The following is a 68,482-nucleotide window of genomic DNA, read 5'->3' as shown; positions in this document are numbered from 1 at the left end:
CTCCTTCTCCTTCTTCTTCTCTCCTTCCAGGTCATCGAAGTCTCTGAACTCGCTGGCTGCCTCCGGGCTGGCCGTCAGCCGGTCTCCCCCCTTCAGGGAATCATTCCGGGGGATCCCCTGGTACTCCCCCTCGTAGACCTCGTCGTCTTCATCGTGGCCTTCCGTGGCGTCGCTGGAGGCCCCTTCCTCGTCGGCCGAGGGCTCCCCACGGTAGTATCCGTCTTGGGGCTGATAGTCGTCATCGTCCTCTTCCTCAAAGCGAGCGTAGGCGCGCTTGGTGTACTCGTCCTGCACGCGGTCCACCCCCTTGCCCACCTTCTTGGACGCCTGCTTCTTCACCTCCTTGGCGATGTCCTTTGCGCCGCGGATGAAGGCGGTCCGGTCTCTAAAGCCTTCGTCCATGGCTCCCACCAGCCCTTTGGGCCTGGAGATGAAAGGGGGAGGAAGGCGCAGGCGGCTGGGCGGGAGGCACCGTATTCAGCACCCACCGGCAAGGCAGGCAGCTCCTCCTTTTGGCAGACGCTCCCCCTTCAAGGACCAGCTCTTTGCGGGTGGCGACCCATGTGCCTGAGCCCTGGAGAGCGATGCAGAGGGGCCTCCACTGGGCTGACTGAGAGCGGTCCTGCGAAGGAAGGAGACATAGGGTCAGGTGGAAGCCCAACGGACATCAAAGGGCGGGTCAGGTGACCCAACGGACAAGATGGGGACAGGGTTCAGTGGAAGAGTGTAAAAGAAGTCGAGGCACCGAGGAAGAGAACCAGCCAATGGAAACCCCCCACCGCTGCCTTGGATGTCTTTCCAGCTCATCACCCCGCCCCACCCCGTCTCCGGCTTGACTCACCCCCTGCACAGCCAGCCCTCCCTCTTGGGTGGGACCATTCTGGGTGAGAGGGGAGTACTGAGGAAGCGGGTCCTGTGCAGGCATTGCCATCTTATCCGGGCCTCCCACCTGCTCAGCAATCACACACGTGCAATGAGGGAGCTTGTGCCACACGTCCCACTTGGGAGACCCCAAGGCTTTCCAGAGCCAGAGTTTGCAGCCGGTTTGCCAGGAATCAGGAGTGACTTGAAGGCACACGTTTAAACAAACAAACAAACAAGGGCCACCGATTGAAACTCTTGTTCAATGCAGGTAGCCGAGGCGATCAGTCGGTGACACCACCACCCCCGCGCTGCTCCCAAATGAGCCCCATGTCCTTCCCTCTCCACCGCCAGACAAGGAAACTCAAAGCCGAGGGGCCTTACGATGGATCCTTCCTCGTTGTCCAAGCTGGCAGAACCCTCCAGAAGCATACACCCACACCCCAGGGGACACAGCAGGCTATTTTTAATCTCTGGAAGCAGGAGAGAGATGGGCTGAGAACCAGGGGGCGAATGAATGGTGGTTCCCCAAGGCTTATATCTGGCAAGCCCAGGGATCAGTAGAGATCCTCTTTCTAATTTGTGAAGCTCAGAGCCTCACTTGTTTGGCCTCACTTTCGTATCTTTCCAGCCCAGATTTTTTTATTTGCTTTTGCATCCGTTTGTGATCGAAGGACAAACAAACAATGCACATTTCCCACAGGAAATGTCATCTCTTTTGCCTCCGCTTTATGGCATTGCCCTTCAAAGGGGAGCTGGGGCCTCCTTCAGTGGATCCTGGATTATTTATATGTTACTTATATGTAAGGGTGTAGGTCTTATACATATGTTATATATAGGATGTTTAAAATATGTATGTGTACGCTTTCAGAGAAAGCAACTAAATTTCATGTTTAATGTGTGCCATTGTGCCCACAGGAAAAAAACAATAACAATAAAGGTTATTTCTCTCTCTCAACAAACGGGGGAGGTGGAAGCATCCCCCAGACCCCCTTTTCTTTCTCGCCCAGGAAGGAGCGGGGGGGGGGGGCACTGAAGCAGCCATGCAACCCACAGCAAGACCTCCTGTCTCCCTCCAAACCTGCCCGACTACAAACTCCCATCCCCATCAGGTCGGCCCGTGCCGGGCTCGGCGGAACTTGCTGCGGGGTTGCGAGGCATTTCAGCTGCCCTCGGTGGTCGGTGAGGGAGGCGAAGGGGATCACCTGTCCCCGCCTCGGCCTTACCTAGGAGGCAGCCGAGGGGGGCTCGCAGCCGAGGGGAAGCCGCGGACCTGCCGCCTTATCAGCCTAGAAAGGGGAAGGGAACCGGATCCCTCCAGCCACAGCTCGCGCTTCGGCTCCCCAAAGGCCTCGGATTTCTGCCCGTTTTTTGGTTCCCTGCAGTTGACCGAAAGGGTCGGGAACGGCATCGATGGCATTTCCATAGCTCCACCCAAATGAGCAGATTTTTCCAAAAGGGGGGGGGGGGAGGGAGGAACCGTTTCTTCCAGCGCCGTTTCCACCCGACCGACCCCCTCCCCCTTCCAGTACCGTGCCGGGGCTTCGTTTACCTAGTAGCCGCATTCTGAGCGCGTACAGAGCGCCCTTGCCCACACGACTCGGCCCGGATTCCAGGGGCCGCCTTCTAAGCGAAGAGGGAACGCTTGTTCGGCCTTGCGCGGGGCTCAGGATCCCTCGCCACATTCGCGCAACCTGGAGCTTGCGCACCTCCCCGCCCTGGCATTTTCGCGGCCTCCTTCCAACGTTTGCCCCCAACAATGAACCAAAACACGCGATCCGGGCGCGGAGGGAGCTCCGTTGTACCAACCTGGCAGGGAAGGAGCCCCCCCACTCCCCCGGAACTGCAGACCTACAGCTGGGGAAGGCTCGCCCGCGTTCCTCGCCGGCAACGCCGGTCTCAGCCCGGCCAAAGAGGGACCCAGCCCAGCCCCAGCCTCTCGCGGAGCCCGAGCGAAGCCGGCAGGAGCGGGAGACCCCCAGCGATCCGGCGCGGCAGCTGCCTCGCCAGCGTGGCGGGAAGCCCTCGCCCGCTCGAAAACCCCCTCGATTCGCTCATTAAATCTATTTAAATACGCAAAGACTACGTCTCGGGTCCCACGATTCCGAACGGGCATCGCGCCGGCTGTGAGCTATGGGGAATGTAGTCCAGTCGATTGGGGCTGGGGCTGGGATCCTGTCGGGGCGAGCAAGCGATCGGCCGATCTGAGGAAATGTGGGGCTCCCGAGCCCACCTCTTCCTTTCCGTCCTTTGAGTGGGGGGGGGGGGGGCTCGAAGACCAGGGAGAGAGGCTTCTTTCATAACCACCATTCCCCTCTTTCCCCCCCCTCCCCCGCGCGCTCGGAACCTATTTTTAATTTGCAGCACCGACGGAACCCATCCTCCGCCTCGGCTGCTCCAGAGAGACGGCAGACTTCGTGCGCTTTGGACGGAGGGGGGGGGAGCCCGCTTGCCCCCCCCCCTCCCAATTATTCAGTCGGCCTAAAGAAAAGCCGGCTAGGTGATGATGGAGCCCCCACCCCCACCCCGGCATCCAAGGTCACTTTCTCTCCCGCCAGCGCCATCCCCTTACGGCTCTCTTCCTCTGCGCAGCCCCGGCGGTGGCGGAGCATCGCCTCGGGGACCGTCCCGCAATCCTTCCCCGGCCAAGGCCGGCAATGGGAGCCCGGGGGGGGGGAAGGGGCTACAAGACGCGGGGAGGCAGGCCAAGCTTTCCTAGGACAAAATGGCCACACGAAGGGAGGAACGGCGCTGGCATCCCCCGCGCCCGTCCCCAGCTCTGCCTTTGGCTCACCTTGCTCCCGCGGTACCCAGCCCGTTCGCAGGCAGGCAGGCAGGTATGATAGGTAGGTAGGTAGGCAGGCGCTCGCTCGCTCCCGCCGCCGCCGCTGCACGCCGCCGCTGCTGCAACCGCCAGAGAGACGCAGGGGGAGCAGCGGCGGCGGCGGAGCCTGAGCGCAGAGGTTGCTGCGCCCCTCCAGTCACGGGAGAGTCCATTGTGGCACGGAGGGGAAGGGGACGGGGATGACAGCCCGCCCGGGGGGGGGGACGGACGGGCCGGCCGGAGCGGGACGTGGCTCGGCCAGGAGGGGGCTGCGCCGCGGTCCCGCTTTCCCCGCATCCCAGCAGGAGCCCCTTTGGGCGCAGCGCAGCGCACCGAGCGAGGCGAAGCGGTCGGAGGGAGGACGCGGCTGCCTCTCCCGCGGGAACGGGGACGCGGCGGAGACGACTTACCGAGCCCTCGCTTGCGCTGCCTTTTTTCCTCGGCGCTTGTTCGAAGCAGCCTTTTTTTGAAAAAAAAAAAAAAGCCAGGGCCTGGAGGACGGACCCGAGTGACACCAGCCAGCCTGGAACAGCAGCGGTGCTCTCTCTCCCTTGTATGTCGCGACCCTCTTTTCCTTTCTACATCCCCAGTTTCTGGCCAACGACCAATTCAACCCACCCACCCCAAATAAGCCAATGGCCCACTGGTTTCTGGGCTCTGTACCCTCAACCCAGCAGCGTGGAAGGGCTTCAGGCTTCCTTAGCGTGGGTGCCCAGAGAAACACCCCCCCCCAAAGTGCCTTCTGCTCCAGAGATGCCAGAGGGCACCTGGGCTTTGTCTGGAACAGATCACAACTCCCATCTCAGGCGGGCAGCTTGACTGGGGTGGGGGGGAAGGAGGGCATCTTTAGTGTTTGATGGTGGTGCCCGGAGAGGGCCAAGGCTGGCTGAAGGGTCTGGAGGAGCTCTTCTTGGTCAGAGGTGGTCAGATGGCCAAACTCTGGGAGAGCAGGGTCTTGGGTCTCCTGGGGGGTGGGTCTTGCTATCCAGAAGGGAAGTGCAGCTTAGTGGAAGGGAGATGCGCCAAGGTGTGGGGAGTGTGTGGGGGGGTGAGCCAAAGGAAGCCCAAGGTCAGAAGCCAGGAGGAAGGAGAATGCTTTAAAGCAGGGGTAGTCAACCTTGGCTCTTTTATGACTCGTGGACTTCAACTCCCAGAATTCCTGAGCCAGCTAAGCTGGCTCAGGAATTCTGGGAATTGAAGGTCCACGAGTCATAAAAGAGCCAAGGTTGACTACCCCTGCTTTAAAGCCAGAGTGCATCTGGCTTGAATTCCTTCAATCTGCTGCCAAAGGAAAGCCAGCACTTCGCTTCCAGAGAGAGATTCCGGGATGCCAGCCAGCTGAAGCCTTGTGGTTTTTGTCTAGGAAAGGGCTCACCCTTTTCTGTCTGGGAGACACCCCCCCCCGCCCTGCCTCCTTCAAGGTATGGCGGCCTAACCCAAGAAAAGTGTTAATTGCTGCACAATTCGCCCTCTGGGCTGCCCAAGAGGTCCTGCTTCCCATCAGGCGCTGTGCTTCTCCCTCCCCCATCTTGGCCTGCTCCTCTCCCACCCTGAGGAAGCTCCAGAGGGTCTCCTGGCAAGGCAGGCGGCAGAGTCCCCTTCTCTCCTCTTCCAGGACAAACCGAATTGACACACAAAATATTGTTCGGCGGTGGTGTTGCGAGCCCATACGAAGACTTTCCCCTAACGGAGGACCCAGAAGCTGCCACTTTGCACACACACACACACCCCCGGGATCCCCTCTGCGCCTGCTGCCCAAATGAGCTGCTGGGTACGTGCGCGGCTGCTGGGCACACGCAACGGTCTCACAGAAGCAGCCTCGGCGTGCGCTGCGGAGTTTGTGCCACAGCGGCGCCCTCGAGTGGCTGCAAGATTCTAGCATTCTGCGCTCGGCGTCGGTTTCCAATGAGATGCAAGCTCAGAGCAGAGAGGAATTTGCAGGACAGGAAAAGTGGACCCCAATCAGGATGTCATTCAATGCTAGTTTGGGTATTTAAGAAACATTCTCCCAGTTACACGGTAGACCAAGGGTTATTACTGCAGCTGATCAGGCTCTAGGTTGAAACACGTTGAAACAGGCCAGATTCTAGTTACTCTTAAGACTCAGACTATCCTTTTATCTTTCTGGCTGGGGAGCTTAAGAAAAGGAAGGTGAACTACTTGGAAATGTTTTTCACAGAGGCCTAAATCCCATTTCTCACGTCAACTTCTTGTACCCAATTTACAATCATCTACCACCATCACCCATCAGCATCTTTTCCAATGAATAAATGTGCTATTAAAAAGCATGTGCTTTTCATTTAAAAATATTTTTTGCGACCATACAGGCACTCCTTTGAAATTTTCCAAAAGTATGTCAGTTCTTTGTAAAAACAAAACAAAACCCCAAAACCCTGAAATTTAGGGGTCCTGCAAAAATAGAACACTTCCTGGTCTCACTCCCCAAGACACAAGAACGAGGGATTAAAATAAGTGCTGCCAGTTTTATCCACTTGGTAAGGAACGTGTAGACAGCATGAAGAGACAGCTTTAAGGCTTAACGCAGCACCGTTAGGAGGTGTTGAATTTTTGTTTAACAAGATATTTTTTGACATTCAGAATGTGGGATAATTATCAGTTCTTGGCCTAGGATCACACTGACGATGTAGAAACCAGGAAGCTTCATAGATCTTACATCGTTCTTTCCAGGTACGCGAGTGGAACCCGTCACTATCCTTCAGCCTCACTCAAACCCATCAAGCCACGTCCATCCCATCCTTACGCTAAGGAAGGAGGGTCTTCTGCATCTTGTCAGCTAAGTCAATCCCTGTTATTTTTGTATCAAGAGCTTCATCTGTCTCTGTGGGGGAGAAATTCAGACTTGGCACCTTGGTTAAGGCCTCGTGGAAGGTGGCCTGCGGTTGGGTTCAAGGGGGCGATTCATAGCTCTTTGCGGGAGGGGATGTCGCTCTGCAAACTGACTCGGGGAACACAAGATCTAGTGGTACAAAATGGGTTGTTTTGCACCGGTCCCCTCCTCCCAGTCAGGACAATCCTATAGACCAGTGGTGGAGAACCTATGGCACGGGTGCCAGAGGCGGCACTCAGAGCCCTCTCTATGGGCACGCGCACCGTCATCCCAGTCCTAGGCCTTCAGCTGGGTTTTATAAAACCTTTTTGCTTTAGGCCTCCGCCGCCGTATGCCAAAAAAAAAAAAAAAAGTTCAATCAGTCAATTTCAACTTCCAAAAAAGATCTCGCAAAGTTGGAATTGATAGAACTTTTTCGTCCCACCCAGTCTGCCCTTACCACCGCAGCCACGCCCACCCAATGGGCCACGCCCACCCGGCACCCGACGATGCATAAGTGGGTTTTGGGTTGCAGTTTGGGCACTCGGTCTCTAAAAGGTTCGCCATCACTGCTATAGACTCTGGACCAAACTAACACCATGTTTAACCACTGCATGAATTTTTACTATAAAAAGTACCAACAGGCACAGACTGTTTTTTTTGGGAATGCAGGCTGAGGGCATGCCAGGTGTAGGCACTGAGGAATTTCCAGGAATGGCATTTCACTGATAAGCTGGTTTCTCATCCATCTTAATTTTGAGCACGACTCTGAAAGTATCACCAGGCAGCCTCTTGCCATGGCAGAATGCATTATACCTATGCAGTTAAAATATTTATCGCTATATACAGCTTGCGATGATCACCACGCTGGCTTTCATCTCCTATTTCTTGAAATCTATCAGGACCAATGTGCCTGGAGGGCATTTACATTTGGGCATCAAGTAACCCTCCCCCCTCCATGTTCAACATTCAATAAGGGAATAGCAGTGAAGTCATCCAATACCTGGGAAGGGCCTGACACTTGGAAAGGCCACCCTGCCCTACTAAACTGGATGCTTAAGTCCCCATGTAACTCTCCCTACCCAATTCGGTCACCTCCCTCCCTGGTGGAAGGGGCAAATCCTTTTCCAACTCTGTGAGGGCAGGAGAACCACAAAGAAAGCTACAGAAAACCTTCTCATTTTTTTATTTCAAAACAGTTTTTCAGTTGCATTTCACAAACAGGATTATTTAAAAAAGGGGGAAAGTGAAAAAAACCTGCTTTTTGTTTAAGGGAACACAGCTAATAATAGGATGAGCAAACCCTCAATACTGCCGAAGACATGAGCATGTTTTTCACGAAAGAGGGAGATGCCGCTTGCTGGAATGTTTGTCCCCCCCCCCCCACATCGCAAAACAAAACCCAGAAAATGGGAGACCCACAGGAAGTGGCTGTTTTTTTCAGGCGGGCTAGTGACCTGTTGTGGCCTAGGGAGGGAGAGGCCCCCGCATAGGTCCCCGTGGAGGCACCATGGGCCGTTGGGTAGGACGAGGCGGCAGAGGGATGCGCTGGTAGCTGTAGGGAGGGGGCCGAGGGGGGCCATTGTATCCATGGGGTGGCATCAATGGAGGCGGCCCACGCATCCCGTGAGGTGGCATGGGACCAGGATGACCTGGGGAAATAAAACACACGGGCATTAGACAGCACCCAGAAGATGTCCAAGACCGCATCAAGCTGTGAAGATAAGTTACTTCAGGCACAAAGGAATCAGAACTACTGGACTGTCGGAGGGGGGGGGGGTATTTGATAAAAATTGCTTGCGTTCCCCTTCTTTGGCTTGAAGCCATTTCTAGGAAAGTCAATACCCCTCACACTCCAATGGGCGTTTTGGCACTAAACCACAAGAGGTGAGAAGAGAATACCCCAAACCCTTCCACTTACCCATTGGCGATCCAAAGTGAGGTCCCCTGGGTGGCATGCCCATGGGTGGTGGCCCAGGATGGGGCATGCCTGGGGGTGGGCGTGGAGGTGGCTGCCCCCCTGCGCCTGGGGGTCCAGGGTGATGTGGGCCCATCCCGGGCATTCCATGATGGACTTGCATTTGCGGCATGCCTGGGAAGGTAAACAAAAGGCAGGGATTTCTCATGCACGCATTCACACAGTTCCAAAGACACAGACTGTGTCAGGAAGACCTCACGCCCACATCATACTGCTGGTTTACAGGGGCCACAGCTGGATCCCACTCTTCCCAAACTCTCCCGCAGCCCCCAGCATTGAGATTTCTCAGTGACAAAGGCAGAGGCCGGTCTTCTGCCGAGAAAGTAGTTGTCCAAACCACAGAACATACCTGGATGCATCCCACCAGGAGGGAAAGGATGTGGGTGGGGAGGATGCGCCCCCCCGGGGGCTCCTGTGGAGGGAGGTCCTGGGGCACCTGCCCCTGGTGGCATGGGTGGAGGTGGCATGGCTGGAGGCAGTCCTGGGGGCAAAGCTCCCGGAGGGGGTACTGGTGGAGGAAACGATCCAGGTGGGGGGATGCCTACAATGGAAAATCACAGAACACTCTTGAATTATTGGGGAAAGCACCCAACGACTCGCTGGTTGCTGAGTCGCTCGTCAATGTTTTCAGACATTAAGAACTCAAGCGGTGAGAAAAAAAACAATCGTCAGAAGGCAAAAAGGAACCAGAACTAAGGAGCTACCAGCCCCAGCGCTGGCGTACCTGGAGGAGTAACCCCGGGTCCCAAGGTGGTAACCACTGGCGTGGGCACCGACGGTGGAGGCGGAGCGTCTGCAAAGAGTTGGTGCGGCCGGTCGGCCTGGGAGAGGGGGTTCTGTGCCGCGAGGAGGCGCTCAGCGGCGGAGCCGTGCCTCTCCCCCTTGGAATCCTTCTTGAAGGCGTAGGAGACGGTGATGGGGCGGTTGCAGAGGTACTGTCCGTTCATCGCCTCAATGGCGGCATCGGAGGCGTCGAAGCTGGCAAAATTGATGAAGGCGTAACCCTTGGAGTTGCCCGTGTCGGGGTCACGCATGATCTTCGGGGTCTGCAGGATGACCCCGAAGGCGCTAAATGTGTCGTACAGCAGCTTCTCGTCAATCTCCGGATCCAGGTTGCCGATGAAGATGTTGGCACCCACGTCCAGGTTCTTGTTGTGGGCCGAGGCCTTGTTGACCCGGATGGGCTTCCCGTAGAGTTTGATCATGTTCATGATCTTGATCGCGTAGTCGGCGTCCTCTTCGCTGAGGAACTCCACGAACCCGTAGCCTGAAAGGACACCACCGGGAGAAGGGCTTGCAGCCGGCCGTGGCCCTCCACTGTGCCTCGGTTCCCCCACCATCACCCCACCCCAGTGGCGGCTGGCCTCCTGGCCAAGCCAGCTCCCCACTCCGGGCCCGGCCGGGGCGCCCCGAGGAAGCGGCGATTTTATTTATTTATTTGTTTTGATTTATATCCCGCCCTTCTCCCAACGGGACTCAGGGCGGCTCACAACATATTTAAAAACATAGACATGTTTACAACCCCCACCAGATAAAACCAAATTAAACCAATAATTGGGGGGAAGAGCCGGCCGCGGCCCCGCTCACCTTGGTGCTGGCCCGTGACGCGGTCTTTGGGCATGTGGGTGTTGACCACGGGGCCCGCCTGGAGGAAGAGCTCCCACAGGAGCGGCTCGCTGACCTTCTCGTCCAGGCCGCCCACGTAGACGGTGGCATCTGAGGGGAGAGAAGCGGGGGGGGGGACGGGGGTCAGGCGGCGGCAGCGGGGCTCCGGGCGGCCTCCAGACCCCTTCCGGACCGGCCGAACGCAGAGGGAGGAGGGCGGCTGGAATCCAGCCCGCCGGGAGGCACCTCCTGCGGATGGAGGCGCCCCTCCTCGCCCGGGCCTGAGCAGCGGCCGCCCCGCGCCACCCCGAGCCCGGCGCCGTTACCTTGGTTCCGCTCCGAGATGGGGCCCGCCGCCATCTTGACCCAGGCGCTCCCCGGTTTTCTCTCGCACTTCCGATCCTAGCCGGAAATTACGTCAGGCGCGGCCATTATGCTCCCGGGCGGACGCTAGGGAGGCCTCGCCGTTTAAAGGCACTCGGCTTTAAGGGCTACCCGGGCAGCTCCCGCGCCTAATCCTCTCCTCGCGGAAGTCGGTCTTCCGATTTAAAAAAAAATAAATCACGTGAAGTGCCCGGACACACAACGACGCAATTGCGTACGTGCATCATTTTGACAGCATAAAACCAGAACTTCCGGGGTCCGCCGGTCACGCTACTTCCGCCCAGAAGCGACAGACGGCGTCTGGGCCAATCAGCGCGAATCTCTTCCAAACTCCTCTTCCTTCTCCCTTTCCCGCTTTTTTCTCTCGCCACGCAGGCGCAGTAGCGGCTCACGCGCGCAGCTTTTCGTTGTCCGTTCGTTCGGGCGCCATTTTTCCCGTTGCCTTCCAAAAGGAGGCAGAGGGAGAGAGGAAACCTGAGCGGCCCGACGCCTCGGAAACCGAGGCAGCCATTGGCGCCTCAGGCAGGCCGTGCTTGGGCCCGCGAGGCGGTTGAAGCCCGGTAAAGGCAGGACTCTGCCAGGGGCCTCCTCGGGGTCGCCAGGCAGGGAAGAAAGTGCAAAGGAATTGCTTGGATAGCGTAGGAGGTGCTTCTGAGCATAGGCAGAGCGCGGCTGGGGTCACAGCAGCAAGCGGGCGCCTCCTCCCCGCAGGGGGAGCGGCCTGGCTGAGCGAAGGGGAGGAAGACCTGTGGGCCCCTTCCCCAGAGGGAACGGGGTCGAGCCTTGCATCGAAATCCTCTGGCAAACGTGTCCGGGAGAGGCAGGTTGCAGAGAGTTTTCTTTAGACCCCAAATGCTCCTGTGGGAGGCCTTTATTTATTTATTTATTTATTTATTATTTAAATTTATATACCGCCCTATCTCCCTTACGGGACTCAGGGTGGTGAACAAGCAATAATAAAAATCACAATAAATATTGAATAAAAAGCCTGCTCTAAAATACCCCATATTAAAACCCCTAGCAAAGCCCAATCAAAACTACGCATGGAATAGATGGGTTTTCAAGGCTCGGCGGAAGATAGACAGTAACCCTTTACAATTTTTTTTCCCAGCAATCACACTTACGTGTTTTGTACACTGCCAGTCTGGCCAGGGAAAAGCCACTGGCAGAGAAGGGATGAAGGATCTGCAGTTGCTTCAAAACCTGGCCAAGAAAGGCGACCTCAGGCAGCAGATCGTGATTTAGCCCAAGGTGAGTGATACAAGCTCTGCCCTTTCTTTTCTTTTGGGGCTAGGTGCAAAGAAAGAGTAAATAGCAGAAGGTGTAAACAGCACACATGCAAGCAAAGGAAGAGTATGAAATAATGGCATGAATCCTGTAATACTCTGGATTGTGGTTTGACACATGTGGAGTAAAATTTGCATAAAGGTCTGTTGTGGTTGTGGCAAGCTACTCATGTCCTTGTAACATTGTGACAAAGACAGAAAAACAATCCCCGTTTCATCAAACGCACAAATGTCCTCCGGACCACAGTTTTGGTGTATGCTGTTTACAGAAGTTTTTATTTTATTTAAAAAGCCATTAGTTTAAAATTGGCAATTTCCTGATGGTTGTTGTTAAGGCTTCTGAACCAAAGCTTGTGAAATAGTATATAATTGAATTTACAGCAAAGTTTTGTCTTTATAGAGATAGGGAAGGGTTTTTTTTCTTTCTCTGTCTATACACACCCACAAACTTGCATATAGAGTATATATATATATATACACACACATAAAGCCGATAGTAGACATTGAGTGAATAAACAGTAAACTTGATATATGAAGATGGAAGCTAAAAGGATTGTGTTTTTGTACACCAGTTTATCAGGCATGTTGTGTCTGTGGCTCCAGGTTTGATTATTTTTGTCTACTGAATGTATTATCAGCTTTTGATGTTATTTAACAATTATTAATACATTTACTGTACAAGTTACCTCTTAAGGCAATAAGAAGAAAAAGTTCCTATTGATTTTTTTTTCTGTGTTCCTGGGCTGTAAATATATAGCATGCCATTGTCTCTGCAGCATAAGAACATTAGTTCATTTGGAAGGATGTTCATTTTAGAAAAAAATATGCATGGGAATATATAAAGTATAGTGCCTCATTTAAGAAGTTTCTAAAACCCAGCTTGCTGCAGGTGGTTTCATATGAAAGGAGAAGACATAGCTCAGATTTGCCATGAATATTCAGGAAGCCCATCCATTACCAATGGGAGGGCAAAAATGAACGTTGTGTTTTTAATGAGCTGTTGTGCCGCCTTACGCATTTTCCAGAGCTATGCTATAGCTTCCTCTTGCTTGCAAATAGGTTAGCCGCTTTTGAAGAAGATCCAGTTCTTCGCTGAGTTTAACAATGTTGGAAGCAAAGAGGCCAACCTGAAGGGTGACATACATTGATATTAAAAACTCAAGTTACAAAATAGTTGCTCCTAACATATATGCCATTTTTAATCATCTTTTACATTTATACTCCATGTGTGTGTTCGACAATACAGGACACAAATTCCTCACCAGGAGGAGGTAACACGAAGGATTTATAGAAATACGCTTTTAATCCAAATACTGCAATCAGACAGTTAAAATTTCTGCAGTTTGAAATTTCATAAGACAGAAAATATATTTTAAAATATTTTTCACAGTTGAGATGCTGCTAGGCCTGTCCTTGACATCTACAAAAATCCCCCTTTCGCAACCAAAGGAAAAGATGATAGTATTTCCTTTCCTACCAACATTTTTTGGGAGGGGCAACTGTTACCCATAGAGCAATTCTTTGGGGAATCTGCTTAAGAAAAGTCTTGTCATCGTGAGCCAGGAAGCAGGATGAGGCAAGAGCAATGGTTTGCCCACAAACTCTGGAGCTTCAGTGTTTCAAATGGAATGGGAACTTTTACCATATCTCCAGTTCACCAGAATCAGAAGAGCATGCAGCGTATAACCTTTAATAAATAATTTTCATATACATCAGGGCTGAACCAGCAATAAATTGGCTCATCTGCTGAACCAGAGGACAGAAGGAGACATACATGTCTGGAACAGATTGTGGGTAGCACCAAGACATTGTGTGGAAGTACAAAAATAGAACTAAATCACAAATAATTCCTGCAGCACACATCTGTTGTTCTTTAACATTGTGCAAGATCCTTGAGGCCTTAGTGCATGTTTAGTTTTTAATTGCTTTGGGCATACAATTGAATGGGCTAAAAGGATTTCGGAACAATGTGTAAATTAGTAGCACTGGCCACTTGAAAAATAATTTTCATTACTGTGGAATGTTTGGAACTGAGGCAGTAAAGATGAGATGTTCAACAGGCTATGATAGACCATCAATAATACACAGTTCAAAAGCTATATTTGGCAATTGATTATTTCAGCTGAGTCTTTTTTTTCTGTTGGATTTTTTTGTACCTGAACTTCTGGATTCCCCCGAAGATAACACCTTTTCCATAAACGTATTGAAGTCCCTGTAAGTGATGGGAGAAGCAGCAGTCCATTATGATAAATGAAGTTGCCATTGGATTTGGCCTTCCAAGACCTTTCTTGTTCTCTAGAAGTCTCCAGTGCCTGAACACGATGAGAACTCTTTTTGGAGAGGGTCCCATTTTTCCAAGGGAAAATGTGGGTTTGCAAACTGAGAGAGCCTTTTGAAAAAATGTACAAGGTCCATTTTTCTGAAGAAGTGTTTTCCACCTAGAGGAAAAGAATGTAGAAAACATAGTTGGCTTTGAATCTAGGAAGCCAGAGGTTAAAAAAATAACAAACCTTATGTTTATTAATACACACCGTGTCACTATTTGTGAATAGGAGTTTCTTGTTTAAAGTGCCTCCATTGCTGAAGTTGTTCTCATTGTACCAGGGGTTCCTGAACTGTGCTCTCTGCCAGGGGTTGAATCTGAGTGGCCAGTTCCAAATTGTAGACAAATTTGTGTGGCCTACGTTCTTCCCAGGATAGCCTCCTTTTTGCAGGATTTCTAGACGGAGATTTTCTTGCCAGCCATTCATAGGAGTGTAAATTTGATTGAGAAAACGATTCTGGATACAAAGAAAGAGAAGCTAATGATTTCCAATATATGTTTCTCTCCCCTGTTTTCATAGATTTTAATATTCAAGGAATTAGGACAACAATCTTGACTCCCGTTATTTTTCACTACCACCAGTCTTAGCTCACCTGATTCTTTCGACTTCGTTCCCACTGGCAGTTGAATAGGAAAGTGCTAGAAAATGGGATGAAGCAGCTATCATATACGGCCATCAGGTAGGCCTCCGTAAACTCAAAGGATTGTGGGAACTGCTGCAGCAGTTGCCATACAGAATCCAGGAACAGAAAAAACACTGGTGACTGTAAAAAAAAAAAAGGATTAGAACAGATTAAACAATGAAGTGATTCTGCCCTCCTCCTCCTCCTCTAATCCTTATCCCTTTTTTTTGTATGTAACATTTTTTCTGAAAAGAGGATGAATTTTAAAGTAAAATGAATGCTTAATAATGGATCCTAATGCCATGTTTTTAAAAAAGTAGAAAGTGGTTCAGGCTGCCTCTTCTTCCATTCCTTGGATTCCTTGCGAATCCATTTCATTTATTTTTATTAGATTTTTATCCTGGTTTTTTTGATTGATTGGTCCACTGAAGGCTGCAAACATACCTGATATTCCTGCCTCCTATTTTTCCTACACCACCAGTCCTGTGAGGTGAGTAAGGCTGAGAGAGAGCAACTGCCTGAAGTCACGCAGCTGGCTCTCATGCCTAAGGGAGGCCTAGAACCCACAGTTGCCCGGTTTCTAGGCCAGCACCTTAACTACTACACCAAAACGGCTCACATTTTATTTTATACGTACACATTTTATTTCAAATAGCTAAAGGCACAGTTTCATCCTGTCTCACAAAACAGGAAACCCACCTCATCCTGGTCGTTTTTCTGGAGTACATTGAGACGCTGCAGGAAAGGATGGCCTGCTGCTACCCATTCTTTCTGGATCAGGCTCTGGAATCCAGGTATTGTCCTCATATGTGGATCTGAAAGAACTTGCACTAGGGAAGCCAGCAGACAATTCAAATCTCTGTCATCTGATTCTGGGAGGAAATGGAGCAGATAAAAGACTTTGTGTGCTATGATATTTTTGCATAATTATTAATAATGCAGAGAAGTGGATTTTACTTACTAGGAATAGCAAGGAAGACAAAAGTTATAATATTCACGAAGATGTAATAGGAAACTTACCATAGATCCTGTTTAAAAGCTCATGGCTAAACATAATATAGTGAAATCTGAAGGTACTTCCATGTGGGATTTTGGCACTGCTTCCAAATTAGTATCATGACCTTGAGAAAGGGTTAGTTTCCTGTCAACAAGATTTCCCATTAAAGTCTTGGTTTTAATCTCCTTCCACTGGGCTTTGTAGTGACTTTGTAGCTAGTGACCTGTTTTGTTTTTGTTTTTAACTTTACTATAGGGCTGGGGGGAGTATTGGTCAGCTTATCTGAATAATTTTCCTTCTAGCTTCACTTTGACCCTGGTCATCCTATTTGTAAGAGGACTCAAACGAGGATGGGAAGTGTGTTTTCTCAAAAGTAGGCAGTTCTGTTTACCAGTATTGCAACACTGTACTGAGAAAAGAAACCACTCCCACAAAGTTACGTTGTGAATAGAGGAGCAGATGCTGCATAACAGATTGTAGATAACAAAGAGTGATAAATTCATTGAACTCAGGAAACTCTATTGCAGCTTTTACAGAAGACAAAGAATTACTCCGGTCCTTGGAGACTTCTGTCTAGCTCCCATATTGACACATGCCTGATATAAACACCACTAACAAAAATCTGAAACAGCATGGTTTTCTTGATTATCTATCTTCAAGGAGTGACTCTCTAAATCGTGGTATGGTTTGTGAAGTTACGGTTCAGCATATTGCGTGAACCCATATATTACAGTTTGTAAACAATGGTCAAACAATTTCCAAGCAATTATTTGAAAATGGAATTAAAGACCAAGGAACTTACTTTACCTTGCAGTATAACGGATCGGCTTCTCTCTGTCAGCAGAAGAGTCACCTCACTGGCTTTCTTCAAGCATAATCTAGACAAGGAAGGCAGCACTTCTCAAGACGTTGGAAGCAAAAAGTACAAGCCTCACGTAGCCTTTCCTATTTTTCTAATCGTCCTTCTGCCTTTCTGAAGAATACGCTTTGTGTGGCAATTTTCTATGTACTGAATAATCATATTTAATATAAATCATTTGAAAAAATTTTATGTCTGTATGCTAACGTTAGTCTTTAAAAAACGAAGTAAAAATGGCAGCACTGTGAATTGAACAGTAGGTTCTTCCCTGCAGCCTCTTCATAGCACATCTTTGGCTAATGTGAAATTATCTCTCTCAACTAAAATCAGCCTCTAAAACACAAAATGAATTAATTAGGAGGATTCATCTTGCAAGATCTAGTTCTCAAATTCATAAGGAAGCTGGAAGTCATTTTGTAAACAATTTACATTTTCAAAAGAGACAGGCCTCCTTATTTCATTGAAAGAAAGCATGAAACAGCCAGAGCTTTCTTTCCCACCATATTTTCTGTATATATGGGCTTCGTCTTTGAAAATAGAATACTTACTTGAATTAACCTGTTTCTTAATTTTACTAATCAGTGATTGAGAATTAATCACAGGAGAACGGAGCCTGAGATCTCTTACCTTACGTGATCCAGCCACCGTGTATTTTCCAGACTTGAGAGCCATTTCTCATCAGACGGTGCAAGAGACGTATCTAGGAGAAGCAAGAAGTATCACCGAAGTTAAATCTGACACCAATTTTTTGGGTGAAAAGTGGGGGTGTTTTACATTCTTTTATAATACAAGTAAGGCTCATTAAAAGCCTCGCTTGAAGGCCTGAGTGAAGAGCCAGATCCTCATGGCTTTTCTAGATAGCAGAATGGGGCATTCGGTTCTTGGGGGTGACACCGCCCTAGAGAAGATACCCTTCTGGGTTTCTTTAATTGAAGGGACCTGGAGCACTTCGGCCCTGTAGGGTCAAATCAACTGGGCAGATGTTACGGGAGATTCCTCAAGTAACCAGTCCCTATGCCCTATTATTTTTGTAGGTTCACAGTACTCCACATAGATTTTAAAATCTGTCAACATGCTTGTCAACTGACATTTTGTAGGAAATTCTCACAAATTAGGTGAGAAATGAAGCTAAGACTAGCTTTCTTAAGGCCATGCGTTGTATTTGGACCAATGATTTCCTGACCTTTTAACTCAACATATCACCTCTTATCCACATAGGTATTTCTGGATTTCCTAGCGGTTGAATTGAATTTCTGACTTCATTTAAGCGTGTTTACGTTTAAATTAATGTAGCCGAGTATGGGAATTTCGTCTCTGGCATTAGGCCTGTTTTTGATATCCAAACCTACTTGGTTGCTCCATGCCATTTTCTTGCCTGACAAAATTGCTTAATGGTCTGATGCTGGGAGAGCACTTGTCATCTTGCATCTCTCAGTCACTTATACAGGCATTCCTACATTCTGCTCTGTCCTTGCTAGTTGTCTTCCGATTCTGCTTACCAGTCATCCAGAGGCTCAGGTTCCACAGCTTGGAGTAAGACTGGTGGATCTCGGGAAGGCTGGGAAGATCAGCCGTTGCTTCTACAATGACACACTGCGAGTGCCCAGCAAACAGTAGTGTTTCTATTGCCCTTCAGAGAGAAATCGGGAGGGTGAAGGTAATACTCCACAAAATGAGACTTTAAAAAAAAAAAAAAAAGTGGTCTAAGGTACTGCCCAATTTTGACACTGCCAAAATTTAACAGATTTTTGAGCTTTGGCTGTGTAAAAATTGAAACTCTGGTAAAGCTGCCGTGACTATATCGCTCTGGATCCTTGTGTGTCTGCATTTCACATATGGATCCCATGTAAAAGATGGAATGGAATTCAGTTCCATATTGAATTACAAGCCTTGTTGTTTTTTGTCAAGACCTACCCAAGGTTAACCACGTGATACATACATTGGGCTGTAGAAGTAATAATTTCTCCATGTTTTTGCTGATGTCCCCGTTTTCCACCTCCCCTCAAGCTGTCCCACAATCTTTGGTGATCCACCCTTTGGCATAATTCATCCCACCATTCCCAGTCACCCCTGCCTTTCCCCCAAGTGGTTTCTCAAGAGCAGAAAATTCCACGTCATACTGTTAGCTGTGAGTTTCTCTCTTTGGCATATACCTTATATCTTCCTTCTCTGGATCTGAGTTAGTGTGGAAGTTAGCTGCTCGAAGAAGATCACTGCCTCTTGGGTGATGCCAGCACAGCCTCTGGTCATAATAGAGGAGGGAAAAAACTTGAGTTCTAAGCAAGAGTTTTCTGATCTTCAAATTCAGACTTCTCTCTTTTTGCTCTAAATAGTTTCGCATTATTTAGGCAGGTATTCTAACATGCAAACATTTCCTCTTTCATGCTCGCGGAGTGGATTTGCATATGATGCTAAATACAGGTTAACAAAGCACAAGTCATATTTTCATAGAACATGCTATGCTCTTAGAAATAAACTCTATTGTGGTTTAATATGTTAGCCCGATTCACACAATATACTAATATCGTAGGTGAGTTTCCTCATTATACTGAATCACTAGTTACCTGACTCCATTTTAACCTAGCTTTTCAGGTTGTGGGAATTTGGAAGCACGCTTTGTTGTGGGGGATAAAGGCCCCCTCCCACGGCTCCTCTGCTCGCAGCTTAACAGAAAGGCTCCCTCATTTGCCCTCTTGTTGTTGTGCACGGGTAGCACAGCACACTTGTAATCACAGCCTTATACTCAACTGGTATTCGCCTTTCGTTGAAATGTACAAAGGCTCTTTTCAGCTCATTGTCCAGAAATCGACTGGGGACCCACAAGTATTTGGGAAGGCTGTTAAAAGGAAACAAATACATTTGAAATCAAACCTTAAAAAGTACATCTCTGCAAGCTGGTCCCTTTTAGTTATCCCCAGCTAGGATAGGCAGGGTAGGGCTTAGTTTAACGTGTGTGAAAGGAACCCGGTTGCCAGATAACAGATTTTTAATGTATATGTTCAGAAAGGACAGATCAAGTATTCACCGCCATACCCTTCACTTAGTTAATTCCATGCCTGATTCTTGGTGCAGCGTGTCAGCCTCATATATAAGTTCATTAGAACCTGACTGCATACTTTTAAAATAACTGGGCTTTAAGAAGATGCTACTAAAAAAAGAGACAAATACTTTAACTAGCTACACAGCACTAATGCTAACTAGTTTTTTAACCATTGCTGCAAGAGCTTCCAGATCTAGGCTCCTTGGCTTAAGGCTTAAGCGACAGAAGGACTCGGTTCCAACTCCTCTTTCCCATTCGTCCTGGCTTCACATCTTTCCACTGGTTATTTCTCCATCACCATCATCTGCCCTCAATGCAACATTTGCTGCTAGTGGGAAAGCGCCTCCCATTCTCCTGAAAAGCAACTTGATCTTTACCTGGTAGACATATCGAAGCGCTCATTGACTGGGCTGACTCGCCAGCTAGCGGCCCCGAGCCGCTTCAGCTCCTTCTCCCAGTCACAGAGAGTCTCAAAAAGCACTACTGAGAATTCTTCCTGTGGCTGTGTGTCCTGCCTGCCCAGGCAGCTGTTCCCTACAACACAAGAGGTCAGTGTGTTGAGATGCGTATTTCAATCAAATCTCCTTGTTTCTTTGATGTTGCAGGGGCTTCATCGCTGGAGATTTTCAAGAAAAGGTTGGATAACCACCTCTCTGAGATGGCGTAAAGACTCCTGACTTGGGCAGGGCATTGGACTTGAAGACCTCCAAGGTCTCTTTCTAAACACAGGACTCGGGGTTTCTTTGTCTACTTACCCAGATTCTTCAGAGCTAAGTATTCATAGCAGGTATCCCTGCCACTGTTCTCCTGAGCTTGCACAATAGCCATTGTCACCTGGGAAGCAAAGTTATGGAAGAGTTAGCTGGCCCAAGGTCATCTAGCTGGCTTCCTGTCTAAGGCGGGACTAGAAACTTCCATTGTGCCACTCATCTGTGGCATCCAGGCCGAGGGTAAAAAAAAGTAATCTGTTTTTTTAAATAGAAGGCTTCTCTGCCTTTAAGAAAAAGTTAATAAAGTACGCCAATGAGTGAAGCCAACGATTCTGGTATCTAAAATATTATTTACCACGATGAGAAGAATCAGTGTATGCCATCTTGCATTTTCCAGTGCCAGAATTAGGAAGGAGGAAAGAATCGCATATTCTCTTAATTGTAGCAAAGGCAGGTCACAGAAATATTTGATTTCTGAATGCAGAGTGAGAATATCTTTTGGCAGAAGGTGTGTTTAGACTCACTGTTTACTAGATGCCTTTCTGCTGAATTCACCTCCATAACGTACCTGGAAGGCCTGAGATTCTAAGCCATTTTCATGGAACTGGAACCTTAGAACCCGGAAATCTCGGCAGTAGATGATCAGTTCCTCAGGAATGAACTTCAGTGTAGATGTGCTTGTCAGCACCTTCGCTTTTGTGAAACTGTTCACTGGGGGTGAGAACAGAAATCATGTTATTAGGAGGAGGAAGGCTGTTGTGAGGGAAAGACTGTTCATTAGAATGACCAGCAGTAGCATCAGTTTACAGAGCAATAGGACAACACTTTTGTGCCTTGGGCAGTTTACAAGTCTGAAACTGGACCAATCCCTCCCAACCTTTAGATTCTGATTCTGTCTCTGTTCCTCAGGTGAACAAAAGAAAAATAAGATTCCATGGAAAATGTTACACACTTGAAGAGCTATTTCAAGCTGAACAATGTTTCCATGAATACATCTCTGTGAAATGGAAAAGAAGCATAGATTGAATTCTTTCATCCTGAGCAAAATTCTACAAGAACAAAATAGTTGGCTATTATAAGCCCAAAGATTATATAGGCATTTTTCCTCTAAACCTACCAGCCACCAGTTTTCCAATGCATGGTAGGGCCACTTCATAGTCACTGCACATAAACAGATAGCAAGAGTCATTCTAGAAGGAAAAGAAAAAAACTTTTAAGTGTTTTTTTTTTCTATTTCTGATCTCTTCCCTGAGTCACACAGTTTCAGCAGAAGCCACTTAACATATGCTTAGAATACTGAATCTCCTCCTCATAGGCGCACCCACAATGCTAGATTTCACCATGTTTTCTTGTCATCAAGCAATTATAATGATCAGGATTCTTTGTTGTTTTAAAAGAACTGAACAGCCCCAGTGGAGTTAATGGAGCGGAGGGGGGTGATTTGTTGGAAGGACTAGTATTTTTTTCCCCTCCACTGGATTTCAACTGATTCTATGGACTGAATCTAAAATGGAAATATAACTCAAACCCAAAGCAGAAACACAACAGAATATATTCCTTCTGTGAAGGCAAGCCTTAAAACCGTGGCTGAGCAGCCCCCAGGAATTCTTGCGTTCTGTCTTGCTCTTCTGAGTTCAGTGCCTTCACAGCTTCCAGACCACCTTTTCCTCTTGCCTGTCCATTCCCATGCCTTTGGGCTTAACCTGCATCGCTATTAGTGGCTGTGAATCAGTTGCCAAACCCACCTCGTCGTTGGGAGAGGCATCCGGTAAGAAGGCCACTCTTAGATTAGTACAGTAAAGAGTGCCAGGAATACGGCCTTCTCCATCTCGGGATGAACTGCATTTTTTTACATGACCTGCTGTTGCTTGGATATATTCACCTGAAATAAACAGTTAATTCACAGTTGAAGGACGACCGCAAGGATTTTGTATTTTATTTCCAAGTACCACTTAGTGGGGTATATGAAGCCAGTATGTGAAGCATTTAAGGAGTTACACGCACTAAGTATGTGATGAAGGATCGTGTATTTTATATATGAAAAATAACGTAGCAGAAATTGTGTACAGATTCTTCCTGCAAGACCCTCCCAGAATAGTCATTTGTGCAGGGAGGCAGTGTGCAGTGTGAAGAATGATCTCCCAGCATCTCTGCGTCAGAAGCGTTTGCTCAAATTATTCTACTGATGCAATAAGAAGGTAGAAATTTATCACACAGATTTCCAGCAGAAAACGGTAAGAAGAAGGTATCCTTTGCATACCAGAAAAGTCTTTAATTGGTTGGGATTCTTTTCTCTAATCAAATCAGTTTATCTGTTTGAGCAAAATCTGTCCAATTCACCAACCGTTCCTCCACAGTGGGCATTTCAGAGTCTTCAATAATACTCTCAAAAGGCAACATTTGAGAGGCTACTGGTTGGAAGGAACTAACGTAACTTGAACCTTGGAAGTTCAGATGCACTTTTCTTTTTCACGCATATAATTGGAGAATAGGCTGGCAAGCTAAACCTAATGCCAAAGTATAATAAATTGAAGGCATTAAAAGGAAAATCTCATCTGGTTTTATGCACTTAGCTCTATTCATTCCATATTGATAAGCAAGGATCTCCCAACTTAAGACTGTATGTACTCTTTTGCATAGCATTACACCTGGAAAAAAGTTTCATGCTTTGCATCTCTTTGCCTTAGTTTCATAGACCTTGCTGCTCTATTGTATGGAATCCAGTGAACCAGAGTGTGTGTATTAGCCTTATTTTGCATAAGGGACTTCTGCTGCAGCAAAACAACTCAGAGAATCCCTTCCGCCAAGTCTTAATAGCAGGAGGAGGGTGTGTGTGTCTTAGAGTGCTATATCTTTCCTGCACCCCTGCCCTGTGAAAGGCTGCTTGCTTAAGCTGAAGCATGTGACCCCGTAATGGCAGCCTGGGAATGATCTGCTGTATCTGCACCTGCTGTTTAAGCACCCCAGCCTCCCAGCCATGTGACGTCAGACATTTGCATTCAAGTGTACAGTAATAACCCTTCACACCCTCCTTGCAAGAAAAAGGTGGTCTCCGTTTTTAATAGCATTTCTAGCTCTGCTTTTTCATCCATGTGCACGGGTGCCCATATTGGCCCATTTCCCCACTACCTGCAATGCACTGGAGAGTACGACAGTTTCCATTCCTCCTTCCGCTCATGTTGGGGGATTCTGGTCTCCTGGGCTGCAGAGAAAGAAGTGAAGATGGGTCACCAGTGCAGCACAAATTTGTTTCCTAGAAGCAAAGTATCTGGACTTGGAACGATCCTTAATCTGAACTAGCAAGACATATTTGGATATTCTTAAAATAATACCCAAGCAGAGATGAAGCAGACAGCACTTGGTGTCTCGTCAGTGCTAGTGAGAGGAAGAGACAAGGGATCATTTTGCATATTATTTTCATTTTATTTTAGTTCGTTCTTTTGCACAGGATACTGGCAAAAGATAAGAGTACAATCCTGTACTCTTATCCACTACACCACCCCAATGTTTCAAGACCCAAGTATAATTTGTTTTACAGTCTAAACTTTAGACTGATTGCGTATTCCTGCATCTTCAGCTCTAGTGATCGTAACAGCACTTGGACTGGCTGACTGACTTCCGTCCTGCATATTTGTGCCTCGGTTTGGAAAACATTGCTTGATTATGCAAAGAATCTCAGAAGAGAAAGAGAGAAGGCATGTAATTGTAAGAAAAAAAACAGACCTTTCCTTGGAAAAGCGAAGAGAGATGATGCAGAAAAATATGCATAAACTATTGATTAGACAAAATGTCAAGCATATCGAAACGCACTAGAGTCACAGACTTTAATCTGTTCTATTTGGCCTTATTACTCTCCCTGGCTGTTCTAAAGAAACGGCCTCAGACCAGCCGCCTGGTCATAGCAGGAACCCTGGAATGAATCTCTTGGGCCAAGAGACTGCGTTTCCTAGCTACCAACTCAAAAGCCAAAGAAGCATTGAAGCCAGGCGGCAGGATTTTTTTTTTTAAAAAAAAAAAAACTTTCTAAATGTTTGTGAATCATTAACGGGAAAGTTGCCCTGCTGAAACGCTCCGTGGCCAAGTACATAACGTACAGAAACAAACACCCATTTCTAAAATTATCACTGCTTTGAATAAAAAGGGAGGGCAGTGCTTTGAATCAACTTGAAGAGTTTGGACACTGAGCTTCTGCAGATCTTTACACAAAATAATGAACAGGAACGCGCCCTGAAATTGCAGCGTTATTCTAAATCTTCTAAAGGAAGACAAAAACAAACCGTTGGCTGTATTGAAATTGTTTCCCAACATAATGCCATGGGACGTCCCGTCATCACGCCCAGCTTTATGGTTTTTCTACCCCTACTTAACTAATTTATTTACAAGTGGCACTGTCCATCCACTCTGTTGTGCAAGAGAACACATTGATGTTAGACAGTGGCTGTTTTGTCCTCGATAAATACTTGGTTTAAGAAGGGAATTTGAAAATCCGAAAGTTTTTCCTGGTGGCAGGGATACAGTTAACACAGGTTGCGTCCCAATGATTTCAGTACACATTGTTTTTGAAGGACTCTTGGAAAACACAGGTGCCACCTTGAGACATCCTTACATCTGCGCAAAACACAGAATTAACTCCCCTGCCAGAATACCACTACCACCAGGTGTAATACCTGTATAATTTACCCATTGTGTAATCAGTTATCAAAGAAAGACCCTTGCAGCAGATCTCACATGTCACCCTCTCCATACTAGAAGGATCTTAACAGAGTCATCTAATCCTTCCCCCCTGCATTGGAGAATATTAACAGGAGAACACCAGAAGAGTTATTCATAGCCATCTTCCCCCTCCACCCCCAGTTTCCCCAAACGACTGGCAAAAAAGTTACTCAACCTTCTTCATTCACACATCAAAACAGGCAGATTCACTACTTACCCCTGTATCCGGAAGAGGGTGTTTAATTTTAAAAGAGTTCTTGGACATAGAAAGCATTGTAGTGTCTTTGTGTGCCCCATAAAAAGGGGGGTGAGTCTGTATTCTTGAGTGTACTGGGAGAAATACAGGCAGGAGGGAAAGAAGTCTGTCACCTAACACCCCCCCCCCCTTCTGATTAGCCTGGAATCAGAAAGGCAGGCTAGGACTGGGGGTGGTGGGGCCGGGGTGGTGGTGGTAGGATGGGGGTCTTGGTGATCAGGTGCCTCCAAGTCTCCTTCCTGCAGGGCAAGATAAACTGAAGCAGCTCTTCTGCATGTGCCGAAGTCTTCCTCGGAGAGGCAGAAGCAGAGAGAATGGATAAATTCTAATCGGATTCCTTTCTGAAAAAATAAAATGCTGCTGCTGTTTGGAGAGGACAGCTGGAAAAGCTGGCCAGCAAGCTGTGCATGTAGGAGGGCTTCTAGCTACTACTGCTGCAAGGCGCGGCTTTTGGCTTTTCCTTGAAGGCCTCCCTCTCCCCCCCCCCCATCCCTTGCTGCAATGGGCCCTTTGGACGTGAGCAACCGCAGGAGGGCCATTCAGTCCTCCAGTCCTCTGTGAAACTGACACCTTCCTCCTCCTGTGGGATAAGCAGGGCGGGTGAAACTGACGCCCGGGCAATGGCTGTGTGCTGCGAGCGGCTGCCAACAACGTCTCCCCTTCTCCAGTAGCTGCTCTTCTCACAGAGCGCTCACTCGCTCACTTACTCTTTGCTGCTCTACGCTGGTGTCTTGTTGCCAAGCTGCTTTAGTCATAACAAATCCAGAGACCTGGATTTGCATTTGACAGGGCTAACGAGCAGAATCCTGTCATTAAAAAAAAAAGATATCACACATGAGTTCTTTTGACAAGTACAGTAAGTGGTATCAATGTGTGGTTTATGTAAGGATAGGCAGAGTCCTCTGTTTTTAAATTTCCAGAAAAAAAATTCCCTCTCAACAGAGGGGCAGACTTGGCAATCCTTTTGGAAAGAGCTAGAGTGTTGAAGAATTGAAGGCAGAAATCATAAATTATCTGCAATAAAGAGAGTTACCCCCATCTAGAGTGGAAGCTACTGCTTTTTAAAAACATGTGATCTGGGATTTATTTGTGAGCAGGAAGATTTTCAGCTTGGCTGCCAAAAGCAAATTAGAGTGATTAAAACAAAAAAATGGATAATGGACACTAAAAAGAAATCAAGTCCATTGTGACCAAATTATGTACAGTAAAAGAAAACATCTCATTTTTATACAAACGGGCGTTGCTGTCATATATGAAAAAAATAAAGACCATATACTTTTCTGCAGAAAATATATTTGTGGAAAGTGGGGGGGGGGGGAGAATTGTCATATGTAAATATTGCAGCTTTTAGATATGCTAAATCCCAATTCTTTTAGAACTCAGTATTGAGAGAGTGGGAAAGCTGAAAAATGAGTTATTTTATAACCTTTTGTTAATTCCAGAATTGTTGGGCAGCAACACTAATTAAACCTAGGTGCTGTGGTCTTTGGACTGGCTTGCTGTGATATTGACTGTTGCAATCCAAAACATCGGAAGAGCACTAGGTTGGGAATATGGCTCCAATCTTGGCAAAATCTTCCTGTTTCCTTCTCCAAGAAAACAAGTAGCAGCCTTTAGGGAATGTGGTTAATGATTACCAAAGGAGGTCTTGCTGGAAGGGGCAAAGGGTAGCCTGTCACAAAGTCTCTGATAATTGACCCAGGTCAATGTCTCTGAAGTGTGGAAATACTATTCTCGGTTAATTCTCTGTATTATATAGCAGCTATTTCAACCTGAAACAGCAAACTGCAGTTCCAGTTAACTGATTGCCAGTAAATATATGAATTGGGACAGATGAATGCTTCGTTTGAAACAGCAATACGCGTACTTTAGTACCCCAGCACTCTGAGACTCCCAACAGGCACTCCTCACACGGAGGCCCAACGCTGTCTTCAGCATGCCTGAGCAGGGATGGTGTAATGAAGTCACCACGCCCTGGCTGGGGGCTTTTATAATATAAGAGGATTAAATAGAGAAAAGGAATGCAAGCTGAAGCAGGGGCTGGCGGACTGCCTGTCAAGCCGCCTTCATTTGTATTTTGCGGTCCAAAGAAGGAATAGAAACAAGGAAACTCTTCTAGCTAAAGGATTGATTCCTTTCTTAGAAATCTTGATTCATTTTGAAAAGATGCAAATAAAAATATGCCCACCTGTACCTGTGTCAGCCTTTTAAGGTAGACCAGACCAGGAAACCGGTACCATAGAGTAGGTCTAAAACTACTTTTATTGGAACCGTTGTAGGGAAAGAATCTTGCAAAGTCTGAATGTAACTTTCTCTCACTTTACGTCCTCTACATCTTTGTGGAAATAAAACCACTTACTTGTTTAATATCATTCCCACTTTCCCTGTCAAAGCAGGAGACTGTCCAGCCTAGTGTCCTGCTTCAAGTAATCATTATAAATAATAATAATAAATAAATTTAAATAATAAATAAATAAATTACCTAATCAAGAGAGAAAACGTTCTGATTTGCTTCTAATAGGTAAACATAGCTCTTTAGGAACGGTTTGATATATTCAGCCACAAATACATTGGTATTTCCTTTTCCAATTCTGAGCACAAAATAAAAATCACTATTGCCCCTAGTAAGGAAAAAAAAACATGTTGAACTGGCTTTGTTCCAAACTGTCTTAAGGCGACTTAGATCCCTTCCGAATGAACTTCAGTTCTTTTAACTTTGCACAATTTTGTTTCATAGTTTCATTGCTATTTAACATAGTGCATTTGTTTACCAACTTTGAGAACTCTTGGGAGTTAAATATGTAGGATGCTTAATAAATAAGCAAGCATAGGAAAAACGATCTAGCTTGAAACAATGTTTTTCTTCCATTGTTATCTGAACAGAGAAAATGCTACAATAGGGCGAATGCTACTATTAAGGGATCTGGGGTCTCGTAGAACCAGCTGAGGTGTCAGAATAACTTTGGAATGTGGGCTGGTGCATACTAAGCCAAACAGAGCAGAGAAGCTCCCCCTTGGTTTTTTTTTTAAAAGGGCTCGTGTACTTTAAAGAAGACTCAACTCTCTCCTCTTCTTCCCCCCCCCCCCCAAATTGTTCAGAGTCTGATTCTTGGAGACTGCCTGGGCAAGCCCTTGCCGTTTTCTTGGCAAGTTTCTTTAAAAGTAGTTTGCCTGCTTCCTAGGTGAGAGAAAGCGACTGGCTCAAGGTCTTTGTGCTCAGGACAAAGGAGTTCACGGAGTTTCTAGCCTGACAACCGCTACACCAAACTGGCTCTCCAGGCAGCAAATAGAGTTTATTCGAGACGTGTCCCTTTTATCCTTCCAAAGCTTATTTTCAGATTCACTAACCTAGAAAGGAAAGTGCCCTCTGGACAGTTGCAGGTATTGTTTTTTTTTTTCTGCCTTTCTCCAGAAATTCTTTTCCTTCCCAATCCCTCCCAGTTACAGGACAACAAAATTGAACTCCACAGCAAAACAAAACAAAAAGCTGTACTGCATGTTTTGCTTCACCAGTCTCCCCACTCGGGGCATCCTTGGTCAAGCGGAAGAGAGTTATTTTTGGAGGCCACAGGGCATGCCTTATTATATACGGGAGAGACGGAGACTCAGCGTTGGGCTTGGTGGTTGAGGCGGAGCTGGCGGTGGATGCCTGTGGGAAAGCAGACGCTTCCGATACAGAATAGGAAACTGCAATTCTGCGGGTCAAGAAGTGATTCAGCCAGAAATCAAACCGGTGGATGCTGCTTGGTTTCCCTTTGCCAAACAGAAGTATAGTAAAGCTTCCGTCCTGAACATAAGCCCATTGTACACTGGATTAGTCCAAAGAAAGACTCACCTTGTCTGGCGTCCAGATATTCCTGGTCACAAGGGGCAGCAGAATAACAGAAGAGTTGGAAAAGGGCCTTGAAGCTCTTAAAGTCCAACCCCTGCTTGAGACTGGGCCATTTCAGATGAATGACACATGGCTCAGCAGTCCTCACAGCATAAACAAGCCTTTTCCACAAGAGTGTTAAAAAATCTGCACCGTTCATAAATTACGTTCCGCTGGATTAAAATTTCTAGGACAGTACTGAACGATTAGGAATGACACCGTGCAACTTCCTGGCCAATATTAACTATTTTACCAGTCAGTAGAACCAGTTGATTCATTTCTTGGCTTTGCACTGAGAAAGAAAAGCAGGCACATCTCACACAGGAAACCCCTGATTCAAGTTCCCCAAAGCCTCAAGAGACCATCTGTGTGAAAAGGCTTGTTACGGTACAAAGAATTCTGGGGGAAGTGCCAATGCAGCATTGAGCAAAGCTGGCTTGGCTGGAGCCAGGTTTGAGAATGTACGTTCTTTGGAACGCCAGCGATATTCAGCTTGGGAACCCATTCCCTTCTGTGTACCACCAGAGTGGCAGAAATCATGGAGAACAGCGGCTGCCCATGTTCTAAATTGGGACCTGAAGTATACTTGAGGCACAAGGGAAGCATTTCACACACATAACGGAGGACAGGCCTAAGCCTACTTTGCATCAGGAGAGCCTACCTGGAATGTCCACTTTTAAGGCAGTGGTGAAATGAGGACAAGAAAGCGGGGATAATAATAATAATAATGATAAAGTTGGAAGGGATCTTGGAGGTCATCTAGTCCAACCCCCTGCTCAGGCAGGAAACCCTATACCATTTCGGACAAATGGCTGTCCAGTTTCTTCTTAAAAACTTCCAGTGTTGGAGCATTCACAGCTTCTGGAGGCAGGTTGTTCCACTGGTTAATGGTTCTAACCGTCAGGAAGTTTCTCCTTAGTTCTAGGTTGCTTCTCTCTTTGGTTAGCTTCCACCCGTTGCTTCCTGTCCTGCCTTCAGGTGCCTTGGAAAATAGCTTGACTCCCTCTTCGTTGGGGCAGCCCCTGAGATACTGGAACATTGCCATCATGTCCCCCCCCCTCGTCCTTCTCTTTGTCAGACTAGACATCCCCAATTCCAGCAACCGTTCCTTGTATGTTTTAGCCTCCAGTCCCCTGATCATCTTTGTTGCTCTTCTCTGTACTCTTTCTAGAGTCTCAGCATCTTTTTTACATCCTGGTGACCATGTCTGTGGGGGATCCTGCCCAATACTTGAAGCAAATAGACGGGGTCTTGGAAGGGGGCCAGACCCTCCCCACCCTTCGGTGTACTTTAGTTCTCCTTTTAATTTGTTCCTAATGCTGAAAGTGACACACTTTCCCTGCCAGGGAGGATATATGAATCTGTAAACCCTCTAGATACACGTAAAAGCAAAGCATTTGGAAGATAAAGATTATTTTAAAATAAGTGAAATAAACAAAACATCAGCAAGAAATGGTGGATTCACAAAGATAAACCAGATCCCAGTCATTCTTCATCTGTAGAGAAGGGGGGGGGACTTGTTTCTCAAGAGGCTCACCGGAAGAAAATAACCTGAAAAACATCAGTTCAACCCCCTGCTTTAAAAAACTACAGCAAAACTTAAGTCACACTAATTTTTAGAAAAAAATATTATCTAGTAACATATAAGACATTGCTGGAGCAAAGTAAACAGAAATTACAACAATGTGTTTAAATAACTGTTTAAAAAATAATTTTTATTGTCAACAACTGGAGAATTAAATCAGGTCAATTCTTAAGACAACTAGCAGAAGAAGAAAAAACTAACAGAAAAACCTTTCTATGGAGTTTCTACATGCTGGTTAAAGTTTATACCCTGGGCGTTTTTATTTAAGGTCATTCTATTTTTGTCAAAATGAAACCAATTGAGACATAATGTCAGAATTAATCATAAAGGAACTGAAGCCAAAACGATTGGCCAATGAAGCCTTTTCTTTTGCTGTGCGAAACATTATTGTGCAAAAAAATGGGAAAAAGTTAGGTTGAGCATGGGAATACTTGGAATATTAAGATCATTGTAACTATTTGGAGAATCCCACAAATGTCTGTCGGAAGCCACAGTCACATCACTAATAATGCACCCTGTCACCTGCCTTGCCTCAGTTGTGGTCTCTGTGCATGTCTGTCTGCATCCATATCCACAGGGAAGTGGGAATAAACCGATTCTGCATCCGTATCCACAGGGAAGTGGGAATAAACCGATGGCTAAATTTCTGTGTGTGCCATAAAGTTTTTCCTCCAGCAGAGGGAGTAAGACCACAAACCTTGCCTTTTTCTATGAAAAACTATTTATTGTAGTGTCCCTTCTAAATTAAAAAAAGGTGCTTGGGAAATTCATCTGCTTATATTTCTGCTCAAGAAAATGATTTAAAAAGGTACCTTAAAATATATATCCACTGCATTCCATTTATAGCTGCATAGATAATGAATAAAAAGGGGGAAAGGGGGTTTATCTTTTCAATAAATAGTATTTTTAATGTTTGCTTTTTTAATGAAAAAAAAAGAGTGCTGTTTCACCATAAAGGAAACAAACCTACACTTTCAGAAAAATATAAGGGAAAGTCAGTGAACAACTCTACCAATTCAGATCTGATCTGGTGTGCAGAAGTTAAATAATGAGAATTCACTGTTACTAAGGCGGAGAAGTTTTGGAATTAAAATTCTGGTGTTCATAGAAAAATACTTTTCAAATAGACGTTTTTAAAGTGTTCACTTTTTTGATGTACAAAAATGCTACAGTCTATGAACCCAATTGCTATAATAATTATACTACTTAGAACTAAGTGATCAGCAACAAACTGCCAAGGTACAATCTCAAAATTACTAGTTACCAGTTTGGAAAAGAAAAAGAAAAAGAAAGCACACAGATCTCAAGGAAAGAGGTCTTACGACTTGGGAAAAAATTATATGGGAAGGGGGAATTCTGCATATGTCGTGTTTTCCACATAGCAAATGTGCATTTCCAAACAAAAAATTTGGAGGTGACATTCAATTTAGTGAAAGTGATCAAACAAAAAAGTAGTCCAATGTCACTGATAGGAATTCTTGCGATAACTAAACATCTTAAGTAACCAGCACTGAAGAGAGACACAGAATCATAAAAAATGCAACCACCATTGCTGCTGCCCTCATAAAAATAGATTTAGGAAAGTTAATCTTTGAAGCAATGTGTAATTAAAAGACTACTTTGAGCTCAGCCACAAACCAACCGAACAAGCTCGTCCTCAAATTAGTTTTTAGTGTATCAAACCCCAAAATTGCTTGAAATATCAAAATTGAAATCCAGAGTTGGATTTTCAGATCACATGAATTATAATCCCCCGACGTCCACTCACTGTCAGATTTTAAAACTGAAATTATTCTTCTGAACACAATGTAAACATTTATGTTGCCTACTAAGAGAAACACATTGTTCTATTTTTCTTTTGCTCCTGATTTTACCCCTCTGCACACCCTGGTTAAAAAAAAAAAAACACTTTTCCCCCCATTATGGGGCTCTTGAAATTAAGTAATCCATAATCTTCCATGACAGCACTCGGCAAGAGGGGTGGGTGGACCATCAGCTGTGGGTGCCAATCCACCTTGTGTGTCTCGGGACCTTTTTTCTGCAAGCCCCAGTGTAATTTTATATCACGCAGCAGCAGCTCCCGAGAAATTTAACACAGCAATACATACATATTTTCCTCTTAATAATGCTCCTTTCTCAAATAAAATTATCTAGGAAAGAAACAAGAAAGTGCCATGTTATTTCATATCGGGCTACTGTCCATGTTAAGGCAGTTTTACAAAGAAAGCAGGAGTGTTGGGTTATTGTTTAAAATATTAAGTACACTTGCAGTTTTCTGTCCCAACTCAGCAGCTCTTGATGGAAAATAATTGCATAGTTTTAGACACCCAAAGGAGCAAAAAAAAAAAAAGGGGGGGGGACCCTTATCCGCCACTCAAAATTCAGTCAAAACATAACTGGCATACGTCTATGTGAAATATCTGATTAGGATGGAGTACCTAGCCATCAAAGGCATTTTCTTTATTTGTTGGAAAAATAATTGCAACAAACGTTGCAACCCCAAAAGTGGGAATAATCGGGTGCTTTTAAAATATACCAATATTTCTGAAGGCTGGAGGTGATGGGAAGTTACTGTATTAGAAAACCCACAAGGAACAAAGAATAATTTCTGTCTTATGTTCCCACCACCAACAAAAGTCAGATATTTTTTTTCTATACAGAACAGAGGTAGTCTGGGAAAAACAGCTTGCACACAAAAAAGGTTGTTCTCTGCAGATAAGAAAATATTATATCGTCGTATCTTCTGATGCTTTTAAAAGTAGCTACAGCAAAATCAGATAGCAAAGGATTCTTGCTGTGATGCCTCATTACCACTTTTCATCTCTCCACGTTCAGAGCTGCCTGCAGTGGTTTATTGCTCTTATTAAAGCCCCACTGATTTCCCCTCCTGGTCTCCAAAATTCTACTCAAGTAGTTTGATTCCATCATGAACAGCTTCATTTTTTTTTTCAGTTTAAAACTTTCTCTCCTCAATTCACACAACACCAAGATTCCTTCCCGCCTAGCACATCAGCTCCTGACAAGACTTTTTATATATATATATATATATATTTAAAAAAACATCTGAAAATAACTGAAGCTAACACTAGCTAGAACAGGCATGCTCAGAAGACCAGACAATTGTGGGAAAAGATGGGTGGATTTGGAAGGAGGCAGCATCAGAAGAACAGGGAGGTAACTAAACTCTACTCTCTCTTCAGAAACGGCCCTTTCCAACAGAATCTACGTGCAGGGTCAGAACACCCCAGAGACACAAAAATAGTCATAATAAAAAAGACACGAAACTGCTAAAGAGCCTCTCAAGTTTCAGACATTAAGAAAAATCTTGAGTGATCCTAATTTTAATCCCTTTGAAATAAAAAAAATATGCTGGAGGATGATCAAATAAGAGGCCTCTGTCACTGTTTTTCTCTAATCTTGGAATTCAAAGCTTTGGTCTAGAGGATTTGCTTGATTCAGCAACTACAAGTCCTGCACAAAAACGCAACCTCCCTGAATTCTACCCCACCTTCCAGGGAGCCGCCCCCAACACGTTGCTTTAGCAGCCCTTGGTCTTCCACCCTTCTAAGGGCTCTGGTTCCCCCATCCCACAAGCAGCTTACCAACCCCAACTGGAGAGGGGGGCAGGGGCAGAGAAAATTATTGCATTCCCCATATCCCATGGGTCCAGATATGAAACACGCACATCTTTGTTTCTTCAGAACCGATGTATCAGTGTCTCTTTCTCCTGTTCTTTGCGTTTCAGCTCTTCTTTGTAACAGCACGAACAGAAATTCCCAGTCTCTGGATGTCCATAAAAACTGCAGTTGGGCTGTTTGCATTTGGTCTGCTGTACACTGTACAGCAGCCACGTTTTGCTTCGATCGCCCTGCACAACTTTCGGAGAGCTGCCGTCTGGCTCTGCGCATTCTTGATAGCCATTGCTGGACAGAACTGGGCGAGAAGAGCCCTCACAGTCCACCTCCACGTAACTAGGCGGCATGTCCATCTCTGTGGTACAGAAGGGCCCCACGGGCTGGGACAGGTGGGACCGGCTCTGGGCACACTGCCTGGGCAGCGTAGCGTAAGAGGGAAAAGGCGCACAGAGGCCTCCAGCAACTTGCCTTCGGCCATCTGGGTAAGTAGGGGGGGGATAGGTGCTTTCCACGTCGCTCATCATAGAAGGCCGGGGAATGGTGAAGACCCCCGAGTGGCCAGTGGAAAAACTGGATATTTTAGAACCCACTGTGGCCAGATCTGAGCTCTGGAGTCTATATGGCGGCAGGACTGGGTGGTCCACGGAGTTGAGCAGAGTCTCTTCTCCTTTGAGAGGATTGCCTTCTAAGTCCATCTTTTTGGCGGCTCCCCCGTTGCCCAGGGCCACCATCCTCTTCTCGGCTTCCTTTTGTTTCTGCTCTGCAGAGTAACGCTCCTCGGCATCCTGGAGATACCGCTGGATCATCTCCTCTTGGTACTGGTGCCGGTGACTGGTCTTCAGCTGACCGGCAAAGATGAACTTGCGCTCTCCTCCTTGCATAGCAGCTCGGAGGATGCTCAAACTCAACCGGACGTCGTTGCTGTATCTGCAGTTATCGGGCTGCTGTTCTGCAGCTGTCTTGGCTAGGCCCGACTTCTCCGGAACAGCTGAAACATCTCCGGAAGGTGCCTCTTCCTTACTGCCCTTCCTTATTTTTATGGAGCCTTTCTTTTTCTTCTCCACGGTCTCCCCTTGTCCGTTGCTCACCCCACCTTTGACTGTTCGGCTGTGCATCAGCCCGCCCATGTTTTTTTTTAGCTTGCTCCCTAGGGTTTTGCCAAAACTTCCAAGTTTATTGGCTACGGAGTCAGCCCGTTTCTTCTCCTTCTCCTTTTCCCGCTCTTTCTTCGCTTTTTCTTTCTCCTTCTCCTTACTGCTGGCCTTGCTGCCGCCACTGTTGCTGGCTGAGCTGCTGCAAACCGATTCCTTATCTGAATCCCCCGAATCTGCAGCGGATCGGACCTCGTCACCCGCAGAAGCCGTCGGAGACTCTGGCTGTGCAAGGGGCGCCTAGGGAAAGAAGGAGGGAGAGAGGCAGCACACGGCGGAGAAGGCGAGAACCTCTCCCCACCGCCAGGGAAAGGGGAGACCGGGGCCGCGTGGGAGGAGGCTGTTCCGGGTCATCTAGTTCTACAGCCAGGTGGGTCTGTCTTAAGAGTGGAGGGGCGCCTTTTCCAGAAAGAAAAGATGACCACGGCTCAAGTAAGGATTATACAATTGTGGACACTATGAAGACACGTTTTAGTGTATGGGTATCTTTAGTACATAAAACCCTTTTTAAATCATAGACCGAATGTAAGCTGAACAGCTCACGTCGCTTGCTAAACAAGCCACCTTTACAACATTAGCATAAAGGCCGGTTTCATCCAATTCTGCTTAGTGCAATTATTTTGTCTTCTTGAGAATAATGGATTTAAGTTGCAGAAAGGCAGATTCTCATTAAAAAAAAATTGAGGAAAAAAAAACCCTTCCTGAAATTAATAACGGTTTAGGGATAGTGAAAGCAACTGTCAAGGGGAGGATGGGATACGTTCACGCGGAGGCTGAGCAGCCATTAGTTGAGGGTGGTTTAAGGTGGACCCTTGTACTCAGCAAGGGTTGGTCTCAACAGCTGAAATAATCTAAATCTAGAATTCTATGATTCTAGGCAGGACAGGAAAATAATTTGGAACGTGATTCCATTAATATTTTTTTTACCTGCGTGTCACAAGACAAGGGGATCCACTTTACATTCATGTAGCTGTGCAGCAAATTCAACTTGGCTTCCAGTGAAAGTGTCACACTAAACAGGCAGGGCCATGTCAAAAACAAAAGCAAAATGAAGCCACGGAGTTAAAATCAGAAGTCCCAGTTCCTGGATCTTATAGAAATTCCAAGTATGAAATAACATTTCCAATAAATAATACCCTGGAGAGATTATTGTAGGTTTCAAAATACGAGTATTAGATATCCTCACTTTTTTCCACTCTAATTCATATTTCAAAAGACTGCCAATATGTCGTCGGCAATTTTCCCTTTCCCAACCTAACGGCAAGGGCAGAAAGTCAGGAGTCAAGGGGGTTCAAATGGTTTATTGGTAGCCAACACACTCTACAACAGAGGTAGTTAACCTTGGCTTTTTTATGACTCGTGGACTTCAACTCCCAGAATTCCTGAGCCAGCCAAGCTGGCTCAGGAATTCTGGGAATTGAAGTCCACGAGTCATAAAAGAGCCAAGGTTGACTACCCCTGCTCTACAAGAATCTGACCTGCTAATGGTCAAAGCAAATTGGTGTTAAAGTCAAGCGGAATTCAAGGTGGGCTGGACTTAGATCCCTGGTGGGCGCAAGGGACTCACGGCTGATGATACGCTAGAGCCCTCCCTCCCTCCCTCTCTCGGGCTCAGCCTGGTCATCTCCTACACCTAACCTCTCATCTCTTGCATGACCCTTTACACCTTCCATTTCTTACTCTTCTTTACCAAGACCTGTTTCTCTGAAGGTGTGTTTGTCCTCCCATACTCCTTTCAAGCTCCAATCCGAAATGCAAAAAATGTAGAAACTCCAACATTTCTTCCAAACCGAGCTCTCCTTTTAGTTACCTTGCCAATTTGACGTTATCATTGTCATCTTTATCCCACTCCCAATCTTTCCCAGGATCCACTGCGAAGTGTACCGGAAGCAGTTTGTGTTCAGAGTCTGTCAGAGGGACCACAGCTAGGTTGAAAAGAAAAAAAGGAAAAAAAAATTCCTTAAGGTCCCCCAAAACAGAATTTGGACTCGGGAAGGCAGAAAAACTACCAGCTACGAGGGGATCACAGAATGCTCCGCCTGATGTTTTTACAAGATCCAAGACAGGCCGCAAGGTCAGAAGGAAGGCAACAACGAGAGCCGCAGCCCCTTTTGTGCGCACCTTGTTCCTTGATGGGCTCCTTTTGCTCCATGGACACCAGGGCAGAGAAATGGGCTTGATCGTAGGCCAGAACCAGTGGGGAACGATGGCACTTGCTGGCAGGAACTTCCAGAGGCAAATAAATGCCACCAAAGGGGATAGGAGCAAACGCTGGAAAGGAGAAAGACGACTCCGGTGAAAACACATTCCTCAGTTCCCAGCACGGAGAGAATGGGTGCATCCAGCAGGGAGTTCCCCGGGGGGGGGGGGAGTTGGCGAAAAAGGTCAAGAGAGGGAAGGACTGACATTTTGTTTGTTCACCCAAATAACATAACGAGACAGAAGAAACTGCTTTTGTGATCTATTCTGTGTTTTGCGCTTTTCCTGGAAGGTTCTAAGAATTATACATGAGCTCCATGCAGGCTACCTCAACAGCCTATCACAGAAGCTTCCCTCTGTTCGCCAGAGTTACTACTTTATTTATTTATTTATTTATTTATATTTAAATTTATATGCCGCCCTTCTCCCCATGGGACTCAGGGCGGCTCACAGCATATTAAAACATTGTACAAAAAATTTTTTCCCCTGCTAAAAACCAATTAAAATCCAAATATTGGTAGCTGTGGCTCTTTAAAATTGTTTAAAAATTGTCCCTATTTAAAACTCACCTTGGGGTATTTTTCTTTCCAAATAAGAAGCATGCTGAAAACAGCAGCTGGCAGTACCAAGGCAGATCACAGCCGCGCTTTCTTAACGCACCTCACTGCGCCCTTACCTTCTCCTCCAGAATCTCGCAACATAGTGTCTGCCACAACCACAATGGGCCTCTTCAATACATGGGAAAGGACAAAAACGTGGAACTCTTCCAGGCTCTCATACACAGGCTCCTCAGATCCTTCGACCCTGAAGAAAACAAAACAAAACAAAACGGGGGCGGGGAGATGACCAAACGTTCAACGTTCTGCATACTGAATCACCGTATCCTATACGCCCCTTCCCTGTGTCACTCAGAACGAGGCAGGCATCCTATGGATTGGAGCCAGCAGCCCTGCGAATGAGGGTTGGCCTATTATAAACACATTGCCAAGACACACTCATGAATTGCCGTTCTCTGGGAATTCACATAGGTGACCTGGGCAGGCACCTTCAAAAACAAGTGCGTTTATTTCCCATTTGAGCATCTTTGACTTCTGCCTAGAAACTTAACTGACTACCACGGTACCTGCTACAAGAGATCTCCATCCTGGTTCCCGCGTTCAGGATCAACGGAGCTTTTTAAGGACCCGTAAAGTATCCCCCATCTCCCGACCCGGAAGCCCCGGGCACTGCCGTGTTTTGTTCAGTGGAAAGTCCTACTTACCCTCCACCGTTCCCGCTGTTGGTGCCGTAATGCATCCGTGGCTCACTCGAAGCCAGTTTGATCAGCTCATTCCACTCCTTCTGCCATTCGTCCTCTGTGTACACGAGGCCAGACTGTAATGGTGGCAGAGACAGTGAAGAGAGTAAGAGATCTGCATGCAAACAGAAACATCTTCTCTCGATCGTCCTACGTTAGAGGGGCTTCTTGGAGATTATTCCCTGGGATTGGCTGCTGCGTTTAGAGGAGAGAGACACCACCCCACCAGCGTCTGAGAGGAGCGAGCGAGCGAGAAAGAGAGAGAGAGAGAGAGAGAGTTGGGTTCCCAAAGGGAAGCAAGGCTTGAATCCCAGACTCGGGAATCCCCTTTGCTGAGCCAGGCCTGGCCTCACCCGTTCTCAAAAGGCCACTCCAAATCATTTACCTCTTTGTTTTGCTGGGTCTGCTGCCACCTCCAGCGTCGCTTCAGAGCCTCCCTCTCCACCCCTCTGTCCATCAGGGCATAAAGGCATTTGCGCAGCATCAGATCCCTGTCGTGGAAACCCCACATACCTGGAGGTGGCAAGGAGGAAATAAGAAACGGCCTCCTTTGAAGGCAGGTTTTAGTGGGCCGGCTGGGCCCCATCCCATGTCCGATTGGACCTATGTCGTCACATGCTTGCTTTGATTTTGGTTTACAGCATTGGTGGCTTGCAATATTCAGAAGGAGGAGGAGGAGGAGGAGGAGGAGGAGAAGGAGAAGAAGAAGAAGAAGAAGAAGAAGAAGAAGAAGGAGAAGAAGAAGAAGAAGAAGAAGAAGAAGAAGAAGAAGAAGAAGAGGAGGAGGAGGAGGAGAATAATAATAAAATAATAATAATAATAATAATAATAATAATAATAATAATAATAATAATAATAATAATAATAATAATAATAATAATAATAATAATAATAATAATAATAATAATAATAATAATAATAATAATAATAATAATAATAATAATAATAATAATCTGGGACGTGGAGCCTGAGGAAGAAGATTCAAAAGGCTACTCAAACTGACTCTGTGGAAACTGAAATATTTGTCACTTTGGCCAGGAAGCCATAAACATCATAAGCCCTTGCTTATGAAAGAAAAAAAAAAAAGGAAGCCGGGGGGGGGGGGAGGCAGCTGCTTAGCAGCCGAAGGCATGCACAGAGTAAATTTGTACGTTTTTACGACTGAAAGGCCTTACCTAGTGATGCAGCATGAAGCAGGCAATTTCCGTCACCCGTTGTTGCCAAGGGAAGCAGCCTCTGACAGCTGGGATCTACGTTGGCCCACCAGTTCAGACGACCTAGGCAAGGGGGGGATAGATGTGTGTGTGTATATATATATACGTACTGAATACAAACACATGCTCTACATTTGAGAGTTTGTGGGCTGGAGCATTTCAGGCACACCCTGCTATCTTCTGCTACCTGGCCTCACTTCTGCATTTAAAGAGTCGCTCCTTGAATATTACGGAAAGAAAGGAGAACCTCTTAGGAGACTCGCCAGCCACCGCAGCTACTTGAGAGATAAAAGAGGTGACAGGAAAGAAAGACTTGGCCGGACCTTAAAAAAACCAACTGGAAATGAAGGAGGTTACTGCATTACTGTGCATTGCTGCGTCCTCCGGCACACACAGCCAAGCACCCTGCAATGTTGGAGAGCGGGAGGATTAGCCGCAACCCGACCAAAGCAATCTTTGCCTTATAACTAGAACCAAACTTCTGATCTTGCCTTAAATATGGCAATAATCACCCCCAGCTTCCTTTTTTTTAAAAAAAAAAAAAAGGATGAAAGAAATATCAAAAGGTCAGCAAGATGGGCAAAACAGCATTTCTCAAGAACAACTCAATCCTACGAGAAGGCTCACAACAAGAGAGCCTTTTGATTAGAAGGATTAATCACAGGTAAAAGCTTTGCATTCCCTGGAATGGCACACTTAACAGGCTGGAGATCAGCAACCATTCCTCCCTCCCTCCCACCTCCAAGAGAAAAGATCTGACTCTGTGAGGGAAACACACAGGGTGGGCCCTGAGCCAGCGTTCGTAAACGGGCAAGCCACTTCCCATGTCGGTGGCATGCAGCACAGCCCCGTCCCACCCTGTCACTGAGCAGCAGAACTTTAAAGAGCAACCGAGATAAAACCAAATCTGAGAAAAGCAAAAACACTGCTCACTGCAAAAGGGTTTTTTAGAATTTTGGCTATTTCTTTTGGATATATCATCTTTTTTTCTGCCTCAGTTTCCCTCCCTCCCCCTCTCTTTCTCTCATTCTCTCTCTCAGACACACACACTTGCATGGGTACTAGAGGCTTACATCATTGTCTTCCTAAGCAACAGCAGATTGTGTCTGAAAGCAACATAAAGGCATTCCTGTTGGCACTGATCTCCCAAGCCTCACAGCCAAGAAGCTGCCTGGACACGTTTTCCAAGTTGGACAGTTTTAAAGTCCAGGTAACCTTAAATCGTGTCACCTTAAGGGGGGTAAGTCAGAAGACACTGCGATGAAGGGAAGCCCCAAGTGATTCAGGAGATTTGTGATTTATTTTTTCCCCCATTTTTTATTAAATTAAAAACAGATAGGGATGGAGGTAAAGAGAGACTCCCCTCCCAGCTTTCTTACATTTAAAATTATACGACTCATGAGGTAGTCATTATTTTCAGGGGGAAAAGTTACCTTTCTGCAGCTACTCACCACAAATAGGGGGGGGAGGGTTTATATTAATCCTTGGACCAGTCTGCAGCACTAACCAATTTAAATTTTGTTGGGAAAGTGCATTGATTCCCCGAATTATTATGAGCCTTTTAGCAAAGATCCCAGGAAGACGTATAAAATGTGACGCTGGCTATTAATGTAGGAGAGATTGTGGACATTTCCAGAACGCGTATTTTTTTTTCCTCTTCTTAAGTTCTGAGAATTCCGCAGTGTGCTGCCATTTTCCAATTTTCCCAGCCCTCAAAACACATCCTAACAGATCAAAGGAAGAGGAACCAGAGCGAGCATTACTAGGCCAACGCTGAATTCTAAACTCTGAACCTCCACAGAACGTGGAACGTGCTTTAAGTCAGCCTGGATGGAAAAGCAAAGACGCTTTTTGATATATGAGGGGATTCTATGGGGAATTTTGAATGAAGGTGCACTGGGACTTAGCCGTGCCCTCGGCCTGTACTCACCGGCCTGCTCCAGGGCCACCAGCATGGACTGCTCGATGAGATCCCGCTCGATGAAGCTCCGGAAGTCCTCGTTGTAAACGTTCAGGTTAGGCAGCTGGAAGGTGCAGATGGGCATCTCCAACAGATGCTCGCTGCTGCCACTGCTGGTGCCGCCATTGCTGGAGACGTGGGAGCGAGCCAGCGAGACGATGGTGGAGCTGGCGTGGGAAATGCCTCGGGACAAGCGCTTCTCTGAAAGCAGAAGAGGAAGTGACAGCCGGCTGCAGAGGCTGCGTCATCGTCCTCTCCTCACTGGAGCAGGAACTCAAAACACAGGGAAAAGTCACCACGTTCCAGGCGCCGACTTGCTGTCCTTGGGATGGCAAATCGCGCCTCTATCCACAGACCGACCTTTTTCAGCATCAGGAGAGCCTTTTACCTTGAGTTATATCATCTTGGCGCTGCAGCTGTGGCCGGACGCTCCGGGCGATCTCCTTCTCCACAAATTTAAAAGTGCGACCATCGTTGAAGGAACGGGGCAAGACCCCGGCATGGACCTGCCTCAGCTGCTCAAAGTCATTCAGTGCAGCATTCAAGTCCCAGTTTTTCCCTAGGAAGACGAAGCCAGTCTAAGCAGGTTTTAAAAAGCCAACCCAATTTCCTCTTTTCCTTCGTAAGAAAATTTGGGGATCCTCCTCGCCATCTAAAGGAAATTTCCCCGCTCTCAGCCTTTCATCTCTGCTTTCTCTAATTTTTTTAGAAACAGATGCGTTCCCTTTTCTGAGCAGACCCATTCAGGGAATCTCATAAGCATCAGTATTTCACTGGATGTGAGGCTTATAGGAGACCCCCAACTATGGAATAAAATCCTATAACAGACCTCAAGATGGAGAGCTTTGGGGTGAGCTGGGGAACAACACAAAATGTAGATAATCATATAAACTGCTAGGTGGGGAGTGGCATTTTCTGAAATGAGCATATTATTTTGCAACTCAAAAAATGGATAACTAAGAGGCAAGACGTGAAGGTAGCAGTAAAAAAAATAAAAACAACTGAAGTTTTTTTACCTTCAAGCAAGTCTCTTGCCAATCCTGGCTCTGCCCCAGTTGAGCGAACAAAATCCGAGAGGACCACATCCATATCCAGGGTGATGCGATCATGAATTCCTTGCAGGCGACTGGAACCGCTGGGACATCTAACCGGGACAGTTTTTCATTCTAGAAGAAGAAAAAGAGAAGATTGCAGTTTGGCTGATTGCCACAAAGAGTGACTTTCAAGGCCATCCGAGAGATTTGCCAGTTTGACTCAATGGGAGGCCGATGGAGTTTGCACCCTCACAGCCTTGTCTCCCTGACCCCATCCACAGAGACCTAAACCCTGCCTGGCAGCATGAAATTGAAACAGTAAGGGGGCGGTTGGAAGGCCTCGGCCTTCGGAGGCAAGGCCTTGCGGATGGGCCTCGGAGTCTGGCTCTCCCACTTAGGGCTCTGAGGGGGGTGGTCTGCGCTGGTCCTGGCTGACGGTAGATTCCACCCTCGTAGGTCTTCACTTTCTAGCTAATCTTCGTTAATTTGAATTGTTTTTATTATTTACCTTTTATCTTTTTTTGTAAGCTGCCCAGTGGTTATTTCAACAGTTAGGTGGGCGGCGTATCAATGTAGTCAACAAATACTTAAGCCAGCAACAGCTGACTTTTCTCCCCAAGGCAGGCCCAGCTCCACTCCAGGTAAAAGACCGCCCTTATCACTTCCGGATAAGCATTGGCATTTTGCACAAGCCGCCTGCCAAGGGTCAGTATTAACCATTGCTGCCATCTGCCCTCAGCCTTCAAGTTGGGGAACAAACCCTAACAAACTTCTAAGCATCTTGATTTTAGGTGCTTCCCATCTGCCCACCCTCAAAGACGGCCTCCAGACAGATAAGCAGAAGAAGCACTCCGGCTTAAGGATTCCTAACGGATCCCTAAAGATCACCCTGACAATTCCAACCTTTGTTCTTCAGCCAGGCCCAGCAGTAACTTCTCTGCTGTATCAGAGAGATGAAAACAAGAGGGTAGAGATCCCTTTGCAAAGAATCCACTGGGCTGGCCTTTGTCACGCCTGACTTGCTACATCCCTGGATCAAAAAATAACACCTCAAATGACTGACATTTTTTTTAATATGTGGTAGGTACACAGAGGAGATAGGAACCTGCCAAAACGTTTAGATCTCTAAACAGAATAACATGGAAAAGGCATGACTTTCCTTAACTTGAACATGCACAATAATTATATTTTAATCTGATCTATAGGAGGTGAACAAACCACCATTCCCCATGACTTAGCAGGGGACAAAGCCATGCCCTAGATAGTAGCAGGACATCTGAAGCTGCTAGTAGTACGTTGTTCTGAATGCCGAGGCCAAGAGAGCAAGAATGCCCCCTGTGCCACGGTGCGTGATACCCCCCCCTTCACATGGGCAATGCTCTTTTGCTACCTACCTAGAACATACACAATGGTGAAAAAAAAAGTGCTATGTGGAACAAAGCAACAGATTTTGGTGGATGTAGGAGAGTAAGCTGTGCCATTCCCTGTAATATTTTTTTCCACTGAGGAAAAGGAATTGTTACCAATACGAAGCGTGGAGCTCTATCTTTTAGGATGGATAATAGGAGAAGTAAAAGGAAAGTAGAACTGGGCCACCTCGCCTTAAAAGTCGGTTAGGCAAAACATCAGGTTGACTTTTAAACAGAGGACAGTCTAAGAGGCCAGTAGGAGAAGATACGGGAGAAGTTCTTAATAATAGATAATTTCCCCATCTTTAAAACCAGGTATTACTATCCCTGGGAAATTCAAGAAGAGTGATCTGCTGTTGAAAGGAACATATCTTTCTGTTATTGTGCTAAAGTCTCTAGTCTTAATTCACCTTCCAATCAGAAACAAAGCCAGCCAAAGCAAGGAAGGAGTCTTCAGTAACCTGCCTGAATGCTGTATAAGCATGGCAAGTGACTGTATTTATTTACCAATTACCTCTGAAGAAAAGGCAACAAAAAATCAAGTAACTGCACACAAACCCATCCTTTGCAGCAGGCAAGCTTGGAAACTCAATGTATGTATGATATGTATCATCAGTCCTGTGATGATGTAATTTATTTCCTTCCTTCCTCCCTCCCTCCCTCCCTCCCTCTCTGGAGCAAGTTATTCACCTCACGTTACACCTCCCCCTAGAACTCCAGGAGGATTTCTGGGACCCTGCATGACTTCGGCAACTACACCCCGATATTCTCACCTCTATTAAGTGGATTCAGAGGCTCCAAGGAGTTCATTTTTTTGCAGAGGTGCATAGTAGGGAAAGATTCCTGCCATATCAGAACAGTCCCACCTAAGCACACATAAAGAGAAACGTGCCCAAAGACACGCGGGAGATCGGCCTAGCCTATTCCAAAGAAGAAACACTGAAACTTTTCATATGAACAGCAGAGGTTAAATTGTGTACTTTGGAATGCCGCACGGCAGTGGGAAAGAAATGGACTGCTATTCTTTGTAACAAGAATGGAATACACATCATTTCTCACCAGCAACTGTAGTTTTAAAGACAGAGAAGCTATGCCAAATAATTATTATATACATTTTTTTAAAAAGTGAGTGACTAAAGGCCACTTATATAATAAAAAATGGGTGCAGGAATGTTTGCTCATGGAATTCCAGCTGCATGTTCCAACCTACCTGTGACTATATAAATCAGTATACGATTAAAAGATTTGTGGATCACATTTTATGACTCCATATAGGGTGGAGAAGTCCACACCCCATTGGGTCCAACTTCATAACTTAACCTCTGCATCACAAAGGGGAAACGATACACGTTTGTCAGGTTTTCTTCAACTTGGCCAAAATTGTGTATAAATTGTGAATATTTCCCCTCACCTTCCATGCCAAAAAGCAGGCACAATGTAAAATGGAAAGTACTGCCAAATGTTTTCCATTTATTCTAGTTTTCAATTCTAGTTACTGAATCTTATGTTTTTAATAACCAAAATAGATTTACTTATTGCCTCCTAGGCAGCAGACAGGCGCAAGATGAAATCTGGTCTTGAACACTACTCAGAAATACATTTCTTGGTTAAGCCCACAAATCATTTTGCCTTCTCTCTCTCCTTATCCCAGTACATCAGACATAGCCTGGCCCAAATGTGTATGTGTGTGGGGGGGAGTGTTTCCATTTACAGTCCCTTGCCATGAATGGGCCTCTATTTTTAAATCCATCTCCCAGCAGTGAATTGCAGATTTAATTGATCCCTTGCAAATAATTTAGCAATGCACTGTGCAGCCCTCCCAATACAAATATTCGCCTTCATTGTAATCCCATTGCTTTCCAACCTTCAGCCACAAAAAATGTTCCCAGTCATGCAGCATTTTAACTCCAATGCATGTATAATCCAATAGCCAAACAGGATACAGTTTTATAAACCAGGAGATCCTTAACAGTCAAATATGTTTATACGCGTTTAAGATGGCTACTAACTTCCTGAGGACCTAACTGTGAGGTTTGCTTTTTAACAATAGCTATTTCTGAGCTTTGAAAAGATTCTTGACAGGCAGAAAACTAAGTACTGTTTTTTTTCTCTCTTACTTTTCTGCAGGAAAAATGACTGGAGAGGTTGTATCTTATCCCAAATTCCTATGCACCAAATGTAGAAGAGGCTCTTTCATAGAGGAGAATTCTAGAGAAATTCACTTCCGCTGTTTAAAAAGGTGAGGAAGAATTCCCTAACAACTGAAGCTTGTATCCCCCAAAGCAAGTTACATCAAGTTCATGGCTTCTTCACATACACACACGCAAAGCTGCACGGGCCATAGCCTTGAAAGAATGTTGCTTGAGAAAGGAAAGATGATGCACAAAGTTGTATCATAAATATGGGCCAAACAATTTCAATATGTACTATAGCTCCGATCTAGCCAATGTTAAAGTAGTTGGGCCAGGAGAGGCTAAAGACGCCATTCATAGTCAGGTTGCAAATCATTTTGGTTTAATATGTGTGTCAACATCCTAAACAACCTGTTGCCTAAATTCCAATCTTCAGGCCATTAACTCTTCCATACCGATTAGTACATAAAATGAGTATTCCTCTGTTATGTGCATTCAGTTATTGGCAACTATAATTTGTAGGGAAGATAGCGAGCAGCATGGATAAAAATAAACTTAAAACTAGATGACCAACTAAAAATGCAGATACTTGGAACAGTACCTATGAAAGAGAACATCACCAATGCAACCCAATGCACATAAGGCACCAGTAAAAGTATGTAACACATCTTTAAATCGATATGCATATTTATCAGCCAGATTCTTGGCTGTTTAATGTAAGTCAAATTAGAATACATATTTTTTTAAAAAGTAAAGCCTTCATTAATACCTTAGTTAGTGAATATCTATCTATCTATCTATCTATCTATCTATCTATCTATCTATCTATCTATCTATCTATCTATCTATCTATCTATCTATCTATCTATCTATCTATCTATCACCCATCTCACAATAACTAAAAATGCTTGGCAATCTTCCTAACTAAAAGAAATATATCCAGACGATTGTATTTTTATGATTATGATCATGATTTATCACTTGCTGTTCATATGTGCACTGAGAGCTTATGCACCCAAGACAAATTCCTTGTGTGCCCAATCACACTTGGCCAATAAAGTTTGATTCGATTCGATTCGATTCTCCCTATCCCTATCCTCATTCCATTCCAATTCTTGACATCCATTCAGCCAGTAGGAAATGCTTTCTGGATGCCCAATCTAAAACTCTCCCCGCATTCCATCAGAGAGGGTGTTTTACTATGAGGGCACCCTCATGGAAAAGCCTTGTTTTCTTAGTAAAGGAAAGGATGGAGCAAAATAGGCAGCTACTCTCCTGTGTGAGAAATAGTAGGCCTCTCCTCAGTTTTGCTGGGGAAGGGGGCAGAAGGGTGCTGCTGCCCTCCTTTCCTGCTTGAGGTGCTTCCTGGATGCACTGGAAAAATGCTGGATGCCACAAGGGGCTTGGCTCTCAGGACCCCTGGTAACAAAGGTGTCCTTCTATGGAGGCCTGGACTCCTTCCCTTGAGGGGCAGCTGGGCCCAGGGACTTTGCAAGACAAGAGGGATTCCAAGATAAGAGCTATTACACAGCTGGATCCACAGACCTCTTCCATTTGCCTCTGGCATACAAAGGTAGACACAAATCTGCCATTCAGCTTAAGTGGCCATCTGTACCAAACATTCTTCTTCCACAAAATAAGCACTAAACATAAGCATTAACAGATATTTTAAAAAAAACTCCAGATACTTCACACAACCTTCACTGACCGCTCCTAGGAATTTTGAACGGTAATTCCTAACTCTGTACAGTACTGTTATTTTACAAAACATGCAGGAAAGTCCTCACTGCTTGTAGAAATTTCTGTTCTATGAGGTGGAGGAGTCAGCACACAAATGGCTGAAATTCTTGAGATTCCAAAGCCCCACCAAATTCTCATCCTCCACAGTCAAAGTCGTAGAGATGCCTCCCACTTCGGCATTTATTCTGTCTTGAATGGTAAAATTAAGTAGCGAATGCTTTCAGCCTTTAAACGGTTCAAGGTGGAGGAGCCGAGAATAAAGCAGTTTCTCTGTGGTACTATATCACCATCCGTCCACCTGACTAAGGCTTATCAGTACACTGCTGCTTTCTTGGGTTCTTGGCAGAGGCTGGATCAATAATATACTAAAGGGTCCGATTAGAAGACTGCTGCCAGAAACACAAAAGGGCAGCCAAGATCAGAATGGGACCAAGCAAATATTCAGAACAGATGGCCGCGCTGATTACATCTAGGGTTGAGCCTACTCACAGACAAGCTAGTCTTCAAGCAAGATCAGAGGTTAAAGTGAAAGTTGATGGGTCACCTCAACTGCTCCAAAAATCACCACTGGCCTCACAGAAAGAGGAAGATGTATTGACTCAGAACCCACACTTTACCCTCTGAATGAAGCAAATACAAACAAGAAAGGAAGTCGGACCATCCAGGATCTCCATGAAATCCCTTGTGGAGAGGTTAACTTAAGGACAGAGGACTCATCACAGTTCTGGCTCTGCCCTGTCCCGCCTGCCTGTGGATTCACCAGACAGCTGGAAGGGCCCTACAACGGGGGGCCCAAGGATCTCAGTTTTCAGCACTGCAGGCAGAGTCAAACCCAGAGCAAATGGACCTAGGTCAGCAGAGGTTGGAGCCGGCATGCCTTGGTGCAAGGAAGCTGCTTGAGCCTTTAGGACAGTGATGGCGAACCTTTTAGAGACCGAGTGCCCAAACTGCACCCCAAAACCCACTTATGCATCATCGGGTGCCGGGTGGGTGTGGCCCATTGGCTGGGTGTGGCCCATTGGGTGGGCGTGGCTGTGGTGGTAACAGCAGACTGAGTGGTACTAAAAAGTTCAATCAATCAATTTCAACTTTGCAAGATCTTTTTTTTCCCCCGAGGTTGAAATTTACAGATTGAACCTTTTTTTTTTTTTTTTTTTGCACATGGCAGCGGAGGCCTAAAGCGAAAAGATTTTATAAAACCCAGCTGAAGGCCTAGGACTGGGGTGACGGTGCGCGTGCCCACAGAGAGGCCTCTGAGTGCCGCCTCTGGCACCTGTGCCATAGGTTCGCCACCACTGCTTTAGGAGAACGAATGGCTGTCATCCTTCAGCAGCAGGGCACAGGATGCAGAACAGCCCCAATCCTGGTTCTACCGTGGGTCTGGGTGGGAAAGGCTGCACTGCTCCAAACCTCGGGAGCCAGCCAGCCAGCCACCCACCCCTGTTCAGTGCCAAAGCCAGGCTGAGCTGGCTAGATCAGCACTATGACTCACTGCAAGGAAGTCCCTGGCACGGTCTTTTTCTTTCAGAAAGGCTCCTGGGATAGGCAGACTGCTCAGCTGAAGAGCATGCCCTGCGTAAAGGCTTGGCTCTCTTAAAGACACCAGGTCTTTCCTAAGCAGGCTTTGTGCTCCCACAACCAGGTCTTTCCTAAGCAGGCTTTGTTTGGACGGGCGTGTTCTGTGCCAGAGGAACAGGGCTCGACTGGCAGGCGCTCACCTGCCAAAGGCACAGAAATCTTCCTAGACGAGCCCCGCGGATTTCATCACATCCCTCGCGATCAAAGGCTGCAGGAGTCAAGAAACACAACTCCTTGCCCAGAAGACTCGTGCTTTGCTTTGCTCCCAGGAAGACGGAGGCAGGCGAGAGAAAAGAGGCCAAGTGCCCGGGCAGGGACTGGGCACATCCAGGGCTTCATTTCCCTCCTTCCCTCCCTGCCTCCCTTGAAGACTTTCCCACTTCCAGTAACGGCACCGTTGCAAGGACTCCTCTAATCTAGGAGTCAGCGTTCACACGCCGGAGGAAGATCCGTGTCGCGCACCCCCCCCTCCCCCGCGCAGCCTCCCCTCCCCCCTGGGCGGAAAGGCGGCCCCGGCCCTCCCGAAGCGAAAGTGCGGAGGAGGCCCGGGAGCTTAGCCGGAGTCTTCCCCGGCCGAGCCCGGGGGGGGAAGCCGCCAGGCGACGAGCGGCCCGGAGGCGCCCCAGCCCCGACGACCGCCGGATCCATCCGATCCCGGGCGGAGAAGGCTCCGGCAGGGAAGGTGGGTGGGTGGGTGTGGCCGGTGGGCCCCGGACGGGCGTCGCGGCGGCGGCGGCGGCTCTCTTACCCCGCTCGTCCTCGGCGGCCGCCGCCATCCCGGCTCCGAGGAGGGCCCAGACCGGGAGGCGGAACCTCGGCCGGATGGCCTCCCGGAGACCGACCGGAAGGAGCGGGGGGGGGGCAGGAGGAAGAAGAAGAGGGCGGCGGCGCCCCTTTTCCGCCCGATCCAGGCCCCGCTCGCCCGGCCTCTCTCTGCGCGTGCGTCGCTGGAGCGTCCCCGGCTCTCTCTCTCTCTCTCTCTCTCTCGCCCCGGAACTCCGGTGCGCTGGATCCTCTGTTTCGCCCGGAGGTGTTTCTCGGATGCCACCGGCCAATCTCGCGCGCCCGGGCCGTGAAGGGGGGGGGCTGGGGGGGATTCGCCCGCCCCGCAGCCGGGAGGGAAGGGCTCGTGGCGGACCCCCCCCCCCGCTCGCCCGTCTGCTTCCTCCGGCTCTCTGCGGGCGCCCCTTCCTCCCGACTCGGGGCAGGGGCTTCCGGGAACGCGGCGCCCAGGGCGGGAGCAACCTTGGCTCTTTTATGACTCGTGGACTTCAACTCCCAGAATTCCTGAGCCAGCATGAGGGAAACTTTGGCCCCCTCATGACTGGTGGACTTCAACTCCCAGAATTCCTGAGTCAGCCATGGCTCAGCTTGGAAACCTCTCCCTTTCCCCTCAGCATGGCTGGCTCAGGAATTCTGGGAGTTGAAGTCCACCAGTCCTAAAAGAGCCAAGGTTGCCTACCCCCGAGCTAGAGCCATCCGGGACAGGGGAAGGGGCCGCGGAGGAGAACGCCGCTCGCGGGGAGGCGTCGTTAAAGAGAGGGCTGCGGTCCGCCTCCCAACCCAAGGGGATTCCTCCACGGGTGCCTTTCCCCACCTTAGGCTCGGCCAGCTTTACCCAAACTAACCTCGTCGGCAGGACCTGTTCTCGGGGATGCGTACTGAACCGGTTGACCTGCCGGCCGGTTCCCTAGTAGTGAACCCTGGGATTCAGTGGGATAGGCCGCGTTACGATGTTTGTGTGGACTTTTATGTGGCTGCTTTTCCAGAAGCGTTGGATGCAGCGCCATACAACTGACTAGCACTGGTGAGATTACCTAGTTTGGGTAATGAAACGTCTGCAACAGAAACAATCCAGCTCAGAGAGCACCGAGGACCCCGATCCTTTCCTCTCTGTTACCTCTCTTTTAATGCAAAAAAGTTAGCTGGCACACAGTGATGCAAAAGTGCAAATCCAGTAACCAAACTGCATAAATTTTGTAAGTGCCGTGTTACTGCCGAGCAAGTGGCAAAAGTGAGCTTTCAGATAATATAGTGCTGTACGGATGAGTATACCTGCCTTCATCAGAACTGCGGACAGGTACCTTTTCCTGCATGAATGAGTGCACAGGCATTGTAACTAAGGAGGACATCTGCCCAAAAGATACACCACATAATATTTGGAGTCATATTCCGTGACTAATATTACATTGCTTTAAAATAGTGAAAATGTACATTACAAATATATTCATATTCACAGTCAACTTCTTCCTCAAGCATTCAGAAAAATAATTAAAATGCTTACTTCATTTCCTGAAAACAACAAGGCCTCAACTTGGGTGAACCTCCAGAAAAAGAAAGTTCCGGAGCAGAGGATTCTTTGCTGTTTCACACGGCTCTTCTCAAGAAGAAGAAATAAATCTTGGTCTCAGGACCTCAGTGCTTATCTTCCCATTCAGCTTGAAAGGCTAACCTTCACCCTTGGAAATCGCTGCTGCTATGAAATGATAAAATATTTGTCCCTGCCAACAGTTTCTTAGAAACAACAACACACCAGTGGGCAGAGCCCTTTGGCACTCAAGACCCCTGTAAGGAGAGGGACGGCATGTCCCATGGGACCGAAGTGCTTGGCATTCTCCTGATCGTGGGCTGTCCGTAGTGCTGACAGTCCAAGCTGGCGGGATATGTATGGGGTCAGCTCTACAGTTTGGGCTGTCTTTCTCCAAGGCTGGGAGGATGGGTCACCTTGAAGACAAAAATTAACACTTGTGGCGTGTTTCTCAGCCCCTGGATTAAAAAGCCAGCCTACACAGGGAGCTCAGAGTAACCAGATCTTTTTTGATGATGTTGTTTCCAAAGGCTTGCCCGGTAGTGTGGCCATCGTGGCCAGCAGGTCAAGTAGAGTCATGCAAAACATTTCAAAAATGATTGTCCTGTGTAGGTAACGTAGAGCTGTGTGCCTGCAGTGAGTGCTTTAAAATGTATTCATTTTTACTTGCATTTTATTTCAGTAGTTTTTTAGAGGAGAGGTTTTATTTCAGAGGAAATGTAATCACTCTTCTCATACAATTCTGTGCTCTGGAAATATTTATCTGCCTCTCTTATTTTCTGTGCCTGCATGACACAGTAATTGAAGGATCCAGCCTGGTTTCAAATTTCTTCTCAGGCATGAGGAAGAAGTAAAATCAAACTTTTCTTCAAATATCCATTTGTTTTAATCCCACCTTTATTATTTTTATACATATCTTAAGGAGGCAAACGTACCTAATGCTCCTTCTCCTCCTGTTTTTCCCCACAACCACCCTGTGAGGTGGGTTGGGAATAAGAGAAAGTGACTGGTCCAAAATCACCCAGGTGGCTTTCATGCCTCAGAAGGGACTAGAAACTCAGGGCTTCCCGATTTCTAGCTCGTTGCCTGGACCAAACTGGCTTCCCAGTTCCGTCTTCTTGGAGGTCTCACGGTGTCCCTTTGATGGGAAGAGACGGCATAGGTGGGTTGATTGCTTTTACGCCCCTGCAGGCTCTGTCCCTTGGGTCACAGCTTCCACGATACCCCTGGCATCGTCCAATAACTCCCATCTCAAAATTAATCCTCCTGATCCTAAGTCACAAAAAACGAAGAGGCACAAACCTGTCTCCAGTCAAAGTAGAGAGCTAAGAGGGGCTGGTCACATGGCCACCTCAGCCGACCCAGAGAGTGAATTGTTGCCTTTGTGTTTTTTTTTTCCCCAGCCGTTGTTGTTTATGTCCCGGACAAAAAGACCATTTGTCATCTCTGTGGACAAGGGGAAAAGTCCGGCAAAGAAAGGAGAGCCTGTGCAAGGCTGATGGGCCCAAATTTTGTTTTCTTGAGCTTTTTAAAAATGAAACGCTTGGGGTTTTTTTTGTTGTTTCTGATGCAATGTTTATGCAAAAGGGAGCTGGAGAAGGGGGGGTGAAAAAGTCTTTTATCGGTCATTTGCACAGATCAATAGGAATGAAGAGTTTAATGAAGAGAAGGACGAGGGGGGACATGATAGCAGTGTTCCAGTATCTCAGGGGCTGCCCCAAAGAAGAGGGAGTCAAGCTCTTCTCCAAAGCGCCAGAAGGCAGGACAAAAAGAAACGGATGGAAACTGATCAAGGAGAGAAGCAACCTAGAACTAAGGAGAAACTTCCTGACAGTGAGAACAATTAACCAGTGGAACAGCCTGCCTCCAGAAGCGCTGAATGCTTCAACACTGGAAGTTTTTAAGAAGAGACTGGACAGCCATTTGTCCGAAATGGTATAGGGTTTCCTGCCTGAGCAGGGGGTTGGACTAGATGACCTTCAAGGTCCCTTCCAACTTTACTATTATTATTATTATTATTATTATTATTATTATTATTATTATTATTATTATTATTATTATGAGAGTTGTTTGCACTTGGTTGGGGCTGAGCCAGAAGGACTGGCAAGTGCCGGACCAGATACTTGTCCCAGAATGAGAGAGAGAGAGAGAGAGAGAGAGAGGGAGACTGCACCCCCTCTTGGGTGCACAGACCTCTTGGATGCCACACACATACACCCCCACACACTCCCCTCCCTCCCCCCCAAATGCCTTCACAGGGAAGTAAAAATCAGCATTTCTTCTCAGCCTTCCAGCAGGGAGGGAGGGAAGGAGGGGGGAGACCGGGGCTGTTGCGGCCTCGCGGCGCCCTCTGGCGGCAGGCGCCGGGAGTTCAGCCGAGCGCGGCTGCTCCCCCTCCGGGCGAGAAGCGCAGCCGGGCCGCGGAGAAGCCGAAGCAGCGCAGGCGCGCTCCGGCCCGGCGAGGAGGCTGCTGGGGGCTGTAGTTTGAGCCGCTTAAAGCGGTGGGGGGGGGAGACTGCTGCTCCCAGGCAGGCAGGCAGGCAGGGCGGGGGTGCGGCTCGGGCTCTTCCCCGCGCGAGGAAAGCGGGGGCGCGGAGGGTCCCGGCGGGGTCCGAGGGGCGCCGGCAGGATGAACGTGGTGCTGGCGGTGAAGCAGTACGTCTCCCGCATGATCGGCGACAGCGGGGCCGGCATGAAGGTGCTGCTGATGGACAGGGAGACGGTGAGCCCCGGGGGAGGGGAGGGGGGTGTCAGCGCAGCGGGGGGGGCGTTTCGTAGCCCCCCCAAAGCCTCCCCGCCGGCTCGAGCTCTTCCCTGCCTCGCTTGTGCTAGACCAGCATCGTGAGCATGGTGTACACGCAGTCGGAGATTCTGCAGAAGGAGGTCTACCTCTTCGAGCGCATCGACTCGGCCAGCCGGGAGAGCACGAAGCACCTGAAAGCCATCTGCTTCCTCCGGCCCACCAAGGTGAGCCTGCTCCCCGCTCCGGAGGGCCTGTCGCTGGGGGGGGGGGCTTCTGCCCTCCCCCCCCCGCCCTGTGCCTCTGGCATCTGCCATTCGACGTGACTCTGCTCCCCAAAGTGCAGCCGGGGGGGGTCTCCTCCTCCTGCCAGGGTGCCAGAGCAGCGTCCATCAGTGGTGCTGTCAGATGCTTTGCACGCCCCGAAGGGGTATGTGGTCCTCTGGGTAGATTTATTTTTTTCCTGAATAAAAGCAATTATACTTTCTACTACTTAACGGGTTTGCTGCTAGTTGGCTGATCTTTCCACTTTTTTTTCTTTTTTTGGGATTTGTTTCCCACCCTAGGAAAATGTTGGGTATCTTATCCAGGAGTTGCGGAGACCCAAATACAGCTCCTATTTTATTTGTGAGTACACCAGCATATTCTCTCGTGTATAACTTATGGCAGGACTGGGGGGGGGGTTTGTGTACGTGTGTCCCTGCGGCTGCTTCTCCCGGAGACAGTTATCCTGTTTTCACTGGGCAGCATTGGGGCAGCAAGTGTGCACTGGCTGGGGGGGGCTAGGGGGGAAGACTGGATGTGCTGCAGGTGCTTCGCTCCACTTTTCCTCCTGCCAGCATTTCTTCTTCGTCTTGGCTGGGGGGGGGCTTTTAGTTTGTTCACCTGGAGGGGGGGCAGCTACGCAGGGGAAGTATTCAATTTAGTGTACATTTCAGTGTACATTTAGTGTGCAGCTGACCTCACTGCCCAGCTGCACACTAATAATAATGTTGGAAGGGACCTTGGAGGTCATCTAGTCGAACCCCCTGCACTTGTCCCTCTCTTTGTTCTTTTTGCACTGCGACATTTTGGTGAACTTTCAAAAAAGGCTGTTCTTCTCTGCTGGCTGCTGATCAAGCTCTCATTTCAGATTTCAGCAATGTGATCAGTAAGAGTGACGTCAAGTCTTTGGCAGAAGCTGACGAGCAGGAAGTGGTGGCTGAAGTGCAGGTATGTGCTACCCAGACCCCACACTGGCTTTTGGGAGTCGTGGAGGTGTTTTAGAAGCAGAGAACCAAACCCACAATCGGACAAAGGCTTTTAAACAAATTTGCTGGTTGTGCAGAAGGCCAGGTCTACCGCTCTCTGCTTCCAGGGACTTGACTGAGTCATAACCCAGTTTGTTGCTAGCACGGCGGTCTTTTTTTCTTTTGGTAGGAATTCTATGGAGATTACATCGCTGTGAATCCACACGTGTTTTCTCTCAACCTCCCTGTCTGCTGTCAGGTAAGCGGTCCAGGAATGTGGGGGAGAAAACTTCCAGTGCCACCCCCTTTCAGGAGTCCATCTCTGAGTCTTTGGGCTGACTGGGCAAAATAATAATAATAATAATAATAATAATAATAATAATAATAATAATAATAATAATAATAATAATAATAATAATAATAAAGTTGGAAGGGACCTTGGAGGTCATCTAGTCCAACCCCCTGCTCAGGCAGGAAACCCTATACCATTTCAGACAAATGGCTGTCCAGTCTCTTCTTAAAAACTCCCAGTGTTGGAGCATTCAGCGCTTCTGGAGGCAGGTGGTTCCACTGGTTAATTGTTCTCACTGTCAGGAAGTTTCTCCTTAGTTCTAGGTTGCTTCTCTCCTTGGTGAGTTTCCATCCATTGCTTCTTGTCCTGCCTTCAGGTGCTTTGGAGAAGAGCTTGACTCCCTCTTCTTTGGGGCAGCCCCTGAGATACTGGAACACTGCTATCCTGTCCCACCTCGTCCTTCTCTTCATTAAACTAGACATACCCAACTCCAGCAGCCGTTCCTTATATGCGTTAGCCTCCAGTCCCCTAATCATCTCTGTTGCTCTTCTCTGTACTCTTTCCAAAGTAATAACAACAATAATAATAATAAAATTGAATGGGATCTTGGAGGTCATCTAGTCCAACCCCCTGCTCAGACAGGAAACCCTATACCATTTCAGATAAATGGCTGTCCAGTCTCTTCTTAAAAACTTCCAGTGTTGGCGCATTCACCGCTTCTGGAGGCAGGTTGTTCCACTGGTTAATTGTTCTCACTGTCAGGAAGTTTCTCCTTAGTTCTAGGTTGCTTCTCTCCTTGGTGAGTTTCCATCCATTGCTTCTTGTCCTGCCTTCAGGCGCTTTGGAGAATAGCTTGACTCCCTCTTCTTTGGGGCAGCCCCTGAGATACTGGATCATTGCTATCATGTCCCCCCTTGTCCTTCTCTTCCTTAAGCTAGACATACCCAATTCCAGCAGCTGTTCCTTATATGCTTTAGCCTCCAGTCCCCTTAGTCTGCTCTTAAAGCGCTCTCTCCCAACACTTACTTGGGGCCGAGCCTGGGCAGCTGTTTTGCAACTCTCGGCCGTTTTGTGTTTCCAGGGCCGCAACTGGGACCCGGCCCATTTGTGCAGGACTGCTCAGGGCCTCACCGCCTTGCTTCTTTCCCTGAAGAAGTGCCCCATGATTCGTTACCAGCTCTCCTCTGACTTGGCTAAGAGGCTGGCTGAAAGCGTCAAGGTACGGCTTTATGTTCTCCCTATTTGGGAGACACCCCCCCCAAAGCCTTTGGCATTCAGACCGCTTATCTCTGGGCTTTTAGAGCGCTGGCCTTCTGGGCGGCTGCCCCCTTTAACGGAGGGATCCCTTTTGCCCCAAACAGCAAGTGATCACGAAAGAGTACGAGCTGTTTGACTTCCGTCGCACCGAGGTCCCTCCGCTGCTGTTGCTCCTGGACCGCTCGGACGACGCCATCACTCCGCTTCTGAACCAGGTGAGTGGTTCAGCCACAAGAGCTGCAGAGGCTTTGAAGGGCCAGCTGTGCCACCACGGTTGGAGTCTTCAGGGCAATAGGGTGTGTGTGTGTGTGTGTTTCTTCCTCAAACAGCACCTCAGGAGCAATGACTGCCGGTCTCTCCGCTTTTCTCCCTCTCTGTCTAGTGGACGTACCAAGCCATGGTTCACGAGCTGCTGGGAATTAACAACAACCGCATTGATCTCTCACGGGTCCCAGGCATCAGCAAAGACCTGCGGGAGGTGGTCCTGTCTGCTGAGAACGACGAGTTTTATGCCAGTGTAAGGAGTTGGGCTGCAAATCTGCATTTGCGGATTGTGGATTCCAGTTCCGCCACCGGGTTCTGTTTCCCCTGCCACCAGTTGAGGCTTCGGATTAAAACTTGGATTATCGGCTCTGCCAGAGCCGTGAGTTGGACGGACCCTGGACTAGTCATCCAATAGCTGGATTTATGCATCACCCTTAATATGGTTGTTCAGAGGCCTGAATCCAGCCGGTGATTTAACAAACCGTGGCTTACTGCGATATGTATAATCAGCCAAGTTTGGCCAAATGTCGGGTCGCTCCAACATACAATTGCGGCGCGTGTGGCCGCATGGAAAGCACTTTTAATTAGGTGCTTCCAGTTCCACATTTTCGAATGCTCTTGCCTCGCTGCCTGGGGTCCTTTTGTTCAGGAGCAAGTGGCCCAGCCTCTCCTGAGAGCCAGCTGACCGATTGCAATACTCCTTCGTGGCAGCTGGGGTGGGAGACGGGCTAGGCTCTCGCTGACCGGGGCACTCTGACCGGGGCTGACCGGCAGCTGGGGTGGGAGACGGGCTAGGCTCTCGCTGACCGGGGCACTCTGCAGCTTTCCCAACCTGTGAGGGGTTGGGCCTCCGGGGTCTCCCTCTTCAAATGGCTTCCCTTCGCCTCTCTTCAGAACATGTACCTGAACTTTGCGGAAATTGGCAGCAATATCAAGAACCTGATGGAGGATTTCCAGAGGAAGAAACCGAAAGAGCAGCAGAAACTAGAGTCGATTGCAGACATGAAGGTTAAGCGAGGGGGCGGGTGGGACGTTCCCCCCCCCACAGTCTAGCCCTGCTTGCTCAGCTGTGGGCACAGGAGCGTGTGCACCTGAGAGTTGGGGTGGTGGGGGGGTGGTGAAGCCTGCTTTCAATGCAGGAGTTCCCCATGACGAGTTGGCTCAGAGCAGGGCTGTGGAGTCGGTTAGTTCCGACTCCGACTCCTCAGTTTTTTGTACTTCCGACTCCGATTCCCCGACTCCGACTCCCCGACTCCGACTCCTCTGTATTAATAAGCTAACAATCGGAGTTTACAAGTTTTTATAGCCTTAGCTGAATGACAGCAGTTTTTCCAATGGTTTACAGCTTCAGTCTTGAACTATTGACCCCTCCCTTCCCTTCACTTATACAAGTGTCTCTAGTCCTGCAAAAAACATATTTACTTAATCCCTTATCAGTGAGAGGCTAGGTTACCCATGGGCGCTGCTGCGTTCCCTGTAACAGCAGAACACAACACTATGGAAAGTATAAGTATTGCCGCTCCTAATTGTGCGTTGCGTGCCATATAGTGAAGCACATGAAAAGCATGCTTCTTCACGGTCACTTAACGTGTTCGTTTTGCGGTTACGTGAGGCACTGCATGCATTGGTCTTTATTCTTACAGTAGAGAAGTCATTAATTATAGCTTTTTGTGAATTGGGACATTTAAACTTGCTTTTTTTTTAATTCCAATCTAAATTTAGTAGGAGTCGGAGTTGGTGCATTGTTTGCCGACTCCGACTCCGACTCCAGGTACCCAAAATTTCCTCCGACTCCGACTCTGACTCCACAGCCCTGCTCAGAAGAGACCTTTGCCCGGTCAGCCAGGAGCCTTTCCTAAAGCTCTCCCTTCCCCTTCCAGGCCTTTGTGGAGAACTATCCCCAGTTCAAGAAGATGTCTGGCACCGTCTCCAAGCACGTGACGGTGGTAGGGGAGCTCTCCAGGCTGGTGAGCGAGAGGAACTTGCTGGAGGTGTCCGAGGCCGAACAGGAACTGTCCTGTCAGAATGACCACTCCGGGGCTCTGCAGGTACCTGTGGGGCCCTGCTCCCGCACGCCAAAGGGTTAGGCCACAGGCTTGACACTCCCGTGCTACTGCTGCTGCTGCTTCCCGCGCTCTTAAGGGAAGTCAGTGTCCTACCTTGTCACGCTAAGCCAATATGTGTTAGCCACGAGTGGGAAGGGGCTCTTTTCATTGGGTCCCACCGTGGCCATTCAGGTGCCATTGATAATTGAGTTTTATATCGCAGCTGCCGTAGCCGCTGCCTCTGGGGATGGTTTTAAGAACAGAAATTGGTCTTGCCTGAAAGTAGTGCCGTTGCCAGCATCGCACAAATAGGTGGATAGGCAGGGTATTTAATTTCATCATTTCTTTTTTTTTTTTTTTTTAATTTCAGTGCACTTTGTATATTTATATCTCTACTCGCAAATATCTGAAGTCATCAGATATAACTATAGAAATGATTTCATACAACATACATTTCTCCTTAGAATTCTATTTTGTTCATCGCGGTCTTTCTAAATTTTATTGGAAGATTGAATCACATTGTTACACGTTCACTGGAAATTTCTGAGGAATAGGAAAAAAATTTAGCGCAGTGATGGCGAGCCTTTTAGAGACCGAACTGTGCCCAAACTGCAACCCAAAACCCACTGATGCATCGTCGGGTGCTGGGTGGGCGTGGCCCATTGGGTGGGCGTGGCCCATTGGGTGGGCATGGCTGCGGTGGTAACAGCAGGCTGGGTGGGACTAAAAAGTTCAATCAATCAATTCCAACTTTGCAAGATCTTTTTTTTTTCCCACGAGAAGTTGAAATTGACTGATTGATTGAACCTTTTTTTTTTTTTTTGCACACGGCGGTGGAGGCCTAAAGCAAAAAGGTTTTATAAAACCCAGCTGAAGGCCTAGGACTGGGGCGACGGCGCACGTGTCCACAGAGAGGGCTCTGAGTGCCGCCTCTGGCACCCGTGCCATAGGTTCGCCACCACTGGTATAGCGTATCTTCTTGAGACACGGCCTTCCTGCTCTGCTTAAGGTCCTGGGCAGTCTTGAGAGCGGCGGTCCTCTTCTCTCTCCGTAGAGCATTCGACGCCTCCTGCAGAACCCCAGAGTGACCGAGCTGGATGCCGTTCGGCTGGTGATGCTCTACGCCCTCCGTTACGAGCGACACAGCAGCAACAGCCTTCCAGGCCTCATGCTGGATCTCAAGAACCGGGGTGTTTCCGAGAGGCTTCGCAAGGTAAACGGCCTAAGGGACGAAGCTGACCTTTCCGGCTGGTTTAATTCTGCTTTCTGGGTTTGGCTAAAGTCAGGAGCTTCTTGAAATCTCTGTGGAAACCTGCAGGTGGGCAGGCAGAATGTCCAACAGTCGGGCCGTATTCAAGTCTTAAAAGTGATCCTCCCCCCCCACTTCTTGAATAGCTGGTGCCTGCCATTACCGAATACGGAGGGAAACGGGTTCAATCAAGTGACCTCTTCGACCCAAAGGATGCAGTGGCCATTACCAAACAGTTTCTCAAAGGGCTGAAGGTATTTTTGTTTCTGTTATTCTTAGCTATATCCGTATTATGGTTATAGTTGCTTTCTTAACTCGGCATGTGGGTGGCTTACGAAAGAGCCAAGTGAAATGGGATGCCTGTGCAATAAATGACGCAGTGAAGGAGGGTTATGTTTGTATATGAAAATGCAAAAATGCAGTGAATTGCATCAGCGCCCCGAGATGGGGGGCTGAATTCCCTCTTGTCATTCTAAATGTCTCCTCCTGATTAGGGGGTTGAGAATGTGTACACGCAGCACCAACCTTTGTTGCACGAGACTCTGGATCAGCTCATCAAGGGTAAACTGAAAGACAACCAGTATCCGTATCTGGGCCCTAGCAGCCTACGTGACAGGTAACAGGACATCAGGTGTTTGGGGAGGGGAGGGGGGGAATCCTTTTGCTCATACACGGCTGATTTAGACCCTCCGGAGGGCTAAATTCGATCGGGCAGGTAATGAATTCAGTATTTGCAATGATCATTGAGGTTCTTTTAACGCAGGGGTACTCAACCTTGGCTCTTTTATGACTCGTGGACTTCAACTCCCAGAATTCCTGAGCCAGCTGGCTCAGGAATTCTGGGAGTTGAAGTCCACGAGTCATAAAAGAGCCAAGGTTGACTACCCCTGTTTTAACGTATGAAATGTTAATGGTCCCTTAATTGAGATGCTGTTGCTAGAACCGTGGCATTCTCTCGATGCGAGGGACTACAACACCCATCTCTCCTCCCTGCCTGTCTTGCAGGAGGGACGCCTGAATGGAGGAAGCGCAAGCTAAGGAGATGAGTCCACCTTAGTTTGGGGCAGGAGGTTGGGAAGGATTGCGGAGCCCTCTCGTGGATTGTAAAATACTGCTTTTTGAGAACTGAAATACCAAGTTTATGGAATAAACTGGAAAATTTCCCCCCATAATTATTGGACCACTAGCTGTACCCGGCCACGCATTGCTGTGGCTCAGTCTGGTTAAATAAAAAAGAAAGAATTGGAAATTTGGAAATCGTAAATGGATCGTAAATCTGGAAACATTGAAATGGAATCGTAAAATCATAGCGTGTGTTGCTTTTACGTCCAACAGATGGTGCTGTTTTTCAACAAAAGCATGTTTTTACCTGTCACAGGTGTGACATCTATATAATAGTAGGTATATAAAAACACGCGCATATTCGAATGCAACGTTGTGTCAAATTTTCAAAGCAATCGGTGAAGAACTTTCAGAGATTTAAGATTTTGAACAAACGAACATTTACATTTTTATTTATATAGATTAGGAGCCATAACAACAGAGACGTTAAAATTAGAATTATATCATTTTATAGTATTAAATTTACAAGATAACGGCTTTGCTTGGAACCGCATATACATTTCGGCAGCGTTGGAGGCAAAGCCTGGCCCGGCCCTAAACGAACAGCCTTTCCCAAGTAGTGGCCTTCAAAAGCAGCTCCGTGCAGACGCTGAGAGGCAAGCCTCTGCAAAGATGGCTTTGTCCACCAAGCCTTGCCTGGTCAGAGGGCAAGAGGTCGTGCAGCTGCAAGAGAAGCTTCCGGAAGAGGGGCGGCTCTTCTCCAAAGGAGTTTCTTGGGTCAGGGTGGTGCTCTCCAGCTAAGAGGGCAGCCCCTTGTCCCCCTTTCTGCCCTTTTTCTGAGCCCTCTGCCCGTGTTCGTTGCAGGCCACAAGACATTATCGTCTTCATCATTGGTGGGGCCACTTACGAGGAGGCGCTGACGGTGTACAACCTGAACCGCACCACCCCTGGTGTCCGGATCGTGCTGGGGGGGACGACGGTGCACAACACCAGGAGGTGAGTTGAAGGGGGGGGCAGAGCCGTCGCCGTCCTTTCCCTTAATCGGGGAACGCTGGCAAAGGTCTAGTTTTCACTGCCTGGTCTGTGTCCCCTTTGGAGAGTCCTACTTTCCTTGCTTGGTTCTCGGCTTCAGTGCAAACCCCCTCCCTTGTTCCCACTTTTGGTCTACTTGCCTTTGGCCCCTGTGTGCCCTCTCTGACCCAAATCCTGCCCACTTGGCCCAGCCCAGACATTGCCCTTTGGAGCCAGCCGGCGAGAAACTCGCTCCTTTTTTTTTTTTAATTCTTCCTTGGTGTCTTTCGGTCTTCCCCCAGTTTCCTGGAAGAAGTGTCCGCTGCTGGCTTTCGAGGACGGGGCGCAGAGAGTTCGCAGGGGATGGGCCAGGCTGCAGCCAGGCGGCTGAACTGAGGCAGCACCGCCATTGGCTCCTCCCGAGCCATCTCAGACCGAAATCTGTCCGACTTCAGGTTTCTCTTCACGTACCATAGCCAGCCAGCGCAGATGGGATGGAGGCTATGGTTCTTCTCTCTCTCTCTCTCCTTCTCTCCCTCCCTCTCTCTCTTCTCCCCCCCCCCACTCTCTTTTAGATAATTTTTAATTTGAACAGGAATGCGTAGGAGCCTTCCCGACTGCTTCTTTGGAAAACCGCACAGTCTGCTGTTCGTGTCTCCCTTTCAGGGTCACTTCTCTGCTTGTTGCCTGCCTCATGGGCTGAGAGCTGCTATGGGAGCCCCCGAGTCCCCCCCCCTGTGAACTCCCAATAAAAGGACGCTGTGCTTTTATGGCAGAGAGAGATCATCTGGACTTCTTTTTTAAATGAGTGACTCTCTCTCTCTCTCTGGAAGCGCTGCAGGCTAGCCGATGGGCCAGAGAATGGGGTTGTGACATTGAGGCCTCCTGAAGACATCAGAGAGTGGGGGGCCGTGGGGGAGGATGGAGCTCTTCTGCCCCGTGGCTTCATCTGGCCCTCTTAAGAGCACAGTAGAGCTTGCTGTGGAGTGCAGGAGGGCCCAGAATATTCTTGGCACCCTCTCAAATGCAGGGTTGAATTTTTAAATACTTGTTTGTATTTCCAACTAGCTGTACCCAGCCACGCGTTGCTGTGGCTCAGTCTGGTAAAAGCGTGTGTTGCTTTTACGTCCAACAGATGGCGCTGTTTTTTTTCCAAAAACATGTTTTTAATCTGTCACAGGTGTGACATCTATATCATAGTAGGTATATAAAAACACACGCGTATTCGAATGCAACGTTGTGTCAAAATTTCAAAGCAATCGGTGAAGAACTTTCGGAGATTTAAGATTTTGAACAAACGAACATTTACATTTTTATTTATATATAGATAGATTTGCTCCTATTTCTCTTAAGTTTTGCATGTTCCTGTGTGGGGCGATTAGAAGCTTGCAGGCTTCTATTTCATGCTCCCTTTTAATTTGTACTTTCTCTGCGTTAGTTCTGGCATCAGCAGGGTGCCTTGGAGGGTTTTTAAGCATCCCAGTACTTGGCCCCTGGTCAGTCTGGTGAAGGGGAGGGAGTTGACCCTTCTGCTCTCCTTGGACTGGAACTTCCAGGAGAGCCAGCACTGAGGGGCGCGGGGGTCCCGCTCCAGGGGCCAAATCTTAACCGGAATTCTTGTTTAACGATTGGTCGTTGAGTGTGAGAGAGTGTGGGGGTGAAACACCCGCCTCCTGAGACTTAATAGATTTGAGAAGGAGAAGCCAATCCATGTGGCTTATTTGTGGCTAAGTCCCGGTTTTTCCTGCGAGGGCTTCTGTAGGAGCTGAGCGTAGAGCCTGACCCTCCTGCCCTAGGATGCTCGCTGCAGGAAGACAAGATGGCTGGAAGGAAATCACTCGGCCTCCAGGAGTCCCGTTCTTCCCCTCATCGGCCCAACTCCAAATCTGAGCAGGTTAGGTTCTCTCTCTGATGCAACATTTCATCTTTTTTGATTAGCTGTAACCAGAAGTGGAATTTCGAGTGTTAATGATTAGACCTAATTAGGCAGCTTGTTTTCAAGTTAGACCCTTCTTGGCCAAGAACGGAGACCTGGACGGAAGGGAGAAGGAGGTGCTGCCAGGTCTTCTGTGGGGTCTCTGTCCCCGAGGATCATAAAAGGCCCCAGGCCCCTTGCCTTAAAAGCCTCCTTGTCCACGGCTGGCACCACGGACCGTGGGAAACCCGCCTGGCAGACGGTCGAGAGGTAGCTCTTTCCCCCAGGCCGAAGGAGGCTTTCTTGGAGGGACCGGAGAAGAGTGAATGGCCGAGGCAAGAAACAGGATTCTGCTTTTGGGCTTTTACAGGTGGTTCTAGATTTACGGCCACAATGGAGCCCCAAATTTTTTGTTGCTAAGTCAGACAGTTGCCGCAACGGTCGTTAGGTGTGAAAAAGGTCATTTGTTTCAGTGCCGAGGTAACTTTGAACGGTCGCTAAATGAACGGCTGCAAGTCACAAATACCTGAATTGCTTTTTATTCCTGTTGCAAGCTGCCCAGAATTGGGTTGCTTTAAGAATAATTTAAATAAATAAGTAAGCCCCTTCTTTTGGTCACATGACTGAGAACTAAACCTCCCATGTTTTGCTGCTCTGTCGTTTTTTGGTCCCGGCTCGTGTTCCACCACGGTGTACTCTCTGCTTGCGCAGGACTGTGCCGCCGCCACTTGAGACGATGCACCCGGCCTTTCCACCGACTGTTCACCGAAGCTCTTTCCCACTCAGCAGTGGGTGGTCTCACTCGTGCCCAGGGGTTAGCAGCCCACTCGTGCCCAGGGGTTAGCAGTGCGGTGGGACTCTCCTTCGTGCACCTTCCGTCCGCAGGCAGCCCTGGTCTGCGTCTTCTTCCTTACGTATAATAACGGCTGGGACAAGGACTCCAGCCATGGTGCACGCTCACCGGGCCTTATTCCAGGGTAGATGTGAACCTCTGCAGTTGTCACTCTGCCCTCCCAGGGACTCCTCTGGAGCACAAGTCCTGCCAGGAGAAAAGGCGCAAGAGCGAAGCGGCTGCTGTGTCTACGCCAGGACTCTGGGAGGGACGCCGTGACAGGTAAATAAATAGCTGGTGAGCCTGGAGCCTGGACCTCAGGGACACGTGGCACTTCCCCCAAGCTGCGTCTTCAGGCAAGCAAGGCTTCTTTGTGCTTCTGACCAAAATAAGTGAAGATGGTTGCCATCCTGCTCTGAATCAGATCTGACCTCAGTTTCTCCACTGGGTTCCAGTGTGGCTGAGAGTGGCGTGACGAGGCTTTAGAAGGAGGTGAGATGTTGTGCTCTCACCACCTATTGCTTTCTCTAGATCTGTGACACTGTGTGTGTGTGTGTGTGACAGAGAAAAAGAGGGAGGATGTGGATGTGGGGAAAAACAGCACCCGGCCTGCGTTCCTCCAGGCCTGCCAGGTAGTGCTGGCCCTCTGGCTCAGATACGCCATGAGGCAATGACCCGTTGGAGAATCACCACAATAATTGCTGCCCAGAAACGTTGAGCCTGCTAGCTGCACCCAGCCAGCTGTCGGGCCTGGGCATTGGCAGGCAAGATACCATGAACGGCTAAAATAAGTCAGCCAGGGTGGGAAAGGCCGGCATATTGGCAAGTTGGCAGCAGACGTGGAACAAAGAGAGTCCTTTTGCCATTTTGGTAGATCGTGCTAAGCTGGACGTGAGTCCAAGATGCCTTGCTTGGGGAGAGGGTGTTTGGTGGGGGGCCCCAGGGTGCAGGTCCTGGCTATGGGGTGCAGGTCCTGTGCAGGTCCTGGGTATGGGGTCTGTGCCCGTCTGCCCAGGCAGGTCTGGAAAGGTGTGAACTTCCACGTGTCAAGGTGCCCCTGCTGCCGGTTCCTCTTTGAGTCGTGCCAACAGCCAGCCCTGCCTGCAGGATCTCCTCTCACTTTACATAATTGATTCCCCCAAGCTCCCCACTCCGAACCACCCCGGCACTTCGCTCAGCACTCCTGAAGCCCCACCAGTGGCTGCCTGCCTCTTGGGCTCCCGGGGCCTTTGGCACCATGTTCAGAGCAGCGGGCTGCCATCTTCTCCGAGGCCCGCTGGAGTCCCAGTGTCCTTTGTACGCGGCTTCAATTCTCTCTTCGCCTTTGTCAGCTTTATGGATCCTGTTGCCTGCGGAAGACTTTGGTTGGGTGCCACAGCTTGGGGCGCCTAACCAAGTTCACCAAATGGAGGTATTTCTCTCAGCAGGACCCCCGGCCTTCTCCCGGAGCCCTCCGTGCCAGGTCGCTGGAGGAGCGTAAACCTGTTTCAGGAAGGACTGTACAAAACTGTGCCTGTGTTGCTTTGCCTGCCTTGTGTGTGTGTGTCTCTGTTGAGTCCCTGGGTGTCCCGGGGAAGTGGAGGGGGGTTGTTCCTTGGTCCTTCTTGATCCTGCTTCGTTCCTCCTCTCTTCCCAGCCAACTGACTCAAACAAAGAAGAAAGGGTCCCTCCCTCCCAGCTTCATTTGCCTCTTTCCTTGTGGAAACGTCACGGCTTGTCTGGCTATAGATGGTGCTGTGGAGCCCACAAGAACCCTTTCCTTCCATGCCCAGACGAGAGAAAGGAGGAGGAGGAGGAGGAGGAGGGAGAGCCGGAGCAGGGGAGGGGGTTTCTGGGGGGTCCCTCTGCCTCCAGAGATGTGTGGGCATCGCAGAGGCAAATTCTGCCTCCAGGTCATGGGTGCTCCCTTGCGCTTGCCTTAAGGAGGAGAGATTTATTTTTCTCCCCCTTCCCAATAACCGCAGAGATCTTCAATTCTCTGCCCGGCAAAGACCCTGCCCCCCCTCCCACATACCCTCTCTCCCCCCTCCCTTTCCCTCCTCTGGACAGCTGCCTTGAGGAATGATGAAAAAAACCAATTCGGCTAAACGGGTGAGTGAGTCGTTTTCTGCTTTCTGGGTAGCCCCCCTCTCCCCCCCCAGGCCTTTTCCTGGCATTGTTATTGTCCACTTTCTCTGCTGGGTCTGT

At 47.8% G+C, this 68,482-nt stretch overlaps 6 protein-coding genes across 6 annotated transcripts in view; 2 read left to right on the top strand and 4 right to left on the bottom strand.

Moving 5' to 3' along the window:
• The window catches only part of SV2A (synaptic vesicle glycoprotein 2A), an 8,308-nt gene extending 7,906 nt beyond the window's left edge, over positions 1-402 (bottom strand). Inside the window, exon 1 of the mRNA XM_015818775.1 lies at positions 1-402. This exon is cut by the window's left edge and continues 184 nt beyond it. Coding sequence (XP_015674261.1) covers positions 1-402 — 402 coding nt within the window.
• Positions 403-7,707: 7,305 nt separating this feature from the next.
• On the bottom strand, positions 7,708-10,455 carry SF3B4 (splicing factor 3b subunit 4). The gene is made up of 6 exons (XM_015818774.1): positions 10,422-10,455; positions 10,078-10,206; positions 9,215-9,757; positions 8,840-9,031; positions 8,434-8,604; positions 7,708-8,164 (listed from the first exon to the last, which is right to left on the bottom strand). Exons 1-6 carry the CDS (start codon positions 10,453-10,455, stop codon positions 7,980-7,982), a joined length of 1,254 nt encoding a protein of 417 aa, XP_015674260.1. The 3' UTR covers positions 7,708-7,979.
• A 1,567-nt stretch (positions 10,456-12,022) lies between these two features.
• MTMR11 (myotubularin related protein 11) lies at positions 12,023-25,369 on the bottom strand. Its single transcript, XM_015818757.1, has 17 exons — positions 25,248-25,369; positions 23,447-23,519; positions 22,063-22,199; positions 21,435-21,507; positions 20,886-21,028; positions 20,363-20,441; positions 19,985-20,141; positions 19,316-19,403; positions 18,721-18,809; positions 18,067-18,197; positions 17,195-17,267; positions 16,516-16,586; positions 15,411-15,583; positions 14,682-14,852; positions 14,297-14,545; positions 13,922-14,203; positions 12,023-12,892 (listed from the first exon to the last, which is right to left on the bottom strand). The coding sequence occupies exons 1-17, from the start codon at positions 25,302-25,304 to the stop codon at positions 12,776-12,778; spliced, it is 2,163 nt and encodes a 720-aa protein (XP_015674243.1). The 5' UTR covers positions 25,305-25,369; the 3' UTR covers positions 12,023-12,775.
• An 8,735-nt stretch (positions 25,370-34,104) lies between these two features.
• OTUD7B (OTU deubiquitinase 7B) lies at positions 34,105-50,867 on the bottom strand. The gene is made up of 12 exons (XM_015818762.1): positions 50,840-50,867; positions 43,215-43,358; positions 42,587-42,757; positions 42,169-42,399; positions 40,200-40,301; positions 39,410-39,537; positions 38,989-39,101; positions 38,404-38,531; positions 37,650-37,799; positions 37,339-37,453; positions 36,456-36,540; positions 34,105-35,768 (listed from the first exon to the last, which is right to left on the bottom strand). The coding sequence occupies exons 1-12, from the start codon at positions 50,865-50,867 to the stop codon at positions 34,440-34,442; spliced, it is 2,724 nt and encodes a 907-aa protein (XP_015674248.1). The 3' UTR covers positions 34,105-34,439.
• A 4,161-nt stretch (positions 50,868-55,028) lies between these two features.
• Positions 55,029-64,328, top strand: VPS45 (vacuolar protein sorting 45 homolog). Its single transcript, XM_015818773.1, has 15 exons — positions 55,029-55,121; positions 55,232-55,366; positions 55,706-55,766; positions 56,272-56,351; positions 56,559-56,627; positions 57,742-57,879; positions 58,022-58,132; positions 58,300-58,434; positions 59,076-59,189; positions 60,062-60,229; positions 61,281-61,439; positions 61,622-61,729; positions 61,970-62,091; positions 63,402-63,533; positions 63,851-64,328. Exons 1-15 carry the CDS (start codon positions 55,029-55,031, stop codon positions 63,942-63,944), a joined length of 1,719 nt encoding a protein of 572 aa, XP_015674259.1. The 3' UTR covers positions 63,945-64,328.
• Positions 64,329-68,356: 4,028 nt separating this feature from the next.
• The window catches only part of PLEKHO1 (pleckstrin homology domain containing O1), an 8,111-nt gene continuing 7,985 nt past the window's right edge, over positions 68,357-68,482 (top strand). Inside the window, exon 1 of the mRNA XM_015818761.1 lies at positions 68,357-68,386. Coding sequence (XP_015674247.1) covers positions 68,357-68,386 — 30 coding nt within the window. The remainder of the gene's footprint in view (positions 68,387-68,482) is intronic.

Source organism: Protobothrops mucrosquamatus, unplaced genomic scaffold, assembly GCF_001527695.2.
Source record: "Protobothrops mucrosquamatus isolate PMUCROS unplaced genomic scaffold, P.Mucros_1.0 scaffold787, whole genome shotgun sequence".
Taxonomy (NCBI): Eukaryota; Metazoa; Chordata; class Lepidosauria; order Squamata; family Viperidae; genus Protobothrops; species Protobothrops mucrosquamatus.
This window is presented reverse-complemented; position numbering and strand designations above follow the sequence as displayed.

Excerpts from the sequence above, each read along its gene's own strand:
- SF3B4 (XM_015818774.1), bottom strand. The coding sequence starts at position 10,455 with ATGGCGGCGGGCCCCATCTCGGAGCGGAACCAAG. Across the intron at positions 8,605-8,839 it reads TCCTGGTGGGATGCATCCAG|GCATGCCGCAAATGCAAGTC; the intron begins GTATGTTCTGTG and ends TTACCTTCCCAG. Across the intron at positions 8,165-8,433 it reads TCACTTTGGATCGCCAATGG|GTCATCCTGGTCCCATGCCA; the intron begins GTAAGTGGAAGG and ends TTATTTCCCCAG.
- MTMR11 (XM_015818757.1), bottom strand. The coding sequence starts at position 25,304 with ATGCTTTCTATGTCCAAGAACTCTTTTAAAATTAAACACCCTCTTCCG. Across the intron at positions 21,029-21,434 it reads CATTGGAAAACTGGTGGCTG|TGAACAGTTTCACAAAAGCG; the intron begins GTAGGTTTAGAG and ends TCTCACCCCCAG. Across the intron at positions 17,268-18,066 it reads CCTGAGCCTCTGGATGACTG|ATACGTCTCTTGCACCGTCT; the intron begins GTAAGCAGAATC and ends TGCTTCTCCTAG.
- VPS45 (XM_015818773.1), top strand. The coding sequence starts at position 55,029 with ATGAACGTGGTGCTGGCGGTGAAGCAGTACGTCTCCCGCATGATCGGC. Across the intron at positions 59,190-60,061 it reads AGTCGATTGCAGACATGAAG|GCCTTTGTGGAGAACTATCC; the intron begins GTTAAGCGAGGG and ends TTCCCCTTCCAG. Across the intron at positions 61,440-61,621 it reads TTTCCGAGAGGCTTCGCAAG|CTGGTGCCTGCCATTACCGA; the intron begins GTAAACGGCCTA and ends CTTCTTGAATAG.
- OTUD7B (XM_015818762.1), bottom strand. The coding sequence starts at position 50,867 with ATGGCGGCGGCCGCCGAGGACGAGCGGG. Across the intron at positions 42,758-43,214 it reads GGCAAGAGACTTGCTTGAAG|GGAAAAACTGGGACTTGAAT; the intron begins GTAAAAAAACTT and ends TCGTCTTCCTAG. Across the intron at positions 40,302-42,168 it reads GGTGGCCCTGGAGCAGGCCG|GTCGTCTGAACTGGTGGGCC; the intron begins GTGAGTACAGGC and ends CCCCTTGCCTAG.